Here is a 69,772-nt window from a genome sequence, read left to right on the forward strand (position 1 = left end):
ACATGCTAATGTCATGGATGAACCTTAAAAACACTATGTTAAGTGAAACTCCATTTGTATGAAAATTCCAGAAAAGGCAAATTTATAGAGACAAAGTAGATTAGTGGTTGCCTAGGGCTGGGATTTGGGAACCAAGATTAATTATAAATGGACATGAGGGGGCATGAAAATTTTCTAAAACTCATTTATGGTGAGGTTGTACCACTTGGCAAAATATTTGTAAACTTTAAATAAGTAAATTTTATGATCTGTAAAAGAGTGAATGATTACCTATATGATACTCTCCCCTGCAATGGTAGCATATAGAGGATCTTAAATGATTCTAAATTTCTGTGGGGTGTGTTCATGAGGTGACAGATTCTGAGGAACTCAGAATCTGGCTCCACAAAAATCTATCATCTGAGCCAAACTCGATCCCATCATAAACTTTGAGAGATGAGGTGCTTCGGTGGCTCAGTTGGTTGTGTGTCTGATTCTTGATTTGGGCTCAGGTCATGACCACAGGGTTGTGGGATGGAGCCCCACATTAGATTCTCTCTCTCTCCCTCTGCCCCTCTCCCCCATTCATGTGCTCTTTATTTTTATTTAAAAATTTTTAATGTTTATTTATTTTTGAGAGAGAGAGAGAGAGAGAGAGAGAACGAGCAGGTGAGGGGCAGAGAGAGAGGGAGACACAGAATATGAAGCAGGCTCTAGGCTCTGAGCTGTCAGCACAGAGCCCAGTGCAGGGCTGGAATTCATGAGCTGTGAGATCATGACCTGAGCCGAAGTCAGACGCTTAACCGACTGAGCCACCCAGAAGCCCCACCTGCTCTTTAAAATCAAAAACAACAAAACTTTGAGAGACTGGTTGGGAAAATGCAGCAATCAAGGAGGGACTCTGTGCTTGGTGTGGTATGGACAGTACCAGTAGAGATATTTAGGAGTGTGGCCCATTGACCAAGGGTTTTTTTTAGAGAAAGGGTTTATTCCAGTTGGCACAAGTATGGTCTATTAAATTGAGGGTTAGAAACCAGAGCCAGGAGAGAAAAAGGGCTACATCATATGACTAATGAAAAAAAGATCATGAAGCACATTACCAAAAATACCAACACAACAGCCACAACCATATTGCCTTCTCAATTTCACTAATTCCTTTAAAAATATTCCTGCTTCTTGTCTGTGGGTTAGCTTCTCCCTCCATAGAAGTCTTCTGTTTTAGGACTGAAATTTTTCTGGAAACCTCAAGCCTCACAGCTACAATGTGTTGCACTGTCCAAGGGTCAGCTATGGTGGTGATGTCAGACCCATGAGTCTGTTCTCCTGTCAAGTATGGCAGAATCTTTGGGAAAACAAAAGGAGAGAATAGAACCTCCTTGTTGGCAGGACCGAATGATCTAGAGACCTACTGATGTCCAATATCAGAGTGAAAGAGAGAAGCTTCATCGAGGAGAAAGACAACAGAGCATGAAGCTACTGGTGACTGCTGCATTTCATGAAGTCTCAGTTGATGGCTACTCTGAAGAGGAAATATTATTAGGATCTGGGGAAGGAGAGTTACCTTTGCAACCAACTTATTTTTGATGATTCTATTTGTCCTTCCTTACTTGCCTTGAGCTCTGGGTGATATGGACAGGGGATATATTTAGAAATCTTGAGGGCCTTACAGTCTATTGTGTAAGATGTACACCAAACTTACTATCGATAATAAAAAGTTATTTTAAACGAAGGCATAAAATGATCTTGGAAATAAATTTGTTGATAGGCATCATGCAAGCCCTTGCATGTGAACATGAGTATGTTTTTACCAATTTGGGAAAGTTCGCAGTCACTGACCATTCACAGCCACAAACTTCACCCTGTAGAAAAGTCTTCTGGAAAGGATGAGCTCCTCTCTTGGCTTTGACATCTTTCTCTACATTATGGACATGATGAACAAGGCAGATTTTGTTTGTTTGTTTGTTTTGAGAGGGAGAGAGCGAGTGAGCATGTGAGCAGAGAGGGGCAGAGAGAAAGAGGGAGAGAGAAAATCCCAAGCAGGCTCCACGCTGTCAGCACAGAGCCCCAAGTGGGGGCTCAGTCGTACAAACCGTGAGATCATGACCGGAGTGGAAACTAAGAGGTGGTGCTCAACTGACTGAGTCACCCAGGTGCCCCAAGGCAGCTCTTTAGAATACTGATAGCTAATTTTAAAAACATGGAGCATACCGACCATACCGAATTATTTTTAGCATCCCTCCTTGTAGCCTTTCCTTCTGAGTGCCAGGCAGTGAGAAAGCAAATTTTTTGTGTATTCTAACAGCTTCCAGGGAAGCATCAAGATGATTTTGGTGTAAAAGATGCCTTGATAACTTTGTTATTCTGAATTTAGGGGCTGATCGTGCATAAGGGAAACAGAAAAAAAAAAAGTGTTGTCAGGAAATAACCTCAGCCTCAGTCGTGTTATTAATAGGAACATTATATTTTACAATTTTATATTTTAGAACATTAAAAATGTTAACTTCTCCAGAAGTGAGGAACCCTAATGTTTTCTGTTCTCTCTTGACCCAAGGGGATGGATAATGTGAGTCGTGAAAACTTAACATGCTTTCTAAGAAGTGAAAGTTCACTTTCACATTATGCAAGGACTTAAGCTGTGCTATAAGGAGAAAACACACCAAAATAACTTTTATTTCTTCATGTTAAGTATAGACTGTATACTCAAAGACCATTTCACTTTTTCTTTTTTTTAAGTAGGCTCCACTCCCAGTGTGGAGCCCAACATGGGGCTTGAACTTACTATCCAGAGATCAAAACCTGAGCTGAGATCAAGAGTCAGACACTTAACCCGACTGAGCCACACAGGTGCCCCTCAAAGACCATTTTTCTTATGAGTGACCATAGCATCTAAACATTGATACTTCTTAAAGTACAAGTAGTCTGAAGAAGCACTTCTGGAATGGCGGAGTAAAGACATCTGAAAATCTGCTTCTCCATAAAAGCAATAATACTGGTAAAAATTGTCAAAATCAAGTTTTTAGGAGTCTGGAAACCAAGGCTTTCAAAAATCGAAGGAGAATTTGTTTAAGAAAAATGGTCGAATGTCAGTAGGAACAGTGAATTTTGACCGGCTTCTTCCCCATCCTCCTCTCCCCAACTCCACAGGAGCTCCACAAATCCGCAGTCTCTCAACTACACTAGCTTTGAAAAACAGTGGCCTAGCAGCCACTAGAGGGGGCAGCATGGGTGTGGAACTCCCCAAACAGCCCCATCCCTAGAGAACTGTCACCGTTTGATCTATCTGTAAGCTCCCTTGAAGAGTCCCATTCATAGCACTAGTCTTTATTTGACCTGATTCAGAACTCTCACAGCAAGAAACTCTATTTTGTTTGTCTAAACAATTAGCAGCAAATTGTTTGACGTCCCAGCTGCCGGAGGCAGAAACACCAGCTGAAGCAAACAAGAGGCTGGCTAAAAAACTTAAGAGGAATATTGGGGAATGAAATGTCGATGGAGGGCTATGAAATCTCTGATTACCTCGGGATCTAGAAATCTGCAAATGTTTACAGAACTGTGAGCACATCCAGGAAATACCTGAGGAAGTTCCAATCTCTCCATCAACTCTGGTGAGCTTGAGGTCCTGCTCATGCAGGAAGTGAGGAATAAGGCAGAGTAAACTGCCAGAGTGTTGAAGGCTTGCCTGAACCCTTGGTAAAAAGTAGGAAACTTACTGCTTCAAGGAATTTAATGAAATTTCTGTTCAATCATTAACTGACCACTAAGCAAACCAGGCAGAAACTTCAGCGACCGCATATGACAAAGAAAATAAGACTCTACAGAATTAGCCCATGAAAGTTGATAAACAAATAAGCAGCAACAACTCAAGCCATAGTTGGGGAGATCTGATTTCCAGAGTTGCCATCTTACATTAATTAAAACACCCAATTTTTGAGGACTTAGTTGGCTCAGTTGGTGGAGTGTGCAATTCTTGATCTTGGGGTTGTGAGTTCAAGCCCCACATGGAATGTAGAGATTAAAAATAAAATCTTTTTTAAAAATTACCCAATTTTCAACAAAAAATATGAGACATGCAAAGAAACAGGAAAGTGTGAGTCATACACAGGGGGGAAAAAAGCACTCAGAATAAACGGTCCCTGAGGAAGCCCAGACACTGGACTTATTAGACAAAGACTTTAAACCAGCTATTATAAGCAAGAAGTAGGGTGGCTGGCTGGCTCAGTAGGCAAAGCGTGACACTCTTAACCTCAGGATCATGAGTTCAAGCCTCGTGTTGATCGTAGAGCCTACTTTTTTTTTTTTTTAAAAAAGAGGAAACTATGTCTAAAGAATTCAAGGAAATATGAAAATGATGTCTCACTAAATAGAGAACGTCAATAAAGAAATAAAAATCACTGGGATGCCTGGCTGGCACCAGTCAGTAAAACATGTGACTCTTGATCTCAGGATCATGTGTTCAAGCCCCACATTCGTCATGGAGCCTACCTAAAAAATAAAAAGACATAAAAAAAAAGAAATAAAAATTATTTAAAAACTGAAATAGAAATTAGGGTAGAACAGTACAATAACTGAAATGAAATATTTACTAGAAACTGCTCAACTTGATAAGGAATATCTACCAAAAAACCTAGAGCTAACATACTTTTTTTTTGAGAGAGAGCGCGAGCACAAGCGGGGGAGATAGGCAAGGGGGAGAGAGAGAGAGAGAGAGAGAGAGGGAGAGAGAGAATCTTAAACAGGCTCCGCGCTCAGCACAGAGCCCAATACGGGGTTTGATCCCACGATGCTAGGAACCCTTGGTTCCCCAACTCAACCCAATCAAGGGTTGGAGGTAGAGCTAACATACTCAATGGTGAGAAACTTGAAGCTTTCCTATTAAGATCAGGTACAAGGTAAGGAGGTCCCTTTCACTTCTCAGCATTGTACTGAAAGTTCTAGCTAATGCATCCGGATGATCAGGATGAGAAAAGGAAATAAAAGGTACAGATTGGGAAGGAAGAAATAAAGTGTCCTTGTTCACAGATGACATATTCATCTATAAAGAAAATCTGGGGCACTTGGGTGGCTCAGCTGGTTAAACATCTGACTTCTGCTCGGGCCATGATCTCGCGGTTTGTGAGTTGAAGCCCCACATCAGGCTCTGTGCTGACAGCTCAGAGCCTGCTTTGGATTCTGTGTGTGTCTCTCTCTGTTCCTTCCCCACTCACCCTCTGTCTCGCTCTGTCTCTCAAAAATAAATAGACATTTAAAAAAATTAAAAGAAAAAAGAAAATCTGAAGAAATGACAAAAAAATTTCTGGCACTAATAAGTGATTATAGCAAGATTGAAGGATATAAAGTTAATATGTGGAGGTCAACTGCCTTCCCACATACTAGCAATGAACAAGTGGAATTTGAAATTAAAAAATATGTATCATTCATAATAGCATCTGGAAAAAAATGAAATACATAGGTATAAATCTAACAAACTATGTATAAAATCTATGTGAGGAAACTATGAAATTGATGAACGAAATCAAGGAATTAAATAAAGGAGACATATTTCATGTAAGGAAGACTCAATATCGTCAAGATGTCAGTTGTTCCCAACTTGATCTATAGATCCAATGTCATCCCAATCAAAATCCCAGCAAGTTACTTGGTAGATATTGACAAACTGAGCCTACAGATTATGTGGAGATGCAAAAGACCCAGAACAGCCAGCACAATATTGAGAAGAACGAAGTTGGATAAATGACAATACCTGACTTCAAAACTTACTGCAAAGCTACAGTAATCGAGACAATGTGGGCGGCACCTGGGTGGCTCAGTCGTTAAGCGGCAAGCATCCCACTTCAGTTCAGGTCGTGATCTCGGGGCTCATGAGTTGAGCCCCGCATCGGGCTCTCTGCTATCATTGAGGAGGATGCTTTGGATCCACTGTCTCCCTCTCTCTCTGACCCTCCCTCACTAGCTTTCTCTCTCTCTCTCAGAAAATAAACACGCACAAAAAAGACAATGTGGTATTGGCAAAAGAATAAACAAACGGATTAATGACACAGAGAGTCCACAGATACACTCACATAAGTATAATCAACTGCTCTTTGACAAAGGGACAGTGGCAATAAAATGGAGCAAAGAGAATCTTTTCAACAAATGTTGCCAGGACAACTGGACATCACATACAAAATGATAAATCTGGATACACATCACACTTTTTGTGAAGGCACAGGAAGTAATTGAAAATGGATCACAGACTTGAATAGATCACAGATGCAAAACTATAAAACTCCTAGGAGATGATGTATAAGAAAATCTAGGTGACCTGGGTTTTGTGATGACTTTTTTTTAATGTTTACTTTATTTTATTTTTTGAGAGAGAGTCAGAGCACAAGCAGGGGAGGGGCAGAGAGAGGGGAGACACAGAATCCGAAGCCGGCTCCAGGCTCTGAGCTGTCAGCACAGAGCCTGACGCGGGGCTCGAACTCATGACCCTGAGATCAAGACCAGAGCTGAGATCAAGAGGTGGATGCTTAACCAGCTGAGCCACCCAGGTGCCCCTGGTGATGACCTGTAAGATACAAAATCAGGAGAGTCTGGGTAGCTCCATCAGTTGAGCATAGGACTTCGGCTCAGGTCATGACCTCATAGTTTGTGAGCTCCAGCCGAGGGGGAGCTCATTGCTGTCAGCACAGAGTTCACTTTGGATCCTCTGTCCCTCTCTCTTTGCCCCTCCCCCGTTCACTCTTTCTCTCTCTCAAAAATAAATAAACATTAAAAAAAAAAAAGATACACAACCAAAGGCATGATCCATGAAAGAAAGAACTGACAAGCTAGCCTTAATTAAAATCTAAATTTTCTGGGATGCCGGGGTGTCTCAGTCCCTTATGCCTCCAACTTCAGTTCAGGTCATGATCTTGTGGTTCGAGCCCTGCATCAGGCTCTGTGCTGACAGCTGACAGTCTGCTTCAGATTCTGCATCTCTCTCTCTTTCTGCCCCTCCCCTGCTTGCTCACGTGTGTGTGTGCATACTCTCTCACTTTCTCTCTCAAAAATAAATAAGCATCAAAATTTTTAAAATTTTCTGATACGTAAAAGATACTAAGAGAATGAGAAGACAAGCCACAGACTGGGACAAAATATTTGCAAAACACATACCAAATAAAGGACTGTTTTCTAAAATAGAAAGAACTCTTAAAGCTCAACAATAAGAAAATAAACAACCTGATTAAAAATAGCCGAATACCTTAATTAGCCGACACCTCAGCAAAGAAGATACACAGATGGCAAATAAACATATGCAAAGATGCTCCACATATATATCTTCAGGGAAATGCAAATTAAAACAATAGTGAGGGGCGCCTGGGTGGCTCAATTGGTTAAGCCTCTGACTTCGGCTCAGGTCATGATCTCGCCCCTCGTGAGTTCGAGCCCTGCATCGGGCTCTGTGCTGACAGTTCAGAGCCTGGAGCCTGGAGCCTGCTTCGGATTCTGTGTCTCCCTCTCTCTGTCCTTCCTCTACTCTCTCTCTGTCTCTCTCAAAAATAACTCAACATTAAAAAAAAATTAAAGCAAGAACAACAGTGAAATACCACTATACACCTAACAGAAAAAATAATCTGAAACACTGACAACACCAAATGCTGGTGAGGATGTGGAGCAATAGGAACTCTCATTCGTTGCTGGTGAAAATACAAAATGATACAGCCACTTTGAAAGATTGTTTGGTGGTTTCCTAACAAAATTAAACATATTCTTACCATATAATCCAGCATTTCCCCAAAGGACTTGAAAACTTATGTCCACATAGAAATCTGTACATAGATGTTTCTAGCAGCTTTATTCATAATTGCCAAATGTTGAAGCAACCAAGATGTCCTTCAGTAGGTGAGCGGATAAATGAACTGTGGTACATCCAGACAATGGAATATTATTCAGCACTAAAAAGAAATGAATAATCAAGCCATGAAAAGACATGGAGGAACCTTGAATGCATATTACTAAGTGAAAGAAGCCAACATGAAAAGGCTACAGACTATATAATTCCAACTATATGACATTCTGGAAAAGGTGCAAACTAGGAGACATTATAAAGATCAGCGGTTGTTGGGGGCTGGGGAGAAGGAGGGATAAATAGGCAGAGCAGAGAGGTTTTTTTTTTTTAAGACTTTATTTTTTTGAGTAGTCTGTACATCTGACGTGGGGCTCAAATTTACAATCCCAAAAGTCACATGCTCTACTGACTGAGTCAGCCAGGTGCCCCAGAGAAGAGGGTATTTTTAGGGCAATGAAAATAATCTGTATAATAATGACACGTGCTATGATATATTTGTCCAAACCCAAAGAATGTACAACACCAAAAGGGTACTGTAATCTAAACTATGCACTTCAGGTAATTAAGATGCGTTAATGTAGGTTTATCAGTTGTAACGAACGTACTACTCTGGTTGGGGATGTTATAATGGAGGAAGATATGCATGTCTGGAGGCAGGGGGTATATGGGAAATCCCTATACCTTCTCCTTGATTTTGTTGTGAACCTTAAGCTCCTTTTTTAAGGAAAAGTAAAGTCTGAATTTAAAACAGTTTCTTACTGTAGGTACTCAGCAGTAGATTTGAAGGGGTAGAAGAAAGAATCTACAGACTTGGAAATAGAAATTGTCCATTTTTTTTAAGTTTACTTATTTATTTTGAGACACAGAGACAGAGAGAGCGTGCATGAGCACATGAGTGGGGGAAGGACAGAGAGAGAGGGAGGGAGAGAATCCTAAGCAGGTTCCATATTGTCAGCGCAGAGCCTGATGTGGGGCTTGAACCCACGAACAGTGAGATCATGACCTGAACCAAAATCAAGAGTCAGACACTTAATGGACTGAGGTAACCAGGCGCCCCAGAAATTGCCCATTCTTAAAAACAAACAGGATGAAGAAAAATGAACAGAACACAGGGACATGTGGGAATACCATCAAGCATACCAGAATATGCACAATGGGAGTCCTAGAAGGAGTAGAAAGAGAATAAGAGCATAAATAATTGGAGAAATCGAGACCAAAACCACTCAGATTTTAAATAAAAAAATTAATCTACACGTCTAAGTTCAGTGACCTCCAAGTAAGAGAAACTCAAAGAAATTCACACTTGAACACATCAGAGTCAAACTATTGGACTATAAAGAGAGAATCTTGAAAGCAACAATAGAATGACTCATCATTTATAAAGGATCCTCAATAAGATCAACTGTTAATGTCTCATTTAGAAACTATGAAGTCCAGGAGGCAATGGGATGAAATATTCAAAGTAATGAAAGAAAAAGACTGTCAGCCCAGAATTTTATAACCAAAAAAATTCTTCTTCAAAGGAGAAATGAAGACATACACAAATAAACCAAAGTTGAGAGAATTTGTCACTAGCAGACTTTCCCTACAAGAAATACTAATGATTTCCCTTTAGGCTGAAATGAAAGAACACCAGACAGTGAGTTGAATCCACATGAAGAAATAAAGAGCACCAGTAAAAGTTACTGCATAAAGAAATAGAAAATACGGTATAAATGTTTTTATGTTGTAACTCTTTTCTTATCCTGTCTAAATGGGAAAAGATAGCTTCACGAAGCAATAACTATAAAATGGTATTTTTTTTTTTATTGAGAGAGAGAGCGCGAGAGCGCACAAGTAGGGGAGAGGCAGAGAAAGAGGGGGACAGAGGATCTGAAGTGGGCTCTGCGCTGACAGCCAGATGCGGGACTCAAACTCACAAACCATGAGATCATGACTTGAGCTGAAGTCTGATGCTCAACCAACTGAGTCATCCAGGTGCCCCTAAAATGGTACTGATATGCTCATAGTGTATAAAAATGTAATTTATATAATAATACAGCAAAGCAGTATGAGAAGGAATGAAACTATATTGGAGTAAAATTTTGAACATTATTGAAACTCAGTATTAATCTGAACTAGATTGTTATAAATTATGATGTTAATTGCAACCCCAGAGCAACTATTAAGAAAAAATTATAAAAATATAATAAAAGAAACAACAAAGTAATTAAAAGGGTACATTTTAAAATATCTATTAAACACAAAAGAAGGGAGTAAAGGAGAAATAGAGGAACAAAAGAACCAAAATACATATATAAAACAAAATTGCAGGTGTAAAACCTGTTATTAGTAATTATATTATATATAAATAGATTGAATTCTCCAATAAAAATGCAAAGATTGGCAGATAAAAAAATCATTGTCCAACTATACACTCTTTTTTTTAATGTTTATTTATTTTTGAGAGAGAAAGAGAGAGCTCAGGAGAGGGGCAGAGAGAGACAGAGAGACAGAGAATCCAAAGCAGGCTCTGTGCTGACAGCAGACAGCTTGAACTCACAAACTGTGAGATCATGACCTGAGCTAAAGTCGGACACTTAATGGACTGAGCCACCCAGGCACCCTAACTATCCACTCTTTGCATGACTCACGCTTCAGATTCATAGACACAAAAAAGGCTGAACCTAAAAGGATGGAAAAAGATACATTATGCAAAAAATAACTAAAGGATATCTAGAGTGGCTATAATAGTATCAGACAAATAGAATTTAAGACAAAAATTGTTAAGAGGCAAAGAAAGGCATTTTATTTTATCTTTTAAAGTTTATTCATTTTGAGAGAGAGATAGACACACGTGTGTGCACACACGGGAGGGGGCAGAGAGAGAGGGAGACAGAATCCCAAGCAGGCTCCATGGTATCAATATGCAGCCTGACATGGGACTCAATCCCATGAACTGTGAGATCATGACATGAGCCAAAACCAAGAATCAGACACTCCACCGACTGAGTCACAAAGGCACACCAAAAAGAAAGATTTTAAATCAAAACCTAACCTTCTACCTTAAAAAATAGAAAAAGAGCAAAATAAACTCAAAGTGAGAAGGAAAAAAATTAAGAGTAAAGCAAAAATAAATGGAATAGAGCATAGAAAAACAATAGAGAAAAACCATGAAAATGAAAGTTGGTTCTTTGTTTTGTTTTTTTAAATTAATTATTTAATTAATTCATTTTTAAGTAAGCTCTATACTTAACATGGGGCTCAAACTCATGACCCCAAGATTAAGAGTCACATGCTCTACTGACTGAGCCAGTCAGGTGCCCCCAAAAGTTGTTTCTTTGAGAATATCAACAAAAACCTTTATTTAGACTGATCAAGAAAAAAAGGAAAGAAGAGTCAAATTAATAATATCAGGAATAAAAGAGGAGACAACACTAATACAGAAGTAAAAAGCATTGTAAAAGAATACTATGAACAATTGTATGCCAATAAATTAGATACCATAAATGAAATGGCCAAATTCCTAGAAAGATACAAACTACCAAAGATGACATAAGAAGAAGTAAAACATCTAAATATACCTGTAACAAGGAAAGGGATCGAATTCATAATTTTAAAACTTCCCACAAATAAAAGTTCAGGCTCACACAGCCTCAGTGGTGCACTCTACCAAATGTTTAAAGAATAATTACTACCAATCCTTCAGAAACTCTTTGAGGCACCAACTGGCTTAGTTGGAATAGAATGTGACTCTTGATCTTGGGGTACAAGCCCTACGTTGGGTGTAGACATTATTAAAATAAATAAACTTTAACAAAAAAAAGAAATTATTTCAAAAAAGAAGAGGTAATACATCTCAACTCATTCTGTGAGATCAATATTACTCTGATACAAAATCACACAAAGACATTGCAAGAAAACTACAGACCAATATCCACTATAGATAAAGACATAAATATTCTCAATGAAATACTAGCAAACTGAATCCAGCCAGGGGCGCCTGGATGGCTCAGTCAGTTAAGAATGACTTAAAAAAATTTTTTTTTTCATTTAATGTTTATTTTATTTTTGAGAGAGTGAGAGAGTGAGCATTAGTGGGGGAGGGGCAGAGAGACTGGGGACGGGGGGGACAGGATAGAGGATCCGAAGTGGGCTCTGTGCTGACAGCAGAGAGCCCCATGTGGGGCTCAAACTCTTGAACCCAAGATCATGACCTGAGTCAAAGTCAACACTTAACCAACTGAGCCATCCAGGCGCCCCAAGCATCTGATCCTTGATTTTGGCTCAGGTCATGATCCCAGGGTATGAGATTGAGCCCCAAGTTGGGCTCCATGCTGAGCATGGAGCCTGCTTAAGATTCTCTCTCTCTCCTGCCCCTCTTCCCTGTTTGTGTGCTCTCTCTCAAAAAAAAAAAAAAAATATATATATATATATATACACACACACACACAAAAACAAAAAAACAAAAACAACCCACAACTGAATCCTGCCACATATAAAAAGGATTGCACATCATGACCAAATAGGATTAATCCCAGAATGCAAGTTGGTTTAACATCCAAAAATTAATTGATTCAAAATATCATATTACTAGAACAGAAGACAAAACCCACACGATCATCTCCGTCGAACATAATTTGGCAGAATCCAAAATACTTTCATGATTTAAAACAAAACAAAACCCAATACTGAACAAACTAGGAATAGAAGAGAATTCACGCAACCTGACAAAGGTCATCTATGAAAAAGGCACAGATAACATCCCAGTCAACATCAAAAGGCTTTCCCACTAATATCAGGAATAAGGAAGTATATCCATGCTCATCATGTCTATCCAACTTGTACAAAAGTTGTAGCTATGGGTACTTGGCTGGCTTAGTCAGTGGAGCACACGACTCTTGATCTTGGGGTGGTGAGTTTGAACCCCACTTTGGTGTAGAGATTAATAAAAAAAAAAGTTGTAGCTAAGCCTGTTAGTCAATAAAAAGGAATAAAGGCATACAGATTTGAAAGCAAGAAGCAAAACTATTTCTCCTTCCTTCCTTCCTTCCTTCCTTCCTTCCTTCCTTCCTTCCTTCCTTTTTTTGCTGCAAAAAGCTTTATCATTTCCATTTGGTCCACAGCTTAAAAAGCTGCCTAGAGACTGCAGGGAGAAACTCAAGTACAAGCCTGGGCATAAAAGGGATGCCATCTAGGAAATGTTTCTCTAGGAAGAAGTAAAACTTTCTATTCACAGATGTCATTGTACATAGAAAATCCTAAGGAATCCACAAAATAGTATTACTAATAAGTGAGTCTAGAAAGTTTGTAGGATAGCAGATAAATACACAAAAATCAATTGTATTTCTATATGCCTGCAATGAAAATATAAAAATGAACTTAAGGAGCACCTGGGTAGCTCAGCCAGGTAAGTGTCCAACTTCAACTTAGGTCATGATCTCACAGTTTGTGGATTCGAGCCCCACATCAGTCTCTATACCATCAGCTTGGGATTCTCTCTCTCTCCCCCTCTCTCTCTGCCCCTCCGCTGCTTGCTCTCTCTTTCAAAATAAATAAACAAACTTAAAAGAAAAAAAAGAGTATAATTCCAGGGGCATCTGGCTGGCTCAGCTGGAAAAGCATAGGACTCTTTTCTTTTTTAAAATGTTTATTTACTTATTTTGGGGGGGGGAGGGGCAGAGAGGGAATCCCAAGCAGGCTTGCACTGTCTCTCTCAAAAATAAATCTAAACATTTTTTTAAAAATAAAGAATTTATTAAAAAGAAATAAATTTAAGAAAATAATTCCAGGGGGGAGAGGGGGCCTGGGTGGTTCAGTCATTTAAGCATCTGACTCTTAATCTTAGCTCAGGTCATATCTCACAGTTCCTGAGTTTGAGCCCCAAGTCCAGCTCTGTGCTAACAGCACAGAGCCTGCTTGGGATTCTGTCTCTCCCTCTCTCTACCCTTCCCCTGCTCCTGCTTGCTCTCTCTTTCAAAATAAATAAACATTAAAAACAAAACAAAACAAAACAAAACAAAACAAAAAAGGGCGCCTAGACAGCTCAGTCAGTTGAGCGTCTGACCCCTGATTTTAGCTGAGGTCATGGTCTCATGGTTTGTGGGTTTGAGTCGCATGTTGGGCTTCACTCTGACAGCGAGGAGCCTGCTTGGGATTCTCTCTCTCCCTCTCTCTGCCCCTCTCCTGCTTGCTCTCTCTCTCTCTCTCAAAATAAATAAATAAACTTAAAAAAAAAAGACTATAATTCCAGGGGCACCTGGCTGGCTCAGTCGGAAAAGCATGTGACTCTTTTTCTTTTTTAAATGTTTATTTATATTGAGAGAAAGGGGGGGGGCGGAGCATGAGCAAATGGGGGAGGGGCAGAGAGAGAACCCCAAGCTGGCTATGCACTCCCAGCACAGAGCCCAGTGCAGGGTTCCATCTCACCCACCATGAGATCATGACCTGAGCCGAAATCAAGAGTAGGATGCTTAACCAACTGAGCCACGAAGGCACCCTGGAACAGCATGTGACTCTTAATCTTGGGGTCATGAGTTCTTAGCCCCACAATGGGTGAAGAGGTTGTTTAAATAAATAAAACTTAAAAAAAAAAAAAAGAATATCATTCCATTCACAATAGCATAAAAAAGAATAAAATACATAGAAGTGAACTTAACAGAGTAAAAGGCTTATATACTGAAAACTATAAAACATTGTTGAAAGAAATTTAAAACCTAAATAAATGGAAAGAAAGCCCATGTTCATCAATCAGGAGACTTACTATTGTTAAGAGGGCATTACTCCCCAAACTGATCTACAGATTCAATTCAATCCTTCTCTAAACGCCAGCTGGCTTTTTTGGAGAAATTGACAATCTAATCCTAAAATCCATATGGACATAGAAGAAACCCATAACAGCCAAAACACTCTTGAAAATGAACAAAATTAGAGGACTCACACTTTTTGAGTACAAAACTTCCTACAAAGCTACAATAATAAAGACAGTGTGATAGTAGCATAAATATAGATATGTAGGTCAATGAAATAGAACTGAGAGTCCACATTTTTGACAAATTGAATTGTGCCAAGACAATTCAATGAGGGAAAGAATAGCCTTTTCAATATGTGGTGGTGGGATACAACTGGATATTCACATGCAAAATAATAAAGTTGGACACTCTCATTTTATACCTGATATAAAAATTAAACTCACAATGGATCATAGACCTAAATGTAAAAGCTAAAACTATAGAACTTCTTTATTTTTTTTTAATTTTTTAGAGTTTATTTCTTTATTTTGAGAGAGAGAGAGAGAGAGAGAGAGAGAGCACAATTGGGGAAGGGGCAGAGAAAGAGAGGAAGAGAGAGAATCCCAAGCAGGCTCCACATCACCAGTGCAGAGCCCGATGTGGGGCTCAAAGTCACAAACCACGAGATCATGACTTGAGCCAAAGTCGGACACTTAACAGACTAAGCCACCCAGGTGTCCTTTAAAAATTATAGAACTCCTTTAAAAAAACAAAACAAAACAGGGGAAGAGCTTCATGGCATTGCATTAGGCAATGATTTCTTGGATATGACAGCAAAAGCACAGGCAATAAAAGAAAAAACAGATAAATTAGACTGCATCAAAATGGGAAACCAGGCATCCAAGGAGAGTTAACAGAATGAAAAGGCAACCTACAGAATGGGAGAAAAGATTTGCAAATCATATATCTGACAAAGGGTTAGTCCAGAATATATAGAGAACTCCTACAACAATAAAAAGACATGTAATACAAATGGGGTATCTGGGTGGCTCAGTCGATTAAATGTCTGACTTCAGCTCAGGTCATGATCTCACGGCTTGTAAGTTCAAGCCCTGCATCCGGGCACTGTGCTGACGGCTTAGAGTCTGGAGCCTGCTTCAGATTCTGTTCTCCCTCTCTCTCTACCCCTCCCCTGCTCATGCTAGGTCTCTCTCTCTGTCAAAAATAAACATTAAAAAAATTTTTTTTAATAAAAAATTTTTTTTTATTTTTTAATGTTTATTTTTGAGAGAGAGACAGACAGGGCATGAACAGGGGAGGGGCAGAGAGAGGGAGACACAGAATCTGAAACAGGCTCCAGGCTCTGAGCCGTCAGCACAGAGCCCAATGAGGGGCTCGATCTCATGAACCTTGAGATAATAACCTGAGCTGAGGTCAAATGCTTAACCGACTGAGCTACCCAGACGCCCCACGTTAAAAAAATTTTTTTGAAGACATAGAATACAATTTAAAAGTGGGCAAACAACTTGGACAGACATTTGTATATCTTCCAAAGAAGATATACAAATGATCAATAAGCCTATGAAAAGATGTTCAACATCACTCATCACCAGGGAAATGCAAATCCAATCCGTGACCTCACACGCCCACTAGGATGGCTTTTATTAAAAAAACAAAAAGCCAACAGGAAATAACAAGTGTTGGCGAGGATGTGGTGGAATTAGAACCCTGTACACTGTTGGTAGGAATGGAAAATTGTACAACTATTACAGCAAATATTATGGCAGTTCCTTAAAAATTAAAGGTAGAATTACCATATGATTCAGCTCGTCCATATCTGGATATATGAAAGAATTGAAAGCAAGGGCCTCAAAAGATATTTGTGCACCCATGTTCGTAATAGCATTCTTCATAATACCAAGAGGTGGACGCATCCCAGGATCTATAAAGGGATGAATGGAGAAACAAAATGTAGCATATACATATAATGAATTACTATTCAGTTATTAAAAAGAAATGAGGGGCGCCTGGGTGGCTCAGTCGGTTAAGCGGCTGACTTCGGCTCAGGTCATGATCTCGCGGTCCGTGAGTTCGAGCCCCGCGTCGGGTTCTGTGCTGACGGCTTGGAGCCTGGAGCCTGTTTCGGATTCTGTGTCTCCCTCTCGCTGACCCTCCCCTGTTCATGCTCTGTCTCTCTCTGTCTCAAAAATAAATAAAACGTTAAAAAGAAAAAAAAAGAAATGAAATTTTGACATATGGATTAACCTTGAGGACATTATGCTATGAGAAATAAGCCAGCGACAAAAAGACAAATACTATATGATTCCCACTTATATGAAATATCTAAAGTAGTCAATTCATAAAAACAGAAAGTTGAATGATGGCTACCAGGGACTGGGGAGAGGAGGAAATGGGATATTGTTGCTTAATGACAATAGGGTTTCAGTTTTACAAGACGCAAAGTTTCTGGAGATTGATTGCACAACATAAATACACTTAAAATTACTGAACTGTACACTTAAAAATAATTAAGATGTTAAGTTTTACATAATGTTTACCACATTTTTTAAAAAAGTTTATTTATTTACTTTGAAAGAAAGAGAGCAAGCGCAGGCTAGAGAGGGGCACAGAAAGGGAGAGAGAGAATTCCGAGCAGGCTCCACACTGCCAGTGCAGAGCCCGATGTGGAGCTCGAACTATGAACCATGAGATCATGACCTGAGCTGAATCTAGAGTTGGACACTTAACCTACTGAGCCACCCAGGTGCCCCTACCACATTTTTTTAAGGCTATCAAAAAATGTTCAATTATTTTTTTAAAAATTTTGTTTAATGTTTATTTATTTTTGAGACAGAGAGAGAGCATGAATGGGGGGAGGGTCGGAGAGAGAAGGAGACATCGACTCCGAAGCAGGCTCCAGGCTCTGAGCTGTCAGCACAGAGCCCGATGCGGGGCTCAAACTCATGGACCATGAGATCGTGACCTGAGCTGAAGTCAGACGCTTAACTGACTGAGCCACCCAGGCACCCCATGTTCAATTATGTTCATAGAAATGCTAGGTGGTGAGATATGATCATTTACCAGATTTTTTTTAAATTTTTTCTTTAATTTTTTTTTTTAACGTTTATTTATTTTTGAGACAGAGAGAGACAGAGCATGAACGGGGGAGGGGCAGAGAGAGAGGGAGACACAGAATCTGAAGCAGGCTCCAGGCTCTGAGCCATCAGCACAGAGCCCGACGCGGGGCTCGAACTCACGGACCGTGAGATCGTGACCTGAGCTGAAGTTGGACGCCCAACCGACTGAGCCACCCAGGGGCCCCCATTTACCAGATTTGAGACCATTTTTCTTTGTGACCCTTGACTTCTATACTTCAACCTCTACCTATGTCTACCTGGCTACTCAAAAAGTAACCTGAGAGCTATCATTTAAGCCCACTCATTTTGTGCCAGGCTTTTCCATATATAATTCTCCACAATTTCCTGGAGAGTAAACGAAAGCTCAGAAAGGCTCAGTGACATTTTCCAAGGTTGTGTGAGGGACGGTGCTACCATTGGGACCCATGGCCTGACCCTAAAGCCTGGGTTTTTCCCTACTGCACCTCATGCCCAACAAACCCGCTTCATCCTAACAACCACGTGGGGTACCTCAAAAGTTCAGATCCCCCTTAGAGATGAGCTTCTCTAGGTTTTGATGAATCTTGGATGTGTGAATCCTGTGATGAATAAATTAACAAAGAGTTGAATGGAAACAGGAATGAATACATTGAGAGACTAATGGAGCCTTGAATGGGTGGGGCCTGGAAGAGAGGGAAGACCAGAAGAGCCGAATGAGGAAATTATACTGTGCTAACCAGAGTTCTTACAGTCTGTCTTGCACCGAGGTCAGAGACCACTGGTGAAAGTCAAAGGGCCTGGAGCCATTGCCAGCCTGAGAAGAGGCCAATTCAGACACAGCTGTGTGTGCTCCCAGCCGCAAAGGAGGCTCAGGCAAGATGCCCTAAGAGGGAAGGGTGACAGGGACACTGGGGAGACTTGGCGGGTTTCTGTGTAGGGGAGGGGCAGATCTTTCTTTAGAAAGATCACTCGGGCTCCTGTGGGGAAGGTGACTTTAAGGGGAAGAAATTGGAGGAGGGAAGACCTGACCCCAAATATAGAGCCAAGGGAAGTGAATTCCAGAAAGATCTTTGGAAGGACCCTTGACCAGGGCTTTGTGATGATCAGCTGCATGTAGGGATGGTGAGAGAGAGGAAGGAGTCTCCATTATCCCTTCCAGTACTTCAGTGACAGAGCCCAAAGAACAGATCTTTTTTTCCCCCTTAAGTTTATTTATTTATTTTGAGAGTGAGAAAGACATGGGAGGGCGGTGCAGAGAGAGAGAGAGAAGAAAGAGAATTGCAAGCAGGCTGTCAGTACAGAGCCTGATGCAGGACTTGAACCTTCCAACCGTGAGACCATGACTCGAGCCAAAACCAAGAGTAGGAAGTTTAACCGACTGAGCCACCCAGGCGCCCCAGGAATAGATCTTTAATAGATGGGAGTGGGGGGTGAGGGTCAGTCAGGAACAGAGAAGCAGGCCGTCACTTTTGCTGGGTGACTCCCATGACTCTAAGTGCTCGTCTATTTGGCTGTTCCAACATGAGGTACTTTTATGTTTTATGTTGTCCCCAAGGGGCCAGGGGTCTCTGCACTTGTTTTCTGAAGGGTAAGGAAGGGGGATCTGCAGGGGTAAGTGCATTAGCCTAGCGAGAGCTGAGGAGGCCAAAGTCATGATGGGGTGGAGGGAGGAAATGGTTTTCAGAAAACAAGGAAGGAAAAAGTCTGAGGAAGCAAAAGTTAGAAACCGCCACTCTTTCTATTTCTGTATTATTTAACCAAATACCACCCCATGTGCTACATCCCTTGACCCTCATGGTGATCGGGAGAACTCAGCAGAGCTGGGCCACTGCCTTCCCCAGGCTAACAGGGTCTCTAAGCTGGCACGGGAACCCAGGTGGTTCGGTGCCTCGTGGAGCACTTGCTGGACACAGCATAAAGGCAATGGGTGTCCCTGGCCCCTTTCAGGGCAGGAGGGCATGGACCTGAACTATTTAATTACTTTTCTTGGGTAAAGTTGAGAGAAGATGAGGGCACAAAAACATCTCCTCCAATTTAGGAAGACTCCCCCAGAGCCAGTCCACTAACCTCAGATCTCCTCTGAGCCCGCCAAGCCTGGAATGGGGAGCCCCCTTTGCCAACCTTCTCTACTTCAGCTTCAGGGAGCCTCAGGACCCCAGCACTAAAGGAACAGGGTCTGACCCCATCCTCCACTGTGGAGATGGGGAGACTGATGCAGGGGGTCAAGGGGGACGCCGCATGAGGCTCTCTCCCTTCAGGCCTCGGCCTCCCTAACCACAGCTCCATCTGCAGGGACACAAAGACATGGCCTGGAGACTGACACCACTTCTGCTGCTGCTGCTGGCCTGGACAGCCTCCATGTGCAGTGCCCGGAACAGGGTAGACCTGCTCAACGTCTGCATGGACGCCAAGCACCACAAGACAAAGCCAGGCCCCGAGGACAAGTTGCATGACCAGGTATGGCCGTAGTGTGGCTCGAGTTAGGGAGGGGGTTGGTTCTAATGTGGAAGAGGAAGTCAGGGTGGTGGGGGAAGGACGGACTGATCAGATAGCCCCACATCCTGAGTTACTGCTGTGGGAGAAGATGAAGGTAGGGTGGGGGGTATTGGTTGAGGTGATTTAGGGGTGGCCTCCTCAGAGGATAATGTCAGCAGTGATACGATATGATCACTTGTTGAGCACTTACTACGCGTTGAGTTTTCTGCACGTGATTTCACATTCCCAGTAGTCGTTCAATGTAGGAGATCATGTTCTCCCCCATAGAACCCAAATGAGGAAATGGGCCCGGAGAGGCAGAGGACACACAGAAGATCTGGACATAAGCAGCCCCTGTGGTGTGGGGGTAGGACTGGGGTGGGCACTCCCAGCATGTTAGAGGGTAAGAGACTGTCGGGGAGGATGGTTCTCACTACCTTCATCACGTGCCAGTCCATGAAGCGTCAGAGTAGAGGACAAGGGCTCTTACGGCTGTGACCCAGGGGCACGATTGCTGCACATTCACTCACTCTATACAAGCGGATGCCAGTTGGTTTCAACTCTATTGAGACTCCATGTCTCCTTTTTTTCTGAAATAAAATTCAAAGCCTATTTGTACATTTAACTTAAAAAATACCAACATGACTCTATCTATCTGTAATACAAAAGAGAAGCACAAAGAAAGCAACTTATAATAAAATATATTTCCATATGTCAATTCTCTGATATGACTACGTTAGAAATCACTATCAAATGGCATGTTTGCTTTTTAAGTTACTGCTTTATTTTCTTTAATCTTTATTTATTTTTGAGAGAGAGAGAGAGAGAGAGAGAGAGAGAGAGAGAGAGAGAGAGAGAATGCAAGAGGGGAAGGCGCAGAGAGAGAGAGGGAGACACAGAATCTGAAGCAGGCTCCAGGCTTTGAGCGGTCAGCACAGAGCCTGACGTGGGCTCAAACTCATGAACTGTGAGATCATGACCTGAACCCAAGTTGGGAGCTTAACCAACTGAGCCACCCAGGTGCCCCAATGTTTGCTTTTATTCACCAAATCACTAGGAATGGGGCAGCTACAAATGAAGATGGATACAGGTATATTCTGTTGACAACTCAAATGCTATAAGATACTCTATGCAGTGTTGCCATTGATGACATAATTTGCTAAAATAGTGAATAATTCCAGTAAAACAAAACACATAGCACGGCCTTCCTTTTCATAGTATTTACAGTCCTGAAAAAGCCAGTCTCTATTAAAGCTTACTGAAATATGATGCATCTATATGTAAGATGGAGTTTAGATTTAGGAAATCATAAATAGGTCTTTCATTTATTTTTTTCAGCAAATATTTTTACAGGCCTGCCACATGTCTGGCACTGGCCTCGCCGCTGGGGACACAGAACTTAATACAGACCAAGAAGAAAGTTATTCAACATACATTACCGCATAGGTCATTCCCTTCCTCCTTTGCTCAAAATGCCACTTTCCAGTGAGGCTTTTCACAACCACCTTCTTTAAAATTTCAACAATCACCCCATACTCCACATCCCTATTCCCTGCTGTAATTTTCTCCATGTAATTGATCATATCCTGACACTGTATTTTTTCTCTTTTAGTTTCTTACTGTCTGTCTCCATTGATCAGGATGTAAGTTCTATGAACACATATTTCTGTTTTGCTTTCTACCGTATTCTTAGCATCTAGAACAGTAACTGGCATAGAAATAGGTACTCAGTAATTATTTTTTAATGAATAAATAAATCAAAGAACTCCCTATAAAATATGAAGGGCTGCTTAAACGATAGCTATTGTCCTCCCAAGACAGGGTTTCTCTCCGGCTCCCACAACCCCTGATTACACTGTTGTAACTAAGTCTCCCCCAAGATGGGAGCTCCTGGAGGCCAAGGACAGAGGGGTCTTCACAGTAAACTTTCCTAGGACAACCCACCTGAGGCAGGAGACCAAGCACCAAATAGGGAGAGGCTGAAGGTTTTGGTGGGGGAGGCATGTGTTCCAGTGTCTTCTCCACCCAGTGCACTCCCTGGAGGAAGAACGCCTGCTGCTCACACAACACCAGCCAGGAGCTGCACAAGGATCCCTCCCTCTTGTATAACTTTAACCTGGACCACTGCGGCAAGATAGAGCCTGCCTGCCAGCGCCACTTCATTCAGGACAACTGTCTGTACGAGTGCTCACCCAATCTGGGGCCCTGGATCCAGGAGGTACGGGCCTCTCCCTCACCCCAGCCCAGCGGGCTGCCATCCTGCTCGGTCAAGGTGGTCAAGGCGGTGGCTGCCAGCACCCCTGGCTGAGAGGAGCCCTCCCTCCCCCCCTCCCACCCAGGTGAACCAGAGCTGGCGCAAGGAACGCTTCCTGGACGTGCCCCTGTGCAAGGAGGACTGTCAGCAATGGTGGGAGGACTGCCGCACCTCCTACACCTGCAAGAGCAACTGGCACAAGGGCTGGGACTGGAGCTCAGGTGAGGGCCCGGGGGTGCGGAGATGGAGGCGGGGTCCGAGGATCTGGGGTTGGGTGCGGATCTCCAGGGGGGTGGCCAGAAATGGGCTTTGGGCCCAGGGGCTGAATGTCTGTGTCCACCCTCTCTCCCCATGCAGGATCGAACAAGTGTCCAGCCGGAGCCACCTGTCGCACATTTGAGACCTACTTTCCCACGCCCGCAGCCCTGTGTGAGGGCATCTGGAGCCGCTCCTACAAACTCAGCAACTACAACCGAGGGAGCGGCCGCTGCATCCAGATGTGGTTCGACCCGGCCCAGGGCAACCCCAACGAGGAAGTGGCCAGGTTCTATGCCTTGGCCATGAGTGCTGGGGCCATGCCCCATGGGATTGGGCTTCTCCTGCTCAGCCTGGTCCCTATGCTGCACCTCTGGCTCCTCAGCTGAGTCCAGCCCTCCTCAGGCATGTTCGCTGCATGTCCCCAGTTTTGATGACCAAGCTTGGCTCAGCATAGCTCTCACAAATGAGGGAGTGCTAAGCATGCCTCCACTCATTATCCATCCTTCCACCATCCGGTTCCTGCTTCCATGGTGGGCCTTGGGCTTTCTCTGACAGTCAGTTCAAACAAAGAGACAGACCTATCCGTGTCTGATGAATGGTTTTGGTTTCAGTAAGTAGAGGACAGCTTCCATAGCTTTTGTATTCCTTCAGATGAGAGAAATGAGACTTGGGTTTGAATCCTAACTCTGCTACTGACTATGGAAAGTGAAGCAGTTGCTTGTCTACATTAAAGCTTAGTTTTTTCCTCAGTAAAGTGGGCATAATAATCCTTCTTTCCCTCAGAGTTGTGAAGTACAAAGGAGATGTTGCCAGAAAGCATGTGAGCCCAGTGTCTGCGCCCTTAATAGTCCTCGGAGATCCTGTTCTCTTGTAGCCAAAAATGAGAGACAGGTCCAGGACTGTGTTACTTGTATTGGTCCCCAAATATCCCCACTTTCTCTCAGGTCCTGTCTGCCTGGCTTTGTGGTCAGCTCTGCTGGGGATGGAAGTCCAGGGAAGGCTCTGGATTCCCAGTGGGGGTGAAAAAAATTCTCACGTGATGTGGATTGAAGGGACAGAGTTGAGACTAGGAACCCTCAGAGGAGGAAGACAGAAGAATGGGGAGGGCAGTGTGGGAGGTTCCTGGAGGATGAAATGTTCAAGAGTCTAGAATTGGTTTAGCCCTGCTGCAGCCAGGAGGATGGGAAAAGGTTGGAAAGTCTTGGGGGCTTCCCAGGGGCAGAAGCCTGGCCTCTCCTCTGGCGATTGCTAGATACGCCTGTTCTGTCTCTACACATCCCCCAGGAACTAGGCCTGAGTAGGTCTCTGGGTCTCCCCCTGGGGAAGTCTTTGTCTCTACATCCCCCTCACAGTCATCTCCAAAAAGGCACAGGTACCTCTCTGAGACACCAGGCAGGCTGGTGATCAAGCTAGGACTAGAACCCAGGTATGAAGTTTCCTAGTCCAGGTCTCTTCCCTCCCCACCGCACCAGGGTGTCCCCTTCATGGCAGACTCACCTTCCCTCATTTCTAGAGCTGAGTGACGGGAAAAGTCGGGCAGTTTGGAGGATGACTTATGGGGTTCCTGGAGGGGTCTAGAGACACTGTTGGGTGTGGGGGGGGCTGTCTCTTAGTCACTATATTTACCTAGTCGGGAAAGCCCCCACAGAGCCCATTCCGTATCCCAAGCTTTGGTCCCGCTGGGTTAAACAAATACTTATTGGAAATAGAGGAAGGAGCTTGTAGGGACTGACCCAGGCACAGGTTCAATTGAGCAAAGTGAAAGTTCTCTCCCAGGTTAAAGGAGATAGGCCGACGGTGGCTCAGGAGTTGGCAGCAGTGGGAGCCAGGATGGAGGCCTGCGCCTTTAAGGAGCCAAGGGGCGGAGGGGCGGGGCAGGAAGCGGACTCCCGGGAGACGCTGCCACCGGCTAGGTCTTTTTTGGGGGGAAGGGGCGGGCCAGACCCTCCATGGGCCCCGCCCCCTTTCCGGCGACCGTGTTCCCCCCACCCTCCCGCCAAGGGCGGGCGTCTGAGCGGGGGTGTCTGAACGTACCCGATAAGGGGAGCTCCCGGTTCGGCGTCCCGCCCACAAAGGCTCAAGTTTGTTGTCTTGGAGGGAGTAGCTGGGGCGGGGGCGGGTGCTAATAATACCCGTTCGTTCAGGCGCAGCGCTTTACAGTTTACACAGCTGTCACCTTCGTTACTCCTTAATTAATAATAAAAATAGCCGCTGTTCTGGAGCGCCTACTGGATGCCAGGCCCCGTGCCGAGAGCTTTACAAGCAGTCCCATTGAGTCGGCCAAATAACATTGCCCCCACTTTGCAGAGCGGGAAGGCGAGGCGCGGAGAGGTGCCGTGACTGGCCCGAGGTCACTCGGCGGGTCAGCGGCTCCAGGATCGGGGGGCCGGGGTAGGCGGGGCGCGGGTGCTACCCCCGGCTCCGCGGAGAGCCGCGGGGGCGGAGCGGCGGGCGGGGCGGAAGGCGAGGGGGGGTGCGGCGGCAGAGGATGGCCATCTTAAGTGGCCGTTGAGAGTCAAGGGCCGCTTCCCCCGGGAAAGGGGCATCGGAGCGGCCCAGGAGGTGGGGGTCTGCGCGCGGCGGCTGCGGTTCTGGGGAGAAGTCGGGAGCCCAGGGGTTTGAGGGAACTTTCTTCCAGAGGGCAGTTGGGGGTGCTGATCTCGGACTGCTGAACCCCTCAAGGCCCCGGCCTGCGTGTATGGGGGATGGTGCCAGGGAACTTGGCAGGGAGGGGGGAAGGGCTCTGCCCCGGCTGCGAGGGGCTGGCAGGGACTGTGCCCGGGGATTCGAGGACACCGGACCTTGTCTGAGGGTGTATGGGAGACCAGGTCTCAATGGGGGGAGGGGGGATTTACCCCCGCGGGATTTGTCGGGGGCTGGCCCCAGTGGAGTTTGAGGGTTCAGGTCTAAGAGGGGCCTAGATTTCATGGGAGTTGAAGGTCCAGGCCGCTCGGATAACGAGGATAAGGATGGGAAGAGGTTCATCTTGGATCCCTCGCAGGTTTTGGGAACTCGACCCTTTGAGGCTGCAAGGGGAGCTGAATGAAAAGGATTTGGGGTGGAATTAGACGATTATGGGAATTGGGGGTCATACCATTGCGATTACTAGAGACGGCTTATTTTCCGGAGAGGGGGCCGGGATCCAAAGTGTCCAGAAGCAGGGTGGGGGAACTTGACCTTCGTTGGGGGGATGGTTGGGGGCTGGATCTCTAAGGGGTGGTGATGGCAGGGCAGGATCATTGTGGGTTTGGGGGATCCTGCGGGAATGTGGGGGCCATCATCCCCGCGGGGAAGATGGTGGTGGTAGGGGCGGGCCGGGCCGTGGGCCGAGCGGAGGGGGAGGGGGCCGGCCGCCGGCTCAGCGCTGCGCTCCTGCCCCTCCCCCGCCGCCTCTGAACAAACTTTTCTTTCTCTTCAAGTTGAGGCCGGCGCTGCAGGCGGCGGCGGCGGCGGCGGCGGCGGCGCGGCGAACAAGGCGGCCTGCGCGGCAGAGCGCGGAGCCCCAGACATCCAGCCCGGTCCGGTCCGCGGATCCTCAGGGCCCGGGCCCGGGCCCGCCCCCAGCCTCAGCCCCGAGCGTCCCGGGGCGGATGGCGCGGGGCGGTGGGCGCGGGAGGCGCTGAGCCCTGCACGCGCCATGGCTTCGGCTTGCGGGGCGCCGTGCCTGGGGGGTGCGGGGCCCGGGGGCGCGCTGGGCAGCCCGGCCCCCGCCTGGTACCACCGCGACCTGAGCCGAGCTGCCGCCGAGGAGCTGCTGGCCCGGGCAGGCCGCGATGGCAGCTTCCTGGTCCGAGACAGCGAGAGCGTGGCGGGAGCTTTCGCGCTCTGTGTCCTGTGAGTGGGCTGGGGCTCCTGGCGGGCGGGGGCACGGCCCAGGTTCCTTGCATGTGCGCGGAGGGCCTGGGACAGTGGGACGTCTGCGCCCTCCACAGTGGGAGCTTTGGCTTTAAGCTGGGACTGAGGAAGGATGCAGGGGGCACTTCCTTCCTGCTGTGTCTGGGGACACTTTCTGGGGCAGGGAGGGCAGAGTATGTGGGGTCCTGTTAAACAGGGTGGCTGTAATAGGGAAAAATGCAGGGAGTCTCTGGCAGACCCCCTCAGGCACCCTCCAGGCAGGAGGGGCGGGAGGGAGTGAGGATGTGTGGATGTGTGTTCCGGGGTTATATGCAGTTCTGTTTATACAGGGATTGGGTGTTAAGAGCTGTAGGCATAGAGGGAGTTGGGGCCAGAGAGACTGATGGATATGTGAGGATGCCCAGCAGCTTCCTGTGCCGCCAGGACTGAAATTGGGACCTGCCTGGCGGTAGATGTCTGGGGCTGGTGGAGCAGAGTGGTGTTGAGAAAAGGGGATGTGAGGCTATATGGGGCCGTGTCATTATTTCATGAATCAATGGGCGCGTTCATGTGCCCTGGCTCTGGGCCCCAGTCCTGGGCATCCTGGCTGCCCTAGCCCTGAGCTATGGGTGCTGAATGTGGAGCCAGACTTGGCAGCTCCCTGAACGGATCTCATCCTGGGCCTGTACCCATCAGCTGTATGTGGCAGTGGTGCCGGGTGCGTTTGGTTTGTTTGGAGCCTTCTCCCTGAGCTGTCTCCTGCACCCCGTGGTCTGATACTAGGTGGGCTCCTGTGGGCCTTGTTAGGATCTGGTAATATTCCTCAGCCTCGTGAACCCTCCCAAACCCCTGTCGTTCTGTCCCTTACCCCTCTGTTCTCCTCACTTCTTTGGGGGTACATGGGCATAGGCCAGTGGTTCTCAGTTGAGGTTGATTTTACCCCTCAGGGACACTTGGCGACGTTTGGAGACATTTTTGGTTGTCACAAGTGGGATATAGTGCTACTGGCATCTAGTGGGTAAAAGCCAGTGATGCCACCACACATCCTAAAATGCACAGGATAGTCCCTCACAACAAAGAACTATGCAGTCCAAAATTTTAGTAGTGTTGGCGTTGAGAAACCCCGGCCTGGGCAGTGGACCTGAAGACGAAGAGGAAGGGGTCCCCTAAATCTCAGCTTATGCATCAAGTCTGACGTCCAGTAGGAGAGACTAACAAGGGACAGCTTCCGCAGATAAATATCACGGAGTCCTGCCTCCCAGCCCCCTCTGAGGCATATCCCCTAATTAGAGAGGGGAGGGAGGCAGGTGCTGGCTCAGCTGTTGAGTGGGAGGGGGACAGCTGGGCCTGTGTCTAGGGGAGGAACATTATTGTCCCAAGAGGGGAGAGCCCAGACTCCACTGCCAGGGGAGGAGATGGGTGGAGTGAGGGTCTGTCTGTGTCAGGGGCTTTGGCTTTGCCAGCTGACTCTGGCTCCTCCTTGCATCTCTGCAGCCCGGGGATGGGGGGAGGGGTCAGAAATGGGATAGAAGCCTGGGGGTAGGTGATGAGAAACATACTTGCTTACCTGTAGGTGGGTAACATTTCCAGACACACCCCTGCTCCAACAGGCACAGGCAATCTGACCGGCAGGTCGGGATACAGGCACTGGGCTCTGCCCTGGCTTTAAGTCCCAGCTCTGCCTTTTACTTAAAAGTGAGGCAAATCACTTTTCCTCTTTGAGCCTATTTCCTCTTCTGGAGAATGGAGTTGGTGCTCATATCTGTACCAAAATGTGAGGATTAAATGAGATCACATCTGTGGGGTGTTGAGTACCCAGCCTGTCATGCAGACAGGGCTCAGTTCATGGGTTGCTTATAGTATAAATACAGACCCACAGTCCACAAACCAGTGCACAAAGACACCCGCACAGAATGTTGCCCCGTCAGCATCCAGGAGAGTGCCCAAAGGGGGCTTACTTGAGGTGGGGGATGGACTGTGGCCAAGGTGTAGGGTCTCCTCAAACAGGCATTCGGTCCTCTGGTGCCAGTGTCCCCCACCTGCCCAGCACACACATGGACCCGGGTGGCACCGTTGAGCAAGTTTACCTGAGGTATGGCTGCAAGAGAGTCTTTGCCCCCATTGAGTGTGGCCTGTGCTGCCCAGGCCTGGCTCAGCTGTCACCTGCTCAGCTGTTGCTGCCACCTGTCAGTACCCCTCTTGCCCCTCCTCAGTTTGGCGCTCTTACAAGCCTGGGTCTGCCACAGGGGACCCCTTGGGTCATCCCAATTTCCTGGTATCTGGGGAAGGGGGACAGAAGCTGGGATACCCGCATACTCCCTAGCAAAAATGGCCCCTGACACACCCAGCTCCAGTAGAGACAGACACCAATGTAAACACAGACAGCAGGGACACACGTGTGTTAGCACATTGCCTATGCATGCAAACAGAGGTTACCAGGCTTCTGAGGACTCTTACTCTGGCGGGGGGCCAGAGCTGGTACCACAGCCCGAGGGGCTGTTTAGACAGCTGTGGAGGCCACAAAAGAGCTGCCTGTTGCTTCCCGGGCCCTGTGGTGGGTGTGGAGCCTATGTAGGTCTGGCTGGGGTGGGGGGGGGGATGCTGCTGGTCATTCCTGCTCTTGTTGGCAACACTAGCAGGCTAGAAGTAGACTGGCAGGTCTAGAAGTAGACTGGCCTCATCATTAACCCTGTGTGGACTGAGTAAAGGATTTTAGGAAAACTAACCTGAGTGGGCTGGGGGCTGAGCCTGGTGGCAGGAGGAGAGGGGACCTTGGGGCTTAGACCCCAGCTTGGGGGCGACAGATTCTGACCCCTGCTTTGTCATCAGGTATCAGAAGCATGTGCATACATACAGAATTCTACCTGATGGAGAAGACTTCCTGGCCGTGCAGGTAGGAGCTTGGACCCCAACCCCTGACCTTGATTCCAGCCTGTGACTGGCTGATTTTTCTCCCACCCTTGCTTGCTCGCAGACCTCGCAGGGCGTGCCCGTGCGCCGCTTCCAGACCCTGGGCGAGCTCATCGGCCTGTATGCCCAGCCCAACCAGGGCCTTGTGTGCGCCCTGCTGCTCCCTGTGGAGCGGGAGCGAGAGCCAGACCCACCGGACGACCGTGATGCCTCAGGTGCTGCCTGCTGTGCCGTGTGCATATGTCTTCTCTGTCCCTTCCCCAGACACCACCTGTTTTTTCCCATCACATCTTCTCAACCTGCCTGCCCTAAAGCCCCCTGCCCCTAACCATGATACCAGAGCCCTTTACCCCACCTCTGTGAAAGTCTCTGATAGCCACAGCATCCCCCCATACTTCGATGAGAATGGGGAGGCCCAAACAGCTGCCCCACTGACTCCTGTCCACAGATGGGGAGGATGAGAAGCCCCCACTGCCCCCGCGCTCTGGCTCCACCAGTATTTCTGCCCCCATGGGGCCTGGCAGCCCCCCAGCAGCCCCTGAGACTCCCACAACTCCAGCTGCTGAGAGGTAAGACCGCAACCCCCTACGCCGAACAGGAATTCCCTTTCTCCTCTGAGAACTTGTCCTCATCAAAGGTAGAGAGACCTTCCCAGCCCCCACTCCTCCCCCAGGGATCTTCATCCCATCTCAGCCCCAGAGATAGACTCCCTGATCCATGGTGCTCCAATTGTTACCAGTACTATCTCCTCTAGGGATAGGGTGGCAGTGCTGGGACAGGGTCAGCAGATTCTTCACTGACTTTTTAACCCCTCCCTGAAGTGCTCCCAATGGGCTGAGTACTGTCTCGCACGAGTACCTGAAGGGTAGCTACGGACTGGACCTGGAGGCTGTGCGAGGTGGAGCCAGCAACCTGCCCCATCTTACCCGCACCCTGGCCACCTCCTGCCGGAGGCTGCACAGGTACCTGGGGCACCCAACACCATGCATGCAGCCTCTCCTCTGACCTGTCCTCGCCTGCCCCCTTGCTGCACAAATGCTCTGACCTCTGATCTCTGGCCCTGAACAGGGAGCCAGCTGTTGCCTCCTGACTTGTCCTCACCTGAACCCTCGTATCCTCATCGTAGAGGCTGAAGCTGCACACTCAGCCCCCCTTCCCCATACTTGGGTCGGGGTAGGGAGTTCTGACCTACTGTCTCCCCTAGTGAGGTGGACAAGGTCCTGTCGGGCCTGGAGATCCTGTCCAAGGTGTTTGACCAGCAGAGCTCTCCCATGGTGACCCGCCTTTTGCAGCAGCAGGTGGGATTGTGAGGAGACCTGTGGGGAAGGGGTTCATGTTCCGGGTTGGGTGGGGGACCTCCTGCGCGGTGGCCGCATGTTACAAACCTTATTCTTTCTCTGTGCAGAATCCACCACAGACTGGGGAGCAGGAACTAGAGAGCCTGGTACTGAAGCTGTCTGTGTTAAAGGATTTCCTGTCAGGCATCCAGAAAAAGGTAGCCTTAACCCTGACCTCTGACCTGACCTAGCAGTCTGAGTATTTGCGTTGGCCTAACTGATCTCAACCCTGAATCTACAGTTTAGCATTGACCCCACATCAACTGTATCCCCCCTGGCCCCAGCTTTCAGCATGTTCCCTGACCTTGCCCGCCCTTCCCTGCCCTTCCCCACTCCAGGCCCTGAAGGCCCTGCAGGACATGAGCTCCACAGCCCCACCGGCCCCGCTGCAGCCATCCATACGTAAGGCCAAGACCATCCCCGTGCAGGCCTTTGAGGTACACGGAGGGGTGACAGGTGGGGCCTCATGGGCCAAAGAGCAGCTGGAGATGAAGGGGGTGTCACCTGCCCCGAGGTCTTTTCAGCAGCCTATACACCTCCTGACCTGCAGGTGAAGCTGGATGTGACCCTGGGTGACCTGACCAAGATTGGGAAGTCACAGAAGTTCACGCTGAGCGTGGATGTGGAGGGTGGGCGGCTGGTGCTGCTGCGGAGACAGCGGGACTCACAGGAGGACTGGACGACCTTCACACACGACCGCAGTGAGCCAGGGAGCAACCTGGGGTGGTGGGCAGGGTGGCCTCCAGGCCTTGGTGCACAGGCCAGTGTAACCATCCTCCATCCCCTAGTCCGCCAGCTCATTAAGTCCCAGCGTGTCCAGAACAAGCTGGGAGTTGTGTTTGAGAAGGAGAAGGATCGGACGCAGCGCAAGGACTTCATCTTTGTCAGTGCCCGGGTGAGTGGCATGTTGGGCTAGGCCCTGGGGGCTGCAGGGGTCCCCTGTGGGATGGGAAGAGAGGGAACACGTGATGTAGGCCGGTCATCCCTCTTGGCAGGAGTGGGTCTGACAGGGTAGAGAGTATGTGTACTGAAAATGGGTGGCCTGAGGGCAGAGTCAAATGGTCATTCAGTGAGCGTTTATTGAGCACCTGTTGTCTGCTTGAGTAGTGGATATGCAGTGAACTCACAGGCATGACCTCATGGGACCTACCACCTACCAGGGACCTCCCCTAACTAGTTGCTGTCCCCCCAGAAGCGGGAGGCCTTCTGCCAGCTGCTGCAGCTCATGAAGAACAAGCACTCGAAGCAAGATGAGCCCGACATGATCTCTGTCTTCATAGGCACCTGGAATATGGGTCAGGCCCAGGTTGGGGCTGGGATGGGAGAGAGGAATAGCCCCAGGTCAAGGGCCTGACCGCCCCCATCCCCTTCGCCTCCAGGAAGCGTACCACCTCCGAAAAACGTGACATCTTGGTTCACATCGAAGGGTCTAGGGAAAACCCTGGATGAAGTCACAGTGACCATACCCCATGACATCTATGTCTTTGGGACCCAGGAGAACTCGGTGGGCGACCGCGAGTGGCTGGACCTACTACGCGGGGGCCTCAAGGAGCTCACAGATCTGGATTACCGCCCGGTGAGGGGGTCATCTTGTCCAGTCCCCCTCCTCACACACCACCCCAAACTATCCTACTTCACCTCATGGGTGACCCTGGGGAGCACAACTTGACTGGCTTTTCCCTTGGTCCCTGGGCATATCCTTTAGGAGGTCTAACCCGAGTCCTTCATGCTATGGGAACGTGCTGTGTTTTTCTCTGGCACCTCAGGAAAAAGGGGTAGTAGAGACCTTCCTATCCTATGACTGACAGAACAGTCTGTAGTGTAGGTGGCGGTGGGAGGGGAATGCGGACAGTGGCCCCGGTCCAGGGCTGGAGTGACCCCAAACCCTCTACCCAGATTGCCATGCAGTCACTGTGGAACATCAAGGTGGCTGTGCTGGTCAAGCCAGAGCACGAGAACCGAATCAGCCACGTCAGTACATCCAGCGTGAAGACTGGCATCGCCAACACCCTGGGTGAGCGGGGTGGGCAGGGTCCCTCTGTCCACGCCTCCTGCTTCCTCTCCAGCTCACAGTCTCCTCCTTTTGGTTGCTCCCAGCTTTCTTATATAGAGAGCCCTCCCCCCATTTTTTTTAAAGTGTGTTTATTTTGAGAGAGACAGTTAGCAGGAGGGAAGGGGGCAGGGCAGAGAGAGAACCCCAAGCAGGCTCTGTGCTGTCAGCATGGAGCCTGATGTAGGGCTCAAACTCATGAAATGTGAGATCATGACCTGAGCTGAAATCAAGAGTCAGAGGCTCAACCCACTGAGCCACCCGGCACCCCTATAGAGAGCCCTTTGTAAAGCATATTCATATTCTAAATCTCTTCCAGCACCACTAGGAAGGCAGGGCCAGGATAATTACCTCTATTTCATAGATGATAAAACTCAAAAAGACCCAAAAAACACTCAGGCCCAGAGTCGCTGAGTGACCTCTCCAAGGTCACACGACTAGTATGTGGAGGACTTGGCAGAGTGCCCAGGTCTCTTGGTTTGTGGTCCAGTGCTCCCTCAGCATAGATTCTGCTCAGAATCTGCAAGTCCTTTCAGCGTCACCTTTGGGATCCCCTGTGATCTCCAGGGGCCTTGTTCACACATGCAGAGAAACTCGGTCCATCCAGATGGACCGTGTGTGATCTGTGTGGCACCTCCAGGGAAGGAGGGGATGTGTTCAGGGGCCTGCCTGCCTCATAAGACTGCGGGGGGGAGTTGGGAGAACCTTCCCACTGCTGCTTTGAGGGGCAGAGGGGAGACTTGGGAGCCCTCTAGATGTGACACAGGCCTTCTTTTCTTGCTTGCCCTGACAGGAAACAAGGGGGCTGTGGGTGTCTCCTTCATGTTTAATGGCACCTCATTTGGCTTTGTGAATTGCCACCTTACCTCGGGAAATGAGAAAACTGCCCGGTGAGGGGGCACCTCCCCAAGTCTTTACCCTCATTCCCTATTCACCTGAGACCTATTCCCTTTCCCATATCCCAGTCCATGACCCACCTACCTCCCTGTCCCCAGAGAGCCCCTTCTCCCTTGTCCAAACCCGAGACTGCTGTCTGTTCCTGACCTTGATCTTGTTCCCAGCTATTTCCTCTGTCCCCAGGCACCCTGAGCCCTACCCTGTACCTGACCCCAGAGACTTACCTTTCTGCCAGTCCCTGGCTCGTGACCCTGGAGGCCTCCCCCCACCCCCACCATAGGCGGAACCAGAACTACCTGGACATCCTGCGGCTGCTCTCACTAGGTGACCGACAGCTCAGTGCCTTTGACATCTCTCTGCGTTTCACTCACCTCTTCTGGTTTGGGGACCTCAACTACCGCCTGGACATGGATATCCAGGTGCAAACAGGGCCAGTGGTGACTGGTAGGGGAGCTGGGCTGGGGGGCCAGTTGGGATCCTACCTCTGACTCTGGCTGTGGGTCAAGAGGGAGTTTTCAGTCTTTGTGTCCTCACCACAGGAGATCCTCAACTACATCAGCAGGAAGGAGTTTGAGCCCCTGCTCAGAGTGGACCAGCTCAACTTGGAGCGTGAGAAACACAAGGTCTTTCTTCGATTCAGTGAGTGTGGACCTGTCAGGAGGTCTCTAAGGGATGGGGCCTTTACGATACTCCTGGGTCTTCAGGGCCCTGATCCATACTTGTTCCCTGCCTTTCCTAGGTGAGGAGGAGATCTCCTTCCCACCCACCTACCGCTATGAGCGGGGTTCCCGGGACACATATGCCTGGCACAAGCAGAAGCCAACTGGGGTGAGTGAAGGGAACGAGGCAGGTTTGGGGGCGGAGTGCTTGGGAGACTCCCCTGGCCTGCAGTGAATCAAGGGTACATGTCTGGTCAAGGGTCTGGGCAGTTACTATTCCAGCTTCTGTGGTTCCTCTGAGGCCTTAGGGGTGATCCTGAGTGTTACAAGGACCCAAGAAGGGAGGTAGGCACGGGGGCCTGGTGTGGTGGGAGCATAGGGCCTCATCAGCTCTGCAGCTCTGGGTGGGGCTCATGCTGAGCAACCCCAGCTATTGAACCTGACCATGCCGCCATCTCCTGCCCCAGGTCCGGACCAATGTGCCTTCATGGTGTGACCGGATTCTCTGGAAATCCTACCCTGAGACCCACATCATCTGCAATTCCTATGGTTAGAGTTTCCTGGACAGGGTGATGGGCAGTCCTGGGTGGTCACTGTCCTGACACTGCCCTAGCTTTGGGAAGTGGGAACGGAGAATAAAGAGCTTGCCCCTGAGCTCCCATTCCTATCCCAGGTTGCACTGATGACATCGTCACCAGCGACCACTCCCCTGTGTTTGGGACATTTGAGGTTGGAGTTACCTCTCAGTTCATCTCTAAGAAAGGTGACTATTCTGGATGTGCTTGTGGGTGGATAGGCACTGGTGGTGGCCTGGGGATGTGCATAGGTTTGAATATATCTGTGCGTGTGTTTGGGTGTATACACGGACATGCGGTAATGTTTCTGAATGTGTGCTGTGTGAGGGTGTCTGTGCCTGGGGCATCATGAGAAGTACATGTCCATGAGTGTGTGTATGTGTGTGAGTATAAACGTGCATGTGTATCTGTATTTGCCTGGAACCACATGTGTACCGCTGAGTGTGCCTGGTAGTGTGGGGGATTGTTGGCAGGCCATCCCTGCAGCCATTCTCATCCTCCAGCCCTTCCTTAGATGGTCTCTCATCCTTGGGTTGTCTGTTTGCCCTGGTCCATGGTCTGGGCTTTGGGGTCTCCCCATTGGTTGCTGGGGATTGGGGAGGCCCCTCCTGGCCTTCCTTCCTGGGGCCTCCCTTACTGCTCTGCCATGACCCCTGATTTCTTTCCAGGGCTCAGTCTCTGTCCTGTTCCTCCTGTCACTCTCTCAGCCCTCCTGACTGCCTTCTTCCCTTTACCCCTCAGGTCTCTCAAAGACTTCGGACCAGGCCTACATTGAGTTTGAGAGCATTGAGGCCATTGTGAAGACAGCCAGCCGCACCAAGTTCTTCATTGAATTCTATTCCACCTGCCTGGAGGGTCAGAGGGGGGCCCCGGGCTGGGTGTGGCCTGAGAGGGATGGGGAACCAGAGGTGCCCAGACACCTTGGATATCCCCCTTGGATAGTGGGAAGGGAAGCCGGGAGGTGGCACTCAGTCGGGTATTCCCCACCCTCACCCCAGAGTACAAGAAGAGCTTTGAGAATGATGCCCAGAGCAGTGACAACATCAACTTCCTCAAGGTGCAGTGGTCTTCACGCCAGCTGCCTACGGTGAGGCTTTTGTCAGGGCCTGGGCTTGTAGGTGAGGGCACAGGGAGAGGTGCAGTGGAGCATGTCCATGTATGTGCGTGCACATGGGTGTGCGTGCACATGTGTGTGCGTGCATGCATGTGTATGTGCATGTGTGTTGTTGGGGCTGGGTATGAGTGAGGATGAGGGCATTTGCTTTCTTTGAGGGGTGTGGGACCAAGTTGTAGGTTCATTTATTTGTTCACAAAAACTTTTCGAGTTTCTGCTAAATGTCAGGTCCTGTGTTAGCCATTGAGGATGCGGAAAATTAATTACGATGCTGTTAAATGTTATGAAGGGCCCATGTGGGGCTGTGTCCTCTGTGTTAAGGATTTGGGATTTTTCCCTAGTAGATGAGTGGTAGTGAGCATGGACGAGCCTAAGGGTAGGGATGAGTGGTGTCGGGTAGGAGGGGATGGTTGGGGCTTTGTTCCTCACTGGGTCTCTCTGCTCCTTAGCTCAAGCCAATTCTGGCTGACATCGAGTACCTGCAGGACCAGCACCTCCTGCTCACGGTCAAATCCATGGATGGCTACGAATCCTATGGTGAGGGGTGAGGGGTGCCAAGGGGCACAGAAAGCCAAACAGGAGACCTAGAAAGGTTTGGCAATCTGCTGGTCTACCCCATCTGCCCTTCAGGGGAGTGTGTGGTGGCACTCAAGTCCATGATTGGCAGCACAGCACAGCAGTTCCTGACCTTCCTGTCCCACCGTGGCGAGGAGACAGGCAACATCCGTGGCTCCATGAAGGTGCGGGTGCCCACAGAGCGCCTGGGCACCCGTGAGCGACTCTACGGTGGGGGCTCCACTGGGAGGGATATGGGGCATGAGATGGGGTGGTGTGGGCAGGTCTCGGAAAGGAGAACCGGGGGTGTGGGGAGAGCATGTTAGAATCCCTGGAATATTTGGAAGTTCTGCAGCCATGGTTGGGAGTGGGCCTGCCCTGAGGAGTAGCTGGAAAGAGGCTGGTAGGCCCAGTGGGTATCTAGGGTCCAGGACCCCAGGTCCTCTCTGAGTCTCTTTTCTCTTCCTCCCCCAGAGTGGATCAGCATTGATAAGGACGAGGCAGGAGCAAAGAGCAAAGCCCCCTCTGTGTCTCGAGGCAGCCAGGATCCCAGGTGAGCTGGGGTTGTGCTGGGTGTCCCATGAAGGGGTACCCGGGGGCTTTGGGACAGCCTCTACAGCATCTCCTCCCTATACACCCCGGCAGGTCAGGGAACCGCAAGCCAGCCCCCGCAGAGGCGGCCTGCCCACTGTCCAGGTTATTCGAAGAACCAGAGAAACCACCACCAACTGGGAGGCCCCCAGCCCCACCTCGAGCCGCTCCCCGGGAGGAGCCCTTGACCTCCAGGTGAGAGAAGGAACCTGTTATCCCCCCACTTTAACTATTGCTATGTTTGGTTCTCACGGCCAGCCTGGGGATCATTTGCTGCTTGAGTGTTCTGACGCCCCATGGCTGGGAGTGCCAGGGCTCTACACCCGTGGCCACTCTGGCCAGCCAATCCCCTCTTCGGCGTGGCTCTCTGAATCCAAAGGAGCACAGTGAGCCTTTCCTCCCCATTCTGCCTTAAAAAATAGAATTAGAAGTTGTTTTTGCAACAGTTCCTTCCATGTAAACAGATTTAGCTTGAGCTTTCTGTTTGGCTTCAGCCTGGGATTTCCCTCAGTGCATACTATGGGACCACAGTCCTACAAGATGCCCTATTGGAAATGGGTTTGGGAAACGGTTCTTGCTAGATTCTTTTCTTAGATAGTCCAGTGCACACTAGTGTTCGCAAAAGCTCTGAGCATGTGGACAGGAAGGAAACTGTTTTTCAACTCTGTTGAATATAGTTTCCCAAACTTAATGTGCTAGGAAACTTCTTTTCCACACAGTAACTATTAATACCCTGGGGAACTAGTATTCTGTGGATCATACTCTTGGAAAGTGAGGCTTACTTTCTAATTATATCCAACTGTCGATTGAACTTCAATAAAAGCTGCTAGGTACGGTTTGGTGCTTTTTCACTCATCTTCACCTGTTATCAGTCGCCTTGGTTTTATCCTCAGGCTTGAGTAAAACTAACCTGAATCCCTGGGTAAGATTCCTCAGTAGATTGGCCTCAGATGCCTCCAGAGGCTTTCAAACTCTGGCTGATCATTCCCATTAAAGGCCTTCATTGCCTTGACTTCTGGCACCTGTTTGCACTGATTTACGCTCTGAGAATTTTAGCAAGTAAGGCTAGGAAGTTTAGAGATTATCTGTTCAACTGCCATGTCTACTCGACTTTAGAGATGAAGACCAGAGGGCCAGAGAGGGAAAGCAATGTGCTCAAGGTCTCATGCAATTCTAGGACCAGGGACCCTTATCTCCTGACTCCCAGTACAGTTCTCCTTCCACTGCACCCATTGCCTTCACTTTGGTCTCTGGGTCCTGACTTAATTATCCTGCTCCCAAATGCAGGTTGAAGGCAGAGGGGGCTCCAGAGCCGGAAGGGGTGGTGGCCCCCCCACCCAAGAACAGCTTCAATAACCCTGCCTACTACGTCCTTGAAGGGGTCCCACACCAGCTGCTGCCCCCGGAGCCACCCTCGCCTGCCAGGACCCCTGTCCCACCTGCCACCAAGAACAAAGTGGCCATCACAGTGCCTGCTCCACAGCTTGGGCGCCACCGGCCCCCCCGTGTGGGAGAGGGGAGCTCATCAGATGAGGAGTCTGGGGGCACACTGCCCCCTCCAGACTTTCCACCACCACCACTGCCAGACTCGGCCATCTTCCTGCCCCCCAGCCTGGACCCTTTGACAGGGCCAGTGGTCAGGGGCCGCAGTGGGGGTGAGGCCCGTGGCCCACCACCTCCCAAGGCCCATCCAAGACCCCCACTACCCCCAGGCCCCTCACCTACCAGCACTTTCCTGGGGGAGGTAGCCAGTGGGGACGATCGTTCCTGCTCAGTGCTGCAGATGGCCAAGACGCTGAGTGAGGTGGACTATGCTCCTGCTGGGCCTGGCCGCTCAGTGCTTCTGCCAGGCCCCCTGGAGCTGCAGCCACCCCGAGGACTGCCCTCAGACTATGGCCGGCCTCTCAGCTTCCCTCCACCTCGCATCAGAGAGAGCATCCAGGAGGACCTGGCAGAGGAGGTGTGTGGACGAGGGGTGGCTGTCTGTGTGTACCTGAGATGGTATCTTCTTCCTTCACCATTCAGCACTTAGTAGTGTCCCCTCTGCCCTGAGCTGGGCACTGGAGAGTTTGGGGGAGGGGAGGGGAACACTTCAATCAGCCCTAGTTCTTGCCTCCTTCCCGAGAGCACGTGGTAGAAAGTGGCTGTCTGCAGGTGCTTCTCTGTGTGAGTACCCTCAGTGCTCCCCCTGACGTGCCCTATTCCCTCAGGCTCCGTGCCCGCAGGGCGGGCGGGCCAGCGGGCTGGGCGAGGCGGGCATGGGCGCCTGGCTGCGGGCCATCGGTTTGGAGCGCTATGAGGAGGGCCTGGTGCACAATGGCTGGGACGACCTGGAGTTTCTCAGGTGGGGGCGGGGCTGGAGGCGGATGGGTGGGTCTGACCCCTGGGGCGGAGCTACGGGCCCTCAAGACCACTTCGCGGATCTCCCAGCCTATCTTACCCCTACAGCGACATCACCGAGGAGGACCTGGAGGAGGCCGGGGTGCAGGACCCGGCTCACAAGCGCCTCCTTCTGGACACCCTGCAGCTCAGCAAGTGATAGCGGTGGCACTGCGAATCTGCGAACTCAGCGCCCCTCCCCGCCCCTACTAAGGCCCAGCCTTAGCCCCAAAGTTGAAAATTATGAGGGGTGGGGCAGTACCTCTCTGCCTATTTATTGGGGATCTGCGTTCCCCACTGCCCAATCATGTTGGAATGCCCTAATTAGGACATCCTGCCCTTCACCTTTTACAGCAGAGTCAGTTGCCGTAATTACCAAGGACTTTGGTTATTCTGGTGCTGACCTCCCTTTCTGGACCCCTACTCCCAGTCCCGGGGGTGCCTGTAGGGTCCATTTGGGTACGTCTGGGCCCCCACTTCACCGCGGTTTCTGCTGCCCTCTATCTGGCCTTGAACCACAGTGGGGGGTTCTCAGCTAGGACCTCTCCCAACCCCAACTCTGGGGGTGTCCGTCCGGAAATGAAGGAATAGCCCAAGGACTGGGCTGGGGTTTATTTAAGCTTTTCTGCGTGGGTTTAGGGAGGGCAGGCACTTTAATATTATTGGGGCCGGTTGGGGGTGGGGAGAAGAATCTTGGGCCATAAAGTGCTAGTTTGCTTAGTTCTCACGGTCTCCTGGTCTATACCACCATGGGGTGCGGATGCGTGGCAGCAGTGGCTTCCTCGCTGGTTGCAAGGGGGACAGTCTCTTGCAGGCAGCGTAGCCCCATCCTGAGTACTCAGAAGGGTTGCCAGCGTGATGTCTTCAATAAATTAAGTTTTATTTGGATTGAGCAAAACTCACCTCAATAAATTACAAGTTTTTCAAAGGAAAAGAACAACAACAACCAAAAAAAAAAAAAAAAAATCAGGAAAGAGGTAACCCCTCTGTCCCGATGCCCTGGCAGCCAGCCCCTCTGCTCTGAACCGGCCTAACCTCTGCGCCAGACCGGCTGGGAATGGGAGGGGACAAATTGGCAGTGGGACCCTTCAGGCGGCTCATTATCCCAACGACGACCAGAACGGGTGGGGTCAGTGTGGGTTGGCCCAGGGGCTAGAGCAGCAGGCTGGTGGCTAAGTGACCCAGCCAGCTGCAGAGCTAGGCTGTTACTGAACTTGAGGACCCTCACATTCCAGCGCTGTTATTTCATCCCGGTTCCAAAGAAAACCAAGCTGGAATTGGGGAGGGGAGGGGGGGGCGGCCCCAGTGAAAAGTACCCCGCTCTGCTGGGTAGGGTAGGTGAGGAGGAGAGTGTCTCTGACTTGATCTCTCTCCAAAGCTGGGGAGGGCACACCTACGGGTCAGACATGGTAGGGGTAGGGACGGATGGGCACTTCAGGCGGGCGCCCGAATGGGGAGGGACTCTGTCAGGTCCTGGAGGGGCAAGGACGTCTCTGGGGGGCAGGCCCGGAGCCTCCAGAGTCCGGCGGCTAGAAGAGATTGGTCTTCAGGGCCGGCCCAGGCTTCCGGTGGAAGGAGGACAGAACCCCCGAGAAGGGCCCCGGCCCGGGTTCCGCCGGCTGCCAGGCCTTAAGCAGCTCCGCCGCGCCCGCGCCCGGCCCGCCGCCCCCGCCGCCCGCCACGCCGGCCCACAAGGGGCCCTTGAGCGGCTGTGGCCCGGGGCCAGGGCCGGGCCCGGAGCCCAGGGCGGCAGGCAGCGGGCTGGGGCTCAGACGCGGGCTGGCCAGGCCGGGGGCGGGCGGCGGCGGCAGCGACGCGGTGCTGTCGGGCGTAGGGCTGCACGTGGACTCCTTGGAGTCGTCGTCCTCGGACGAGCAGCGCGCCTCGCCCTTTTTGGCGCCCGCCGCGCCCGCCGCACCCTTGGCGCTGGCGGCACGCTCCTGTTTGCGGAACTTGGCCCGGCGGTTCTGGAACCAGACCTGCGGGCACAGGGGCCGGTCAGGCCGAGGCCGCAAGGCGCGGGTGAGCCCTCAGTTCAGAAGGGACCGGATCAGGATTATTGCCAGCTTTCTGAGCGTTGGCCCCTCGGCCCTCCACTTGACCCGTTGCCCTCCTCACCTCTCTGTTCACCTCTTCTCCTCCACCTGCCCTTTCCTTCCAGGTCTTCCCCCTTGGGATCTGCTCACCCGCGGACCCAGTGTTCTTGGTCTCCGGGACTCCGCCTTCGCTCCCCTCATCACCCAAAGCCCTGCCCCGAAGTCCTTCCTACACGAAGCTCCAGGAATTTCCACCTGGGGTGTCCAACGGCGGTTGAGAACGGGTTGGGGCACAGGGGAAACCTTTTGTTCAGGGTCTCCAGTAAGGGCGGACCAGCTCAACCTCTGTACTGGATTTCTGAGATAGACAACAGAATCTACCCTGGCCCGGCTCTCCTGGGCCCTGTGCCTGCCCAGAGCCCGGGATTTCCCGGCTCGGGGATTTCACAGCTGCAGACCTGGGGAGGGGACGTGGAGGAGCTCACTGGCTTTCCCGTATTCGTCTGCCTCACTTGGCACTGAAGCCTCCCCGGGCTCCCGCTCTACCCACTCGGCCTCCTTCCAGGATTCCGCACGCCTGTCCCTGCTAGGGAGACTGAGGGGGAAATCTGGGGGGCTGAACACGCAGATCTCCCTAGGGCCTCAGGTCTGCCGAGTCCTGGCCCCCTCGCCTACCGCAGCTGCCCATCCTCTCCTTCCCAACCACCCCCAGACCGCGCCCTAGCTCCTGGTCCCAGCTCTCCGCCCCCAGGCTGCACCTGCCTGCCACTCTGTCCCGTGGCCCCCAGGTGTCGGGCACTGACTTCCCACCCCCTGACACGCGCACACTCCCGTTTACACACGCAAAACACGCACCTGCACGCGAGCCTCCGTGAGGTCGATCTTGAGCGCCAGCTCCTCACGCGTGTAAATGTCGGGGTAGTGAGTTTCTGCGAAGACGCGCTCCAGCTCTTTGAGCTGCGCGCTGGTGAACGTGGTGCGGATGCGCCGCTGCTTGCGCTTCTCATGCAGGCCCGACGGCTCCGGGAAGAACTTGTAGGGCACTAGGGGTGTGTGCAGGAAGGGGGAGCAAAGAGGGTGAAGGTGTGAGGGGCAGAGCTCAGCCGGCTGTGTCCTGCCCCTGAGACCGCTCGCGGTCCCTGCCCCTTCCCTGGCCCCTCGGCTTCCTCCTTTCAGTCTCCAATTGAGCCTCTTCCCTACCGTTCAGTGGAGCTGGCAGGAATGAAGACGGACAGGGCGCAGGTAGACATGGGGCCCAAGAGCAGAGGAGAAGGAACCAGGATCTGATCCTCAGGTCAAGACCGCTGACCTGGCCTCACCCACCGCCTTGTTCCCTAATCTCCCTCCAGTCCACTTGCCCCTCCGATCTCCGCTTGGGTGTTTCTGCCTTGGTCAGTCTGCCCGTTTGGTTTCAGGCTGTGCCATGTCCACCTTAACCTTGGCTGTCACGTCTTATCAGTATCGTGAGTCTTCCCAGTACCAGTTCTGGACCTGGCTGGGTGACTGAGACTCCCTGGCCTGGGTCTACTTTCAGCCCTGCCTGTGTACACTCTGCCATGTAGGGACTTGGCCCCCTCTACCCTGCCATTTCTCTTCTCCTAGGCTTCATTTTCTCAGCCCCCTCTCATGCCTCATTTTCCTCCAGATGTTGGTCCCCCTCTCCTCTTCCTCATCTCTCTCCATCCGCATCTCTCTTCAGCTTTCCCCTTCTGAACCATTCTTCTCTTTGTGGCCATTGAGAAGAGTCCGTATTTCTCCCCACCCAGGTTCCTTCACCTTCTTCTTGCCCTTCTCATTCCTCCCAGGCACCTCTGTGTCCCAACTCCCCCACAGCCAGCCCTACCCCCCTCCCTCATTCTCTTCCCATCCTTGTCTCCCATTTACCCCATCCCAATCCCCATTGCCCCACAGCCAGTGTTGCTGACACTGTCTCCTCATCCCTGTCTCCAAGCCCTGCTTAGGTGTCCATATCCTTTAGGGGTCCCTAATATCCTTCATCTTTGTCCTATGTCCCTAGTTCTCTATCTCCCCCCTAATCCTTGTCTCTAACACCCCATTCCTATCCCATCTTCCTCATCTCTGTTGCCAGTCTTCCTTGGTTCCCATCTCCCATAATTCCTGTCCCCATCACCTAGTTCTTATCTCTATCTCCCCAGCCCTGGGTCCCCATTTCTCCCATGGTCCCCAATCTTCCTGTCTTTGCTCACACTTCTCTGTATCTGTCCTCAACTCCCCATCTCAGAACTCCATCTCTCTGGGGCCTATATCCCCATTTCCTGACTGTATCTCCCCAATCCTCATCCTCATCTGGCCCAGACTACCCAATCTCCCCATCCTTGTTCCAGTGTTTGCCTCCATCTTGCTGGTTTTCATTTCTCCAAATCTAGGTTCCTATCGCACCATCCCTCCCCACCCTTCAGGCCCCAATCTTCTACTTGGGTCCCAGTGGTGTTCTCAGGAAGGAAGGAGATAAGGACATTGGGTGGGGCAGCTTGGACTCTAACCGTGAGATGGGGATGGCTGAGAGGCTCCATGAGGTTGAGGGTTCAGATGGGGACTTGAATCAAGAGGCTTGGAAGTGGTGGGGGCTGCCTCTGGGTTCTGCAGGACTCTAGCTGGGAGAGGCCCCAGGGGGAACGAAAGTGGCTTAACTCTTTTCTTCTGGCAACAGAACGGGATTCAGTGGTGCAAGAGGGTCAGGACACAGGCAGGATGGGTTCAAAACCAAGCAGGAGGGGCTTGATGATGCTGGGGCTCTAGGAAGGTTTCCATGTGGGCAGCTCAGCTGCTGCAGGAGCCCTTGCTGGGGGTCAGACATGAAGTGGGGTGGGGATAAGGATGGGATCTGATTGGATTGAGCCGGAGTATCTTCTAAGGATACGGGGATGGAGAGGTTTGGTGGTAAGTCTTTGCAGGTGGGGACAAGTGGACCTGGTGAGGGGTCTGGGGCTGCACCAGGGATCTATTTCCCTGACCTAAAGAGCACAGGATAGGGATTTGGCAGTGAGAAAGAGGAAGGGGAAGGATGAGAGGGTGGGGCTCAACTCTGTCTAGGGGAACCCCATCTTACAGGGAGACTGGGGTTCCCGTGGGGTGTTGGAGGACAAGGATGGTGGCAGCTGTGGGGGACAGTCGCAGTCACCTGCCACATAGACCAGGGGCTGGGGTTTCCGCAGGATTTGGAGGGAGGGTTGGGCCGGGGCTGGGCTCACCTGCCGAGTAGGGCGCGGGCTGGTGGTCGCGTAGAGCGCCAAGCGCGCAGTTGGAAGAGCCGAGCGCGGGGCAGGGCGGACCAGCCGCAGGGAAGGCGGGTCGCAGGGGGCTGTACTGGAAGCCGCCGGGCTGGCTGCAGGCGCCGAAATCGCCGTAGGCGGACGCCTCCATGGCCGCCACGCACGAGTCGTACGAATTGAGGTAGGAGTAGTCCATCGGCCCGGGGGTCGGGGTCGGGGGCCGGACCGGGCCGGGTCGGGTTGGGGTTGGGGTCCGGGTCCCGGGCCGGGTGGGGGTCGGGATAAGGGTTCGAGCGCCTGGCGCCGAGGACCCGAGGCCGGCTCTGAGCGCCCGCGAGTCCGCCCGCCCCGTCGCGGCCACCCTCCGCCCGGGTGCAATGCAAGTGCAGCCAGACCGGGCCCGCGCGCCTTTTAACGCTCAGGACCCCGCGGAGGGGGCGGGGCGGGGCGAGCTCCGTGGGGCGGGGCCTGGGCCTTCCAGGCCCCACCCCCAGCCACACCAGACCCCCACCCCAAAGGGTCCCCGCCGCCCTCCTTGGGCTCCCGAGGTGCAGGGAGGGGTGGCGCGGGGACCGATCCCTAGAGTCCCCATCGGGCCCCAATCTGGACCAGACCTTCGCTCGCTACGCATAGTGCCAGGCTGGAGGGTCCCAACCCCTTTCCTCGGCCTCCCCACCTGCGGCCCAGCAGAAGGGAGGGGAAATAGGCCTGGCGGCGCTCATGTGAAGAAGTTAATTTAATTCGTCCCGATAACCGAGTTATTCTGATCCAGCCCCTCGGCCCCGCCCCCAGCGAGGTCCCCATCCCGGCGGGGACCACGGAGGCAGCCCAGGAGGGGGATGGAGACACGGACAAGGAAGAGACGGAGCCTGGAATAGGGACGTGGATGAAGAGAGGACACAGGGAGAGAAAGGGACAGAAACGTGATGGAGAAAGGGACAAGAGCGATACAAGTACACAGATGGAGACAAGGATGAGACATGGACCAGAGAGAGATTGGAGATGGGGCCAAGGAGGTGCACAGGGGCAGAGATGGAGACAGAGCTGAAGTGCATACAAGAGAAAAGCAGGGATGGAGATGTGGATGAGGCAGAAACAGAACAGACAAAGATAAGAAAGAGACAGAGAGGGAATGGAGAAAGAGAATGAGGAGACAGAGAAGGCACCCGCATGAGATGTGGACGGAATCAGGGATTGAGATGGAGATCAGGAGAGAGAGAGGAGACAAAACAGGGCAGGGACAGTGAAACACACACACGGAGGGATAGTCTCAGAGAGACAAGGCCAGAGACAGGGAGAGGAGGAACAGAGGCTGAGAGAAAGAGCTTTTGGAGAGCTGAGACCCACAGCGGGATCACCCAGAGGGTGGTAGGATTCTGGTGGAGGGGCCACGGGAGGCTGCTGAGGGGGAGGGTTGCTGCAGCCGATAGCCCTCTATCCTGATTTGGCCACAAAACCGTGCCCTGTACCTTCAGGCCAGCCTGCCTCTCCCCTCTAGTTCCCCAGCTCAGTCTTCCCTGTGTGCCTCCACACAGTGTGACTCGCTGGTCCTCAGCACCGTCCGCAAAGACTGTTTGCAATGAATGTCAGGATCAGGAGTAACTGAGTGACCCCCACACTTTCCCTAAGCCTCTTAACCACCCCCCCCCTTTTCTTCACCAGGAAAACCACTTAGACTCTTTCTGGAGCTGGTCACAGACCTAGCCCTCAGCAGATTCAGACACAGACCTTCACACTGTGGGAAAACCAACACAGACTCCCTTCTAGAACAGAAGAGAAAAGCTTTTTGCCTTGGCAGCTTACCTGAGGTGGATTGGACAGCCTCCTCACCCAGCCCTCGGCCTCCTCCACCCAAATCTTCGTAGGTCCTACAGATGGGGGACTGAAGACCCAGAAGAAGGCCAGGGGAGGGTGGCACCTTATTACCAAAGTCCTTGCAGGATGAGAGAAGGACTCTGGGAATATCTTCTCCCAATTTACCAACTTAGTGGGGAACGTGACTATCCTCAGGTCACCCACTTCCCTGGCCACCAGTTCTTTGCTTCACACAAGGACCACCTATCTCCAATTTTTGTAACTGCTCCATGCCACAGGGGTTTTTTTGAAGTGTTTTCTCTAATTGCTTTTTAGATATAAACTTCTAAAACTGGCAGCAAAATTGCTTCAAAAGTCCTCCCCACTGGTGTGTGAAGCGTACTGCTCACCTGTGACACATCCTCCACAGGAAGCCTAAGGGATCTCAGAATTGAGAAATCAGAGGTGCTCTCCTTAGACCTATTATGGCTCTCCATTGCCCTCATGATCAAATCCAAGCCCTCATTCTGGTCACAGTGTCCTCTGTACCAGTGCTCCAGCCTACCTCTACCTCTACCTCACCTTGGCTTTCTTTGAAGCCCTCACACATTGATCTTTTAGTTCATACTGTTCTCTCTAGCTGGAATGTTCATTCCACTCCCCCCTCCCCCCTCCCCCATCCAACTCCCCCTTACCTCCCCAAAACACCCAAACCTGGTGGGTTCTTGTTTATCCATCTGGTCTCAACTTGGACATTACTGTTTCCTGGAAGCCTTCTGTGATACTCCTAGACTATGTTGAGTGTCCCATAGTACCTCCCTCTCTTTTGGTTACTCATGTTACCAATATTCACAATAAAGTGCAATGTCTCAGGACAGAACTGTTACCTCCCAGTTCTACCACTGTCGAGCTCATCATTCTGTACATCACAGGTCTTCTCATGTCTGCCTGTTGAGTTAAGGAAAGCTAAGCTGGAATCTTTGTGTTGGGGAATCCCGCCCTTATTTCTGGGGAAGGAATCCTCATCCCCTGATTCTTACTCCCCACTCACGGGAAAGGGATCATCCTCCCCTTTTCATACCCTCATTCCGCAGGGACAGGAAACTTCCTTCTGCTGAGCCACCCTTCTGCCTGCAAGAAAGTTCTCCCTCGTCTGAGGAATTTGCAGGGGGCCTGATCCCTTCTCCAATGACAAAGCTGAAGCAAAGGAACAATTGAAGCTTGTAGGCAGGGACAAATAGAGATCTGAGGAGAGGCAAAGAGCTTCTGGTTCCAGTTTTCTCAGAGACCATGATCCATCCCTATCATTTCTACAGCTTGGGTTTGGTCATTGAGCCAATAAAGTCTCCTCTCTGTCTACACCTACTTTAAGTTGGGCTTCTGATACCTGCAGTCAAAAGTTCTGACCAATATAATCTCTGAGTGCTTGACACCTTTATAGGTAATCAAATATCGCAGTGGTGATTAGAAATTTTATGTAATGTGCATGTTGCACAGTTAGCAGGGCAGAAGCTGACCTTCCCATGACTCAGGGCTGTGGACTTGGAGGTTCTTTTCTCAGCAGGCAGCCATTTGCATCCTGCTGATTGGCAAAGAAACAGACATAGCCACCCCCCCCCCACCCAAATTCTTTGAATCCTGTCGACTACTGGGTTCAGGTCTTCCAGATGGTGGAAATAAGGGGACTTTGGAGGCTAGGCTGCGTGGTGTGGTGGTGGTGGTGGTGTGGAAGTGATATGGGGGCAGGAAAGGGGGCTTCCCGAGAACTCTTCATAAAAGAAGAAAGAAACAGAGTGGGCTGGACTCTGCAAAGACCTCACGCTCAAGAGGCTAGTGGTTGAGAGCTGATGTGGGGAGCTTGTCCTGACTAAAACTCCCTCCCACATATGCATGCATTCCTGGGGGAATAAAAAAAATGCTCTAGCACAAAATAGTGTTGCAGTAGTCTTGCTGTGATGCCTTCTTGCTGAGCATAATGTCTTCACTTCCATGAGTAATGACAGATTCTGGAGCCTGATAGCTGGTTTTAGCTCTGCCACTTACAAGCTTATGACTTAAGGTAAGTCATTCAACCTCTCTATACCTCAGTTTTCTCACCTGTAAACTGGTTGATTTTTTTAAATATGAAATTTATTGTCAAATTGATTTCCATACAACACCCAGTGCTCATCCCAACAGGTGCCCTCCTCAATGCCCATCAGCCACTTTCCCCTCCCTCCCACCCCCATCAACCCTCAGTTTATTCTGTTTTTAACAGTCTCTTATGGTTTGCCTCCCTCCCTAACTTGTTTTCCCCTTCCCTTCCCCCATGGTCTTCTGTTAAGTTTCTCAGGATCCACATAAGAATGAAAACATATGGTATCTGTCTTTCTCTGCCTGACTTATTTCACTTAGCATAACACTCTCCAGTTCCATCCACATTGCTACAAAAGGCCATATTTCATTCTCATTGCCACGTAGTATTCCATTGTGTATATAAACCACAATTTCTTCATGCATTCATCAGTTGATGGACATGTAGGCTCTTTCCATAATTTGGCTATTGTTGAAAGTGCTGCTATAAACATTGGGGTACAAGTGCCCCTCTGCATCAGCACTCCTGTATCCCTTGGGTAAATTCCTAGCAGTGCTATTGCTGGGTCATAAGGTAGATCTATTTTTAATTTTTTGAGGAACCTCCACACTGTTTTCCAGAGTGGCTGCATAAACTGGTTGATTTTAATGATTAGGTGAATTAAAATATATAAAATGTTTGAATAGTACCTAGCACATAGTAAACATTAAGTAAATTAGCTACCACCACCGCTGCTGTTGCCACCACCACTGTCCATATGCACACTTCCTTCTCCCTCTCACCAACTGATTCAGCCCTGCGTGACTCAGAGACCCAGACCACACTCTGGTCAGACTTCTCTGGCTTGTTACACCTCATACCTGGGTATATAATCTGGACAAAAACTCCTATCATTGCACCATAGCATCACCTCTATCCTTAAGATTTCAGAAGAAATCAGGGCTCAGCAGTTACCCAGACTGACCTCTTAATTTTTACAGATGAAGAGACAGAGGTCCAAGGAGTGGTCTTGTAGAGTCACTTCCACACAGTGAAGTGTGTCAGGATGGGAGGAGCCCCCCACAGAGGGAGCAGCATGAAAAAGGAATGTAGGGAGAGACTGTTTTTCTTCTGCTCTGACAACTAACTTACTCTGTGACCCTGGCTAGTGGAAGAGCCCTGAAAATGGATGAGGAAGGACCCATGTTCTGGAGAACTTTTTTTGCCTGTGGTCACTTGGAGAAGGACAGCCTGGGAATTCCCAGGTACCACCACCTTATTCCAACTTCTATGAGTAGCCTCTGAGGTCAGGCTTGCCTAGGCTCAGAATGTGGCTGCCAAGCTGACTTATTAATCCAGGGCACCCCTCGCCAGTCCTTCTCTCCTATGGAAAGAACATGGAGCAGTGGCTCTTCCCTACCATGGAAATTCATCTTCTTGCCCTCTGAAGCAACGTCCTCAGTGTCATCATTGTCCAATCATGACTGGAAGCAAAGCTTGATCAGACATCCATGTCTAACTTCTAAAAAGGAAGAGAGTTTATCTATCAGTGAAAAGTTAACACACTGTCAGGTCCTGCATGAGGACCCTAGAACTCCTCCCCACCCATTTATCTATGAAGCATCCTTTGGAAGTGACAGAAATCCAACTTGAAGTAGATTAAACATAAAGAAGAATGTATTGGATAACAAAATCCACAAGCATCCTTTTTCCAAATCCCTATTCTCTCCTGCTGTGACTCTCTGCTCCAGGGAGTGTTGGAAGCAAATACACTAACTGTGTATCCTCCCAACTTGTCTATTAGAACCTGTAGTCTCTTGTTCATCTATTAAGGGGACAACCTTGTTGACCATTCTTTTCTTCCCACTAGTACCTTAGGCTACCCAGTATACTACCAATTTCTACTTTTTTTGTTTTATTTTGTTTTTTAATTTTAATGTTTATTTATTTTTGAGAGAGAGAGAAAGACAAAGCATGAGTGGGGGAGGGATAGAGAGAGAGAGGGAGACACAGAATCAGAAGCAGGCTCCAGGCTCCGAGCTGTCAGCACAGAGCCCAACGCGGGGTTCGAACTCACAGAGTGCAAGATCATGACCTGAGTCGAAGTCAGACACTCAACCGGCTGAGCCACCCAGGCACCCCACCTATTTAGCTTTTAGCATTAGTTTTTAGCTTCTAGCATTAGGCCTCTTCTTTCCAGGGCCCCAAATGTTCAACCATCAAGGATCTCTGAAGAATGAGGAAAGATCTTAATCCAATTCTACAAATATTTTTAGGGTCTGATCCATGATAGCATTTCATGGGGTACTAGAACATGGGAATAAATTAACCCTGGATGCTTTCTTTAAGAATCTCCTAGTCTGATGGGGTACATGGATTCTTATCTATGGGGAAGTTCTCCTTAGAATGTTTTAGTTGCCTGGACAAGAGAATGGTACATAGATGGTGAGGTGAGTGGACTCTTAAAAAAGGAAGAAGGGGCTCCTGGGTGGCTCAGTCAGTTGAGCAACTGACTCTTGGTTTCAGCTCAGGTCATGATCTCATGGTTTGTGGGTTTGAGCCCTATGTTAGTCTCTGTGCTAACAGCATGGAACCTGCTTGGGATTCTCTCTCTCCCTCTCTGCCAATCTCTCTCTCTCTCAAAAATAAACATTTTAAAAGGGAAGAAGAAAAAAAGGTTTGATCCTAACAACTATGCCTTATATTGACAAGCTTATCCAAGTTTTTGTGCATGGGAAGGAAACGGCATAAGGACTGCCATAGTGGACATCTATGGTGTGGTCATCCCAGCACAACTCCTCTCTTGGGAACTGTCTCCTCCATCCACATGGATACCTAGGGAATCATTGCTCTTATACAATCCTACCCTCAGCCATAATTGGTCCAGGTGTGGATACTTGTCCAAAGATGGGTCAATAAACCCTTTCCCATCATTTCTTCTTTTTGTTTTTTAAATTTTATTTTATTTTGGAGAGAGACAGAGACAGCACAAGTGGGGGAGAGGCAGAGAGCAAGGGAGACAGAGAATCCCAAGCAGGCTCCCTGCTGTTAGTGCAGAGCCTGATGCGGGGTTCAAACTCATGAACCATGAGATCATGACCGGAGCCAAAACAAAGAGTCAGACACTTAACCAACCAAGCCACCCATGTGCTCCTCATCATTTCTTCTTAATTAAATTGAGAAACAAGACCTTCTCTTTTGGATGGCGAAAGCTGTAAATATAAATCTCAGGAAATGTTTGCAGCCATTTTCCCTATAACAAAGAGAAAGAATATGGTCTGTAGTGAAGAAAGAATAAATAAGAAGTTGAGGCAAAAGATATAGAGACTCAGGTGAGAATTTAGGAGCCTCGTTCCAGTTATTCCTGAGACATCTTTACTCTTTTTGCAAATTAGTTGTTCAGCCCTCCACTGAATTTTGTTATACAGTACATGCTTCTTTTTTTTTTTAAGTTTATTTATTTATTTTGAGAGAGAGAGTGAGCACAAATGGGGAAGGGGAAGAGAGAGAGGGAGAGAGAATCCCAAGCAGGCTCCATACTGTCAGTACACAGCCTGATACAGGGCTTGATGTCACAACCATGGGCGATCATGACCTGAGCTGAAATCAACAGACACTCAACCAACTGAGCAACCTAGGCGCCCCCCACCCAACACATTCTTCTTTACATTTAATCTATTTCAAGTTGAATTAAGCACATAGTGATGCGAAGAGCAGACCCTAAAATATGGAACTGGCCCTGTTGATATCAGGTGAAATGTAGTCAGAATCTCCATCCTGAGCCTAGAAATGAGATGACCTTGTTAGGTGATAATAAAGTAGCTGGAAAAACTACTGCATGTTGTCTCTCAGAACTTGACCTCAGTTTTCCCCCTTGCCCTGAGGTTTCAATTTCAGAGGATTAAGTAGAAAAATGGTAAAATATTGGTGTATACTGTCTACATTTGTAACCTCAGGAAGGTGGGTCAAGAGGGTACAAGCAGATGAGGAACAGCATGACAATTTGTAACTTTGGTAAGGATATGTCTGTTTGTGGGCAGCAATCTAAGGCTGCAACAAGAGTATAATCATGTGATTGGCAGATTGTTCATAGTCAAGTTTTCTGCCACATCCTAAAGTGAATGAATGTATTGATTAGGAAATAATAAATGTGTAACAGGTGAAATGGAGATATTTGGGAAAATCCAGAGGAATCAGAAAAGTGTGATTCTCCCAGTCCTTCTTGGCACTCTGGCCTGACAGCAGGAAAGAGTTGACATTCATTATTCTTTTTTTGTTATCTAGCATCTGAAACCACTTTCTAAGTTAGGGGAATTCCCCACCTAACAGATGTCAGATACTTGCTTTCTAAACTTCCCTTACAACCAAGATGCAGACACTTGACCTAGTCTCAGCCAATCATGTACACTCATCACAGACTAAGTTAAGGAATCTGTAGTAGTGAGGACACAGGGACCATAAGAATCCTCTACAGGGGCAAGGGGTTGTGACAAGGTCTAGTTCTAGGTGCATGAGGGCCCCTACAGAGCTTGTTCTTGGCAGCATTGAGGGTTTGGCACCAACCACATCAGCTGTGCAAGGGACAGTGGTGGCAGGGCTGTCTTCATGGAGAAAACAATGCAGCTTAATTTAGGGCAGTATTTCTAAATCTATGGTTCTGTATTTAGTCCTCCAGGCATTCCAGTAATTCTTTAATATATCTAATATATTTTATAAATGTAATGTACTAATATATATATATTTTGCTTAAATAATATGGAGTTCATTTCTGTTGCTTGTAACTAATGACTCTGACTGATACAGAAATTGGTACTAGACTGGCTAAGGGCATCAGGGTCTCAGAACTATTGGAATCTTGGAATAATTTTGATGCCTGGTTGTGACCAAAGGCAGTGAAAATCCAGAGATAGAGTGTCATTCAATGGCAAAATAGTTCATCAATGTATTACGAGTGGCCACCTGGAATGAAGTGGCCATAAAGAGCATAAAGGGGGGCTGTTAGGGATCAGTATAAAGGGAATGAGGAATTGAAGGATTGCGAGGAAGTTTGCTCCTATGTGAGAGAATGGCTTGAAAGAAGTGATGCAGACAGCATGGTGGTGATGAAAGGATCCGGATGGCTACAAAAGCCATGAGCCCTCTATGAGTTAGGGTTAGGTTGGGTGCACATAAGAAAAAATCCAAAATAACAATACTGTAAAAAAAAAAAAAAGTAATAGATTATTTCTTCCTCACTTAAGGTAAGTCTGTAAGTAAGGAGTCCAGTGCTTGTGTGGCTGCTTCATGGGCATCAAGGACTCCTATTCCTTCCTTCTTTCTGTTTCCTAGAGTGTGGTTTCTAACTTCATGTTTACTTCATGTCCTAGAGTTCCATTCTAGGCATCAAGAATGAGGAAGAAGGAAAAGAAAAAGTGCATCACTCAGTGAGACATCTCCCTATAAGGAACCTTCTGGAAGTTCCATACAACACATCTACTTGTTTCTTTTTTGTCTGAACTTAGTTATATAGTCACATCAAACTTAATGGGGGACTAGGAAAGGCAAGATTTTAACTGAGCATATTAGTATTCCCCAGCCCAAAATAGAGTCTGCGTTGCTGAGGAATAAGGAGAGAATGGATATTATCCATTGCTGCATAACAAATAACCCCCAAACTTATTAGCTTAAAGCAATACACATTTATTATCTCATAATTTCTGTGGATCAGGAATCTGGATGTGGCTTACCTGGGTCTTCTGCTTCAGGGCCTTTCACAAGATGGCAGTCAATGTGCCAAGTCTGTAGTCTCAAATTAAGCCCTGACTTAGGAAAGATTGCTTCCTAAGTTCACTCACATGGTTGTTGCCAGGACTCTATTCACCCAGGGCTGTTGGACTGAGGGCTCAGTCCTTACCAGAAGTTAGCCAGAGGTTGCCCTCAGTTCCTTGCCTCTCCATCAGGGCAAGCACATAAGGAGAGCCGGAGAAAATGGGTAGATCTTATCTAATAACAATGAGCCCTTTATATTTGGGTCAGAAGGTCAGAAACAGTGAAGTCAGAGAGATTTGAAGCATCACTCAACAGGAGGAAGATTCTTTATCGTCAAATGGAGGAGCCACATGGTAAAGAATGTAGGTGACTTCTAGGAGCTGAGAGTGACTTCCAGCTGAAAGTCAATAAGAAAAGAGGACCTCAGTCCTACAACTACAAGGAATTGAATTCTGCTAAGAACCTGAATTAACTTGGGAGTGGATTCTTCCTCAGAGCCCCCAGAAAGGAATGCACCCTGGCTGATACCCTGACATCCTTAGCAGATGAGTACTGTGCCCAACTCTGACTTACAGAATTGTGAGCTAATGACTGAATGTTATTTTAAGCTGCTAAGCTTTAGATTATTTGTTACACAGTAACATAAAACTAATCTAATATGCAGTTTGCTTAGCCATTCTCTTTTGATGGACATATGGACTATTTCTAATTTTGTCTTAGTATGAGTAGTGATGCTATGAGCATTTATGTACAAGTTTTTTTGGTGTATATATGTTTTCATTTCTGTTGAAATGGAATTGTTGGGTCATAGAGTAGATGTATGCTTAGTTTTATAAGAAACTACAAGAACTTTTCCTAAAGTAGTTGTTCCATTTTATACTCCCACCAATATGTATGTGAATTCTGGTTGCTCCACAACCTTTTTCATTGTCAAGTAGTCCTTTTTTTTTTTTTATGTTTATTTGAGAGAGAGAGAGACAGCAAGTGCACATGAGCAGGAAGGGGCAGAGAGAGAGGGGCAAAGGATCTGAAGTGGGCTCCATGCTGACAGCTGAGAACCTGATAAGGGGCTCAAACTCTTGAACTGTGAGATCATGGCCTGAGCCAAAGTTGGATGCTCAACTGACTGAGCAACCCAGTCACCCCACAAATAGTCTTTTAAATTTTATCCATCCCTGTGGGTGTACAGTGGACTTTATTGCTTTTTTTTTGAGTTGGTTGACTGAAACCTGGATTCATTGATGAAGTTAAATGAAATTGAGATGCCAAGAATCCTTTGGTAGAATGTAGAAGAAAGAATCCAAACACTTAGGGAGATGGGAATGTTGTTTTATGAATCTTTCCTTCTAGGAAAGTGTGATTCATCCACAACCAATTCCAACCCCTGAGAGGGTCCAGATGACATTCTCTTCACTAAGGCACTGAGAAACATATTTGTGAGAGAGTAATAACATCTTTGGAAAATGCGTAGTAACTGTTTTCTGTAGGCCAGGGATGTTGGGGGAAGACACTGCAGATGGGACTAAAGAATATGGGCATTTCACTAAGGTGTTAACTGATTCATAAAACCAAGAATCCTTTGGAACCTGTGAACAGAAGGCCAACTTAAGACAAGATAAAGAGTTATGGTCTCCCACCCAATTTTCAGGCCTGGATTAGTTCCTTGAATGAAGTAAAGACAAGTACACTTAAGGAAGTTGTATAAAGATCTGTCTATATATTCCTTATAGGCTTCCCCAGTGGGACTTCTAGTCATTTCTCAGGATAACTTATGAGTTGAATTGCATCCTCCAAAAAGATATGTCGAAGTCCTTGCCCTAAATACCTGTGGAATAGGTGGCTTTATTTGGAAATGTGTTCTTTGCAGATGTAATCAAGTTAAGGTGAGGTCATACTAGATGAGTGTGGGCCCTAATCCAATGACTGATGTCCTTATAAAAAGACATTTGGACATACAGACACACAGAAAGAACACTATGTGAGGATGGAGGCAGAGGCTGGAGAGATGCATCTACAAGCCAAGAATTGCTGGAAACCAGGAGAAGTTAGGAGAGAGGCATGTAATGGATTCTCCCTCAGAGTCTCCAGAGGGAACCAACTCTGCCAACACCTTTGAACTTCTGTCCTCCAGAACTGTGAGAGAATAAATCTCTGTTGTTTTAAGTCACCCAGTCTGTAGTACTTTGTTATGGCATCCCTAGGAAATTAAGAGTAACTGTGCCCTTAGGTATTGTTGACACCAGCTCTAATGCAAATTGGAGCTGTAGTTGGCACAGTGATCCACCACTCAAGAGTGGAGGCTTATGGAGTCAAGTGATAGATTGACTTTTGATTGTCATCTACCTCACTGTCAGTCTAGTCCTTAAACCCATTTTTAAACCCATGATTTTTCCAACTCCAGAGTGTATAGTTGGACTAGGCATATTCAGCAAGTGGCAGAATGTGTCTCTAATCCATGGAATATGGCTATTATGGTTGAAAGGGTGAAGTGGAAGCCCTACAACTTCCTTCCTATCAAAATTATAAACAAAAAATAATACTGTATTGCTGGGGGAAATGTAAGACTAGTGCAGCCATCAAAGATCTGAAAATTCAGAGGTAGCAATTGCTGTTACTTACCTTCTTAACTCACCTGTCTGGCTTATGCATAGTCAGAAGATGCTTGGAGAATGGCAGTGAATTATTGAAAGGTTAGGAGAGGTGATGACTCTGGATATGGTTGCTTTATTAGAGCAAAACAACAGAGACTCAGCCACCTGTAATAAAGTTGTTAGCTTGCAAATGTTTTTTCTCTATTTCAGCAGGCAAAGAGAAGGCAAAGGTATTTTTGTTTAATCTGGCAAGGGCAGAAGTACACCTTCATCATTTTGACGCAATTTAGTCCCATAGACACTTCGATCATCTTAACATCACAGGGGATATCACACAAGTCCACTATAATCATGACAAAATGCTGATAAAACCAGATGTCTTAGTGAGTTGGTGTTTTCAGTGTTTTTGGTTTTAGTCACTCTAGGATGTGTGTAGTGGTATCTCATTGTTGTTTTAGTTTACAATTCCCCAGCTCCCTAAAAACATATGATAAGGAGCATATTTTTGTATGTTTATTTGCTATCTTTTTTAGTAAGGCATCTGTTCAAATCTTTTTCTTTTCTTTTCTTTTTTTCTTCATTTTAAAAAATTTTTATTTAATTTTTTTAAACTCACATCCAAGTTAGTTAGCATATAGTGCAACAATGATTTCAGGAGTAGATTCCTTAATTCCTCTTACCCATTTAGCCCCATCCCCCCTCCCACAACCCTTCCAATAACCCTCTGTTTGTTCTCCATATTTAAGAGCCTCTTATGTTTTTGTCCCCCTCCCTGTTTTTATATTATTTTTGCTTCCCTTCCCTTATGTTAATCTGTTTTGTATCTTAAAGTCCTCACACGAGTGAAGTCATATGATATATGTCTTTCTTTGACTAATTTTGCTTAGCATAACACCCTCTAGTTCCATCCACATAGTTGCGGCAAGATTTCATTCTCTCTGATTACCGAATAATACTCCATTGTATATATGTACCACATTTTCTTTATCCATTCATTAATTGATGGACATCTGGGCTCTTTCCATCCTTTGGTTATTGTCGATAGTGCTGTTATAAACATTGGGTTGCGTGTGCCCCTTCAAAACTGCATACCTGTATCCCTTGGATAAGTACCTAGTAGTGCAACTGCTGGGTCACAGGGTAGTTCTATTTTTAATTTTTTGAGGAACCTCCATACCCTTTTCCAGAGTGGCTGCACCAGTTTGCATTCCCACCAGCAGTGCAAAAGAGATCCTCTTTCTCTGCATCCTTGCCAACATCTGTTGTTGCCTGAGTTAATGTTAGCCATTCTGACAGGTGTGAGGTGGTATCTCATTGTGGTTTTGATTTGTATTTCCCTGATGATGAGTGATGTTGAGCATTTTTTCATGTGTTGGTTGGCCATCTGGATGTCTTCTTTGGAGAGTGTCTATTTATGTCTTTTGCCAATTTCTTCACTGGATTATTTGTGTTTTTTTGGAGCTGAGTTTGGTAAGTTCTTTATAGATTTTGGATACTAACCCTTTTCTGATATGTAGCTTGCAAATATCTTTTCCCATTCCATTGGTTGCCTTTCAGTTTTGCTGATTGTTTCCTTCACTTTGCAGAAGTTTTTTATTTTGATGAAGTCCCAATAGTTCATTTTTGCTTTTGTTTCCCTTGCCTCTCGAGACGTGTTGAGTAAGAAGTTGCTGCGGCCAAGGTCAAAGAGGCTTTTGCCTGCTTTCTCCTCAAGGATTTTGATGGCTTCCTGTCTTACATTTAGGTCTTTCATCCATTTTGAGTTTATTTTTGTGTATGGTGTAAGGAAGTGGTCCAGGTTTATTTTTCTGTATGTCGCTGTCCAGTTTTCCCAGCACCACTTGCTGCAGAGACTGTCTTTATTCCATTGGATATTCTTTCCTGCTTTGTCAAAGATTAGTTGGCCATATGTTTGTGGGTCCATTTTTGGGTTCTCTATTCTGTTCCACTGATCTGAGTGTCTGTTCTTGTGCCAGTACCATACTGTCTTGATGATTATGGCTTTGTAATACAGCTTGAAGTCTGGTTCTCTTTTCTTTTCCCTCCTTCCCTCCCTTCCTTCCTTGTTTCTTCAAACACATATTGCTTTATTTAGCGTTTCTCTGGATTGCAGAAATGTCAGAGGCTGGCTGAGACATCCCAGGAGGGCAGAGACAGGTGGGTAGCCACCAGGCCCTCTGGGGAGGTGGGGTAAAACAGCAGAAAGAGGTGATGCCTCCACAGCTCCTCCCAAGGCCAGCCACTTCCCCAGGCTTCCAGGACAGGGAGGGGGTCTGGGGCCAGGATCTACTGCCTGTTTTAAAATTAGGTTGTTTGTTCTCTTATTGTTGAGTTTTAAGGATTCTTTGTATATTTTTGATACTAGTCCTTTATCAGATATGTGTTTTGCAAATATTTTCTCCCAGGCTGTGTGTCTTGTCCTTTCTTTCTTTTACTAGTGTCTTTTATAGAACAGAAATTTCTAATTTTAATAAGGTCCAACTTATCCATTGTTTCTTTATGGATTGTGCTTTGGGTGTTGTTTCTAAACAGTCACTGCCAAACCCAAGGTCACCTAGATTTTCTCCTATGTTATCTTCTAGGAGTTTTATAGTTTTGCATTTTACATTTAGGTTCTTTGGTCAACTAACATGTATATTTTAAACAATTACTTTATCAAATTAAAATGTACATAATTTTAAAAAATCAAGACTTATAATGAAAAACACCAGTCCTCCTCTCTACCCCTTTGTATCCCCAGAACCCACACCTCACTTTGCAAAACATTTCAGCTGTTTCTTTTGGTATTGACTTCCATATATTTAGATAAATAATTTTAGCTAACATTTATTGTTTACAATGTGTCAGGCTTTATCTTAAGCATTTTTCATGTTTAGTCTTTATAATCGTTTTATATTGTAGGTACTATTTTCATCCCCATGTTAGAGATGAGAAAAATTGAGTCACAGAGGGGTTAGGTACTTACATAAGGTCACATGGTTAGCAAATGGTGGAGTTGGGATTTAATCCTAGGTAGTATGTTTTTTCAGTATAATGTTTACCCTGTGATTTCTTGATTTATTAATCTTTTAATTTAATTTAACTTTTTATGTTTTATTTTATATTTAAGAGAGAGAGAGAGAGACAGGGGCATGACAGAGAGGGAGGGAGACACAGAATCTGAAGCAGGCTCCAGGTTCTGAGTCATAAGCACAGAGCTCGACGCAGGGTTTGAACACACAAGCAGTGAGACCATGACCTGAGCTGAAGGTGGACACTTAACAGACTGAACCACCCAGACACCCCTTAATTTATTAATTTTAGACTGTTGGATTCTTAGTATGAATATTTACCACTCACACCACCTAAGTCCCCAGTGTGTCTTCCAATATTAACCCAATATGCTGTATTTCACTGAATCTAAGACCTCACTGACTATAAAATACACCTTTATATATCACTAAAAAGAAAAAAAATTACCAAAATAACCATTATATTTTCTTATCACTTAGAACATTTTTTTAGGGGCGCCTGGGTGGCTCAGTCGGTTGAGTGTCTGACTTCGGCTCAGGTCATGATCTCACCGTTCGTGAGTTTGAGCCCTGTGTCGGGCTCTGTGCTGACAGCTTGGAGCCTGGAGCCTGCTTCAGATTCTGTCTCTCTCTCTCTCTCTCTCTCTCTGCTCCTCCCCTGCTCACACGCTGTCTCTCTCTCAAAAATAAATAAAGATTTAAAAATTTTTAACAAAAAAAGAACATTTTTATATTTATTGAAAGAGAGCATTTACTTTACATTATACATCTATACTTTAGATGTATAATTTATTATACACTTTTGTGCATGCATGCAAAAAGAAAAAGATAAGCAAATAAATTGGTTAAAGCATTTCTGAAATTTATTTCAGAGTCTCATTCTTTTTAATTTTTTGCCTCACAATGCCCACATTTTATTTTTTTAATACAGTGTCATACCCCATACTTTCAAGAGTATTGGTGATATAGCATTTTTAAAGGTTTATTTATTTCTTTTGAGTGAGAGAGAGAGAGGTGGGGAGGGACAGAGAGAGAGGGAGAGAGACTCTCAAGCAGGCTCCACTGGCAGTGAGGAGCTTGATCCAGGGCTTGATCCCATGATCTGCAAGATCATGACCTGAGTCTAAATCAAAAGTGGGGTGTTTGACTGAGCCACCCAGGCGCCCCAATATAGCATTTTTTAAGAGAGGGATCCACTATCATCAGTGGGATTTTCTTCCAAACCATTGATATTTATTCTGCAAGTTTCGATACTGGTACTTACTTGATTTTTCCAGAAGATATAAATGAAAACTTCTTAGACAAAACCTGGACTTCTCTTCTTTCCTCAAATGGTTCTTAAATGGGTTGTGGACTGAAATGTCCAGGAGTGGCATATTCAGTCATGCGATAGGAGTTAACCATTACAGTTGCGTATGAAATAGCATCTATGTCATGATCATTGCCCATCTGCTAGCACTTGTGACAGACTTTGATTTCAGATTCTCAGATTTCAGTTTGATAACTTGTGTATCTTGGAATCCATGAAGAACAGTAGTTGTATACAAATTTTAGTTATGTCAACATTTAATTAGACTTTATACCTGAGCCATGTATCATATATGTAACATGATTAATTTCTTCATATGAACTTTTGCTTTCCTAGAATAATAGCCTGTTTTTCATTTGCTTACTTTTCTATATTCTCCATAGTTATTTCTCTCCTAAGAAATTGTAAAACATTTGTAAATACTCTTTTCCACACAGACATGTCTTCTATTAGTCCCATTATTTTTTTCCTGGAGACATTTCTCCTGGAGCTTTATGGGTTAGGCTGGATTATTGTTCCCAATTCTTCACTTCCTTCCTGTTATTGAATTATACACCCATGCTTTTTCCATGTGACTTTGTAGTATCTTCCATTAGAGTAGGGGGGAGTATGTTTTCCCACCTCATTGATGTTGAGCTTAGCCCTATGACTTGCTTTGGCTCAAGAATGTTAATAGACATGAGAGGAGCAGAATATTTCAATGTACTTGTGTAATTTGGCTTGCTTCTTCCGCTTCTGCAATTTGCCATGAAAATAACGTGGCTTGGGTGGCTGCTGGTTCCAAGAGAATGAGAAAACATGGGGAGAAGACTTGAACTCAAACTTCAGTCCAGAGCCAAGCCCAGCTGAGCCTAGTTATATTGATTGAACCCGAGCCAGTATGTAGACCCACGAACATGAAAAACATTTGTTTTTGTAAGCCACTGAGATTTTGAGGTTTTCTTTTATTACATAGAAAAAATTGACTAAATGCCTTCTGTCTTCCTGCAAAATCCTGCAAAAATCTTCCTGGACTAATTGTTACTTTGCAGAGCTATTTTCCTGAGATATTCCTTTGCCCATCTATCAGGCCAGATACCCTATTTACTGATTTCTGTGACTTTCTTTTTCTTGGTTTATTTCCTTGTTTGAATGGAGCATATCCTAAAGTAGCTTCCTGAGAAAGGGTGCATAATAGGCACATTTCTTGAGCCCCCTTCATATCTGATTAACATGTTGATTAGGCTATCACATTTCATTAAGAATTTGGCCAGGTATGAATTTCCAGGTTGAAAATAATTTTCTTCCAGAATTTGAAGGCATTTCACCATTGTCTTTCAATTTCCTATGTTGTTTCTGAGGGATGTAATTATAATTTCTTACTCTTAAAAATGGTTTTAAACTTTATTCATTTTGAGGGGTGGGCAGAGAGAGAGAGAGAGAGAGAGAATCCAAAGCAGTCTCTGCACTGTCAGTACAGAGACAGAGGTGAGGCTCCAACTTGTGAACCATGAGATCATGACCTGAGCTGAAGTTGGACACTTAAACGACTGAGCCATGCAGGTGCCCCTAATTTTTTTAAAGTTTGTTTTGAGAGACGGAGAGAGAGGGAGAGAATGAGCTGGGGAGGGGTAGAGAGAGAGAGAGGGAGAGCGAGAATCCCAAGCAGGATCCTTGCTGTCAGTGGAGAGCCTGATGTGGGGCTTGATCCCTATGAGATCATGACCTGAGTTAAAATCAAGAGTTGGATGCTTAGCCCAATGAGCCACTCAGCCACCCCTCTCATTTTCCATTTCTTTTTGTTCTACTTTTTGAGAGATTTTCTCAAGTTTATCTTCTAATTATTTTATGGATTAAAAAAATTAGTTAACATATCTTAAAATTGCAGAAGTTATCTCTGTTCTGTTATTGTTACTTTTAAAAAAAAAGAATCTTATTTTTTGTTTCATGGTTATATTATTTTTTCTTATCTCTCTCTTTTTATTATTCATCTTTATATTTTTTGGGCAATTTTCTTCTACTGTTTTCTGTATTTTCTGCTTTTTTCTAGTTTTCTTCTTTTTTAAGTTCTATTTATTTATTTTTGAGAAAGAGAGAGAGAGAGAGGGATAGAGAGCACACAAGTGGGGGACAGAGAGAGAGGGAGACAGAGAATCCCAAGCAGGCTCCACACTCTCAGTGCAAAGCCCAACGCGGGGCTTGATTTCACAAACTGTGAGACCATGACCTGAACTGAAACCAAGAGTCAGACACTTAACCAACTGAGCCACTGGGTGCCCCTAGTTTTCTTCTTGATTATATTTTTGGCTTTTATGCTCAAGCTTTCCTCACATGTCTGGTGACCCTTGTTTCCTTTCATATTTAGGAGTGAAGTATCAAAGTTTGTTGGGAGCTCTCTCTGTGTGTCCAGAGCTTGTGAAATGTGGTTTCTCTGCATGGTCATTGGTTAAGGACTCATCCATTTTTTTTTTTTTTAATGCAAAATGTTACATCTATAGATCTTTTCTCTATGATATTTTAGTATCTCTAGAGAGAAATCTGTCAAGGTTCTGCCCAAGAAGGAAATGTGCCTGGCTGCCATTGCTTTTGAAGCTATGTGGCAGAAGTAGCCGGGGTATGTTTTGGGAACAGCTTTTATACCTCACTTTTTGTTGTTCTTGGTGGTCCTGAGCCTGAAGGCTCTCTGGTTGGCTTCTTCCACAGGCTAACACTTCAGTTTCCTGTTTCTTCGGGGAAGGGGTAATTAGTTGACCAGGATGTAGGAGGAGACCTGGAAATCTTACTGCATCAAAAAAAAATTTTTTTTAAACATACAAAAAAATTTTTTTAATGTTTATTTATTTTTGAGACACAGAGACAGAGACAGAGCAGGGGAGGGGCAGAGAGAGAAAGAGGGAGACACAGAATCCAAAGCAGACTTCAGACTCTGAGCTTTCAGCACAGAGCCCAATGTGGGGCTCAAACTCACAGACTGAGTTCATGACCTGAAGTCGGATGCTTAACTGACTGAACCACCCAGGTGCCCCATATGTTTACTTATTATTATTTTTTTTTTTTAGAGAGAGAGAGACAGAGAGAGAGAGAGAGACGGAGAGAGAGGAGAGAGGGAGAGAGAGAGAGTACACGGGGGAGGGGCGGAGAGACAGGGAGACACAGAATCCGAAGCAGGCTCCAGGCTCTGAGCTGTTAGCACAGAGCCCAAAGCGGGGCTTGAACTCACGGACCTCGAGATCATGACCTGAGCCAAAGTCAGACGCTTAACTGACTGAGCCACCCAGGCACCTCAGTCTTATTGCATTTAAAAAATAAAATATATTTACAGTCCTGGAGTTTCCTGGAGTCCTGTGGTATAAATTTGATTTTTTTTTTTTTACATCCACTCTGTAGCTATTGGGCGTTTAGTTTTCTTAGTTCTGCTATTCATTTTTCTCAGTTCTGCTTTCCCTATTCAGTTTCCACTTGTAATAGAGTACAGAAATGTACTGAGAGAAAAAGTTTATAATTTCACTAACTCAAAATAAAAATACATATATTAGGCCAGATGATTTAAGAAAGACAGGGGCGCCTGAGTGGCTCAGTGGGTTAAGCAATGACTTCGGCTCAGGTCATGATCTTGTGGTCCATGGGTTCTGTCTCTAAAAAATAAACAAACATTAAAAAAAAAAAAAAGAACTAGAAAGTGATATATAAAGTGTCTTCCTCCTTTCTTCCCCTAGTCCTTCTCTCAAAAGGTAACCTTTGTGAATACTTTTCTCCTGGAAATAAAAAAAAAAGCCCGTGTGTGTGTGTGTGTGTGTGTGTGCGTAAGTGTACATACACATACACAAAGGGGATAAAACCATAATGTATATGAACTAGATTTTTCCCCATAATATTCCTGGAGATATTTCATTATTGGCACATACAGATTCATTTTGTTCTTATTAGTTGTGTAGTATTTATAATTTATTGTGATGAACACAATGGTTTTGAAACAATATTTCTTTTTTGAAAACAGTTTTTAATGTTTATTTTTGAGAGAGAGAGACAGAGATAGAGCATGAGCTGGGGAGGGGCAGAGAGAGAGGGAGACAAGAATCCGAAGCAGGGTCCAGGCTCTGAGCTGTCAGCACAGAGCCTGATGCAGGACTTGACCTCAGGAACTGTGGAATCATGACCTGAGCTAAAGTCAGATGATTAACCAACTGAGCCACCCAGGCACCCCTGAAACAATATTTCTAGAGCACTATGCAAATTATAAATTATAGAATCCTTTCTAGTAAGTTCTTTTTGTACAGCAAACAATTATTTCAAGCTAATTAATACTTACCCAGTATTTTTCCAGGCATGTACACTTGCACTTTATTTTTTAGTTTATTAGTTTAAGTAATCTGTACACCTGACGTGGGGCTCAAACTCATGACCCCAAGATCAAGCGTCACATATTCCCCCGACTGAGCCAGCCAGGTGTCTCTGTACACTTGTATTTTTAATACATCAAACTTTCTTATTTTAAAATTTAAATAAACTTTCTATTTTGACAGAGAGAGAGAGAGAGAGCACACAAGTGAGGGAGGGGCAGAGACAAGGAGAGACAGAATCCTGAGCAGGCTTCACACCATCAGCGCAGAGCCCTACCTATGTGGGGCTTGAATTCAGGACTGTGAGATCATGACCTGAGCTGAGATGAAGAGTTGGATGCTTAACCCACTGCACCACCCAGGCACCCCAATACATCAACCTTTCTTAAAATGATCCCACCTGCAAATAACAGATGACCACATATATAGTCACAAGGGTTTCAGGTGAAATGCTCAGCGAGGCAGTGAGCAAGATTTTTGGGAATCTTTTGGTTGCAAGAAACAGAAATTTCACCTGAAAGTAAACTCCAGCTAAATGAAAAAAGAAAGTTGGTTTTAGGGATACTCTGTTGTCTTATAGGACCTAACAGCAGGTGGGCTTCAGGGAAAACTGGGACCAGAGACCCAGACACCATTGTAACTCTCTCTGACCTTTAGCTCTGCTCCTCTCTCCAGTCTGTTCTTTACTCTCAGCTCATCAGTTTCTTCCACTATTCTGCCCCCCAGAACAGATAACTTGGCCATGGCCAGCTCCAGAGCTGTACATCTTAGGTACTCTAAAGAGAGCCTTGAGGTTCTCTCTCAAGCTCTGGTTTTAAAATTTCTTGGTGGGGGGAGAAAGGGGAGTCTGGTTGGTCCAGCTTGGGTCATATTAGGTTATCACATTAGGACCAGTAAAATATATCCAGATGTATATCCAGAGAGCAATGGATGGCCATGAATGGACCAACATGACAGCAACCTTGAAAAGCATTTGGATGGTGTTAGTGGGTGGGGGACAGCGTTGCTATCAGAAGGAGAATCCTGAGCCGACTGTTGCCTAGGGGTCTTCCATTACTAAGTCTTCTAATTTCTTGATGGACACTTCCTAGAAGGGGTAAGATTTCAGTGGTGCCATAATTCGAAGAAAATCAAAGCCCTCAGCGAAGGTTCCAAAGGTTCCCTAGGTCACAGAAAGACCCTAGCCAAAGATACCTTTACCAGTTTGGAGGCCACCAACACACCCTTTTCTGGGCCTCCAATGTTGTGTGATCCTTCCAATCAAAAGTGGAAAGCAGCAGGCATTATTGTTAAATAGTGGCTCAGAGGGAGATCTACATCTCTTAATATAGATCAAAGTTTCTCTTTGATACCATATTCCATCTTCCTGAAGAACCCCCTTTAACATTTCTTGTAATGCAGGTCGAATGGTAATGAATTCTCTCAGTTTGTATTTGTATGAAAAAGTGTTTCACTTTCATTTTTGAAATACTTTCACTGGGTATGGAATGCTGAGTTGACAGTTTCTTCCTTCAGCACTTTAAAGATGTTATTCTCTTGTCTTCTGGCCTGCAGAGGTTTTGGTGAGAAGTATGCTTTGTTCCCTGTATAATGTGTCTTTTTTCTTTGGCTGCTTTCAAGATTTTTCTCTTTATTTTTGGTTTTTGGAATTTAAAATATATGATGTGTCCAGGCATGTGTAGTAGTTTAAAAATATATATATGAATTCTTTGATGCTTTAAAAGGTGGAGCTTTATTCTTCTTTTAAGTTTGAGATGGACTTAGAAACTTACTTCCTGTTCCCTCAGGTATTTTAATTTGTAGTAATTTTTTTGTATTGAGGTAGAATTAACATATAACATATTAGTTTCAGGTATATGACATGATTTGACATTTATGTTATCACAAAATAACCACAACAATATCTAGTTAACATCTATCATTATATAGTCAAATTTTTTATTTACATATCGCCATGACTCATTTATTATATAACTGGAAGTTTGTATATTTTGATTGCTTTTACCGATTTTCCCCAGCCCCCACTGAACTGTTCTCTGTATAAGTTTTTTTTTTTTTCTTCAAGATTCCACATATGAGTGAGATCATATGGTATTTGTCGTTCTCTGACTTGTTTAACTTAGTATAATGCCCTCAAGGTCCATCCATGTTTCACAAATGGCAAGATTTCATTGTTTTTATGGCTGAATATTCTGTATCTTGGATATTATAAATAATGCTGCAGTGAACATGGGGGGCATGTATCTTTCTGAGTTAGTGTTTTTGTTTTCTCCAGGTAAATACCCAGAAGTGGAATTGATGGATCACAGGATCCAAACTAAAAATCAAAAAAATTTTAATTTTTTGAGGAACCTCCCTATCGTTCTCCATAGGAGACTTACTTCTAATGAAGAGAATATGGTGGGAATAATGGTGTGCTACTTCTGAGACCTAGATCATACTAGATAAGGTTGCTTCTGCTTCACTCTTAGATTGCTCTAGGGATACTAACTGCCACACTGTGAGGATTTTAAGCTGGTATGCTTTAGTGACCAGGAAATTATAATTGTTTTATATATTTGTTAGAATAAGCCAGCTGACTGAAGAGATACTGTAATGGGAAGAAACTATCAAAGATAAAAACCCAAGTTGTGACATTAGGCCACAGAAAGCTTGAGTGACTTGCTCTTCCAGAAAGCACCTGGTAAGCATCTATACTGTGTCTGAGTATGTCCAGATAAACCACAGAAATTAAGCAGAGTTAGACCCTAAAAACAGTTTTGTAATTTTAACCTGCTGGGATATGAACCTTGACTTCTTTGATAAGCTGTATTAAAATGAAGTTCATTTACCTTTTTAAAATTAATAGACTTTATTTTTTAGAGCAGCTTTAGGTTCACAGCAAAACTGAGTGGAAAGTATAGAGTTCCCATATACTCCCCCGTCCCTAGAAAGCTTCCCCACTATCGACATCACCATCGGAGTGGTACATTTGTTACAACTGATGTTACAACATATCATTATAAACCAGAGTCCATAGTTTACAGCAGGGTCCATTCCATGGGTTTTGACAAATGTATGGCATGCACTCAACAATATCTAATATACAGAAGAGCTTCATTGCCTTAAAAATCCCCTATGCTCCACTTCCTCTCTGTCCCACTCAAGCTTCCAGCAACTGCTGATGTTTTTACTGTCGCTATGGCTTTGTCTTTTCCAGAATGTCATATAGTTGGGATCATACAGTATGTAGCCTTTTCACATTGGCTTCTTTCACTAGTAATATGAATTCGTGGTTTCTCCATGTCTTTTTGAGGCTTGATAGCTCATATCTTTTTAGCACTGAATAGATGTACCACAGTTTGCTTACCCACTTGCCTATTAAGGAATATCTTGGTTATTTCCAAGTTTTGGCAATTATGAATAAAGCTACTATAAATTTTGTGTGTAGCTTTTGTGTGGATTTTTCAACGCATTTGGGTAAATACCAAGCAGCATGACCTGCAGGATCCTATGGTAAAAGTATTTTTAGTTTTGTAAGAACTAAAATAGTTAAACTGTGTTTCAAAGTGGCTGGACTGTTATGCATTCCCACCGGCAATGAATGAGAGTCCCTGTTGCTCCACATCCTCACCAGCACTGGTGCTTCAGATTCTTTTCTAATGTGTGTGTAGTGATATTTCATTGTTTTAATTTGCAATTCATTAGTGATGTGGGATATTGAGCATCTTTTCACGTGCTTATTTGCTGTCTTTTTTTGGAGAGGTGTCTGCTCAGATCTTTTGCCCATTTTGTAATCTGGTTGTTCATTTTTTTTCTGTTGAATTTTAAGAGTTCTTTGTACATTGTGGGTACCAGTCTTTAGTCAGATTATGTAGTTTGCAAATATTTTCTCCCAGTCTATGATTTGTCTTCTCATTCTCTTGACATTTAGCTTTGATGCATTTTTTAAAAAGCTTATTTTCTAAATGATTTTTTCTTTAAATTGAGGTATAATTTTCTTGATACAAAAAAACTAAGATAATTCACATGTCATAAAAGTCACCCTTTAAAGTGTACAATTAATTCACTGGTTTGCACAAAGTTGTTCAACCATCACCACTATGTACAGAAAATTTTCCTCACTCCAAAAAGAAACCTATTATCATTCCCACTTCCCTCTCCTCTTGGCAACCACTAATCTACTTTGTCTCTAT

General features: G+C 46.9%; 3 protein-coding genes across 4 annotated transcripts; 2 read left to right on the forward strand and 1 right to left on the reverse strand.

Annotated features, from left to right (window-relative positions):
* The first annotated feature begins 18,341 nt into the window (after window positions 1-18,341).
* Window positions 18,342-23,345, forward strand: LOC125937322 (folate receptor beta-like). The gene is made up of 5 exons (XM_049651944.1): window positions 18,342-18,488; window positions 19,908-20,072; window positions 22,120-22,308; window positions 22,430-22,565; window positions 22,702-23,345. The coding sequence occupies exons 2-5, from the start codon at window positions 19,920-19,922 to the stop codon at window positions 22,986-22,988; spliced, it is 765 nt and encodes a 254-aa protein (XP_049507901.1). The 5' UTR covers window positions 18,342-18,488; window positions 19,908-19,919; the 3' UTR covers window positions 22,989-23,345.
* Window positions 23,346-25,087: 1,742 nt separating this feature from the next.
* On the forward strand, window positions 25,088-40,391 carry INPPL1 (inositol polyphosphate phosphatase like 1). 2 transcript variants are annotated; one of them, XM_049651923.1, is made up of 29 exons: window positions 25,088-25,164; window positions 26,022-26,436; window positions 29,266-29,329; window positions 29,411-29,561; window positions 29,795-29,915; window positions 30,168-30,308; window positions 30,551-30,644; window positions 30,752-30,841; window positions 31,022-31,120; window positions 31,234-31,384; window positions 31,472-31,578; window positions 31,876-31,978; window positions 32,063-32,259; window positions 32,580-32,697; window positions 33,527-33,623; window positions 33,911-34,049; window positions 34,170-34,269; window positions 34,370-34,458; window positions 34,757-34,838; window positions 34,963-35,052; window positions 35,606-35,719; window positions 35,863-35,951; window positions 36,428-36,515; window positions 36,609-36,764; window positions 37,008-37,086; window positions 37,179-37,319; window positions 38,412-39,084; window positions 39,335-39,468; window positions 39,573-40,391. In XM_049651923.1, exons 2-29 carry the CDS (start codon window positions 26,240-26,242, stop codon window positions 39,661-39,663), a joined length of 3,795 nt encoding a protein of 1,264 aa, XP_049507880.1. In that variant the 5' UTR covers window positions 25,088-25,164; window positions 26,022-26,239; the 3' UTR covers window positions 39,664-40,391. The 2 variants fall into 2 exon arrangements, with proteins under 2 accessions (XP_049507880.1, XP_049507886.1); XM_049651929.1 differs by lacking the exon at window positions 39,335-39,468.
* A 608-nt stretch (window positions 40,392-40,999) lies between these two features.
* Window positions 41,000-45,055, reverse strand: PHOX2A (paired like homeobox 2A). Its single transcript, XM_049651951.1, has 3 exons — window positions 44,752-45,055; window positions 42,395-42,582; window positions 41,000-41,482 (listed from the first exon to the last, which is right to left on the reverse strand). Exons 1-3 carry the CDS (start codon window positions 44,966-44,968, stop codon window positions 41,033-41,035), a joined length of 855 nt encoding a protein of 284 aa, XP_049507908.1. The 5' UTR covers window positions 44,969-45,055; the 3' UTR covers window positions 41,000-41,032.
* Between the last annotated feature and the right edge of the window lie 24,717 nt (window positions 45,056-69,772).

This window comes from Panthera uncia, chromosome D1 (genome assembly GCF_023721935.1).
Source record: "Panthera uncia isolate 11264 chromosome D1, Puncia_PCG_1.0, whole genome shotgun sequence".
Classification (NCBI taxonomy): Eukaryota; Metazoa; Chordata; class Mammalia; order Carnivora; family Felidae; genus Panthera; species Panthera uncia.

What these genes read in the sequence shown, in the direction of transcription:
- LOC125937322 (XM_049651944.1), top strand. Translation starts at nt 19,920, where the DNA reads ATGGCCTGGAGACTGACACCACTTCTGCTGCTGCTGCTGGCCTGGACA. An exon ending in TGGGGCCCTGGATCCAGGAG is followed by an intron (nt 22,309 to 22,429) that starts GTACGGGCCTCT and finishes CCTCCCACCCAG; the next exon opens with GTGAACCAGAGCTGGCGCAA. An exon ending in GGGCTGGGACTGGAGCTCAG is followed by an intron (nt 22,566 to 22,701) that starts GTGAGGGCCCGG and finishes CTCCCCATGCAG; the next exon opens with GATCGAACAAGTGTCCAGCC.
- INPPL1 (XM_049651923.1), top strand. Translation starts at nt 26,240, where the DNA reads ATGGCTTCGGCTTGCGGGGCGCCGTGCCTGGGGGGTGCGGGGCCCGGG. An exon ending in TCCCCGTGCAGGCCTTTGAG is followed by an intron (nt 31,121 to 31,233) that starts GTACACGGAGGG and finishes CCTGACCTGCAG; the next exon opens with GTGAAGCTGGATGTGACCCT. An exon ending in CAGATCTGGATTACCGCCCG is followed by an intron (nt 32,260 to 32,579) that starts GTGAGGGGGTCA and finishes CCCTCTACCCAG; the next exon opens with ATTGCCATGCAGTCACTGTG.
- PHOX2A (XM_049651951.1), bottom strand. Translation starts at nt 44,968, where the DNA reads ATGGACTACTCCTACCTCAATTCGTACGACTCGTGCGTGGCGGCCATG. An exon ending in GCCCGCGCCCTACTCGGCAG is followed by an intron (nt 42,583 to 44,751) that starts GTGAGCCCAGCC and finishes ACACACCCCTAG; the next exon opens with TGCCCTACAAGTTCTTCCCG. An exon ending in TCACGGAGGCTCGCGTGCAG is followed by an intron (nt 41,483 to 42,394) that starts GTGCGTGTTTTG and finishes CTGTGCCCGCAG; the next exon opens with GTCTGGTTCCAGAACCGCCG.